Source organism: Chenopodium quinoa, unplaced genomic scaffold (assembly GCF_001683475.1).
Source record: "Chenopodium quinoa cultivar QQ74 unplaced genomic scaffold, ASM168347v1, whole genome shotgun sequence".
Classification (NCBI taxonomy): Eukaryota; Viridiplantae; Streptophyta; class Magnoliopsida; order Caryophyllales; family Amaranthaceae; genus Chenopodium; species Chenopodium quinoa.
Window position 1 is genome coordinate 1,023,836 of NW_018742433.1, and position 72,089 is coordinate 1,095,924.

Genomic DNA, 72,089 nt, shown 5'->3' on the forward strand with positions numbered 1-72,089 from the left:
AATTCTAAAAACCCTAATCTCTCAAGTTCTCTTATTATCTTATTACTTTTCCCCTCTTTTCCAAAATACTCTTCAACCCTAATTTAATCCATTGAAGTCCTTGGAGGTACGAAAAAGGAGGGAAGTCCATAAACACCGGAGATTTAATCAAACAAAGGAGAATGGTTAGTTTCCTGAGCACTTAGATAAATCACTTTTCTTTTTTTATTTAAAAACTTTAATTGAATAATTAGTGTTGCTTTGTCACATTAAATAAGATTAATTAGTTTATTCACATAGTATTCTTACGTTAATCAAAGACTAGGAATAGAATAATTAAATTGTTGTTTTATCACTTAAGTCAAGGCGAATCTTGTTTTATTTCTTGTTCCTTTAACGAATTTTAATGAAATAAAAATAACGACATTCGTTGCAATGTAGACTTTTTGTGATTAATGTTTGTAAATAAAATCAATTAACTTAGTTTTTAGGAATCGCGTTGCATATATTATTTGGTAATGAAAGTGTGAAAAAGGAAGAGCTAGTAGAGGCCGCACTAGGGCTAGGATTGCGATTCTCAAAGAGAACGTTTTTCTAGTACCCTCGCTCCCGAACTCATTTCTGGTTTAGTAGACCATTTGGGCATGGGTAAACTTACAATTCATGTTAATTATCCCTTGAACACTACTTGGGAGAAAGGTATGAACGAGATTATGAGTTTTCTTAAAACCCATTGGCGACTCTCTATTGGTTTCTTATAAAAAAAAATACTGACAGACACAATTCTGATTCAAGGTCTCTCAAACAGTCAGGAATTCAAATCCTAACACACCTTAAAAGGTGTAAAGTCCTATGATTTTAAAGGGCCAAGGGCATAGAGGAAATGGGATCCTCAACGACGGGCTACCCTCCTCATAATAAGCAGGGCACTAGCAATATAATTGCATCCTATAATTAAGCCTTGGCCTTTTAGAGGTTGGGCAATGGATGCAATTGGGCCCATCAAACCTCCTCACCAGCACACCATGCATACATCATGATAGCTACAGATTACTTCACAAAGTGGATTGAAGTCCAGGCTCTTAAGAGTTTAAATGCGAGAGCAGTAATTCTATTCTTAGAAGAGAAGATCTTGACAAGATATGGGAATCCTGAATCCATAACAATGAATCAAGCTACCATGTTTACAGGACATGAGTTCAATTCCTATCTCAAGGAATTTGAGATTCAAAAGATCCATTCTACCCCTTATTTTGCTTAAGCCAATGGACAGGCTGAAGCCACTAACAAGATAATCTCTAAAGGGATTGCTAAAATGGTGGATGAAAACCCGAAGAATTGGCTTGTTCTTCTACACTATGCTACTTGGGCATATTGAACATCAAAGAGAGATGCAATTGGAACTACCCTCTACTAGTTAGTGTACGGGCATGAGCCAGTTGTACTAGCAGAGTTAAGAGCTAAGTCTGTCAGAATAGCCAAACAAATGGACATAAGCCAAGAAGATTATCAACAATCTATTTCAATTAAATTAATGGATATCGAAGGTGAAAGACTTCAAGCGCTAGCAAAGATCGAAGCTCAGAAAAAACAAGTAGCAAAGTCTTATAATATAAAAGTGAAACATAAGATCTTTTTAGAACGAGAGTTGGTGTGGAAGATAAAACTTCCTCAGCATGATTATAAATATCACATCTTGGTAAATGGTCTTCTAAATGGGAAGGTCCATTCAAAGTTCATAAAGTCATATATGGAAATGCCTATTTGCTGCAAGAATTAAATGGGGAAATTTTTCCAAGGGCGCTTAATGGAAAGTTTCTGAAACGGTACAACCCAAGTATTTGGGAACAATATAAAGTTTAACAATAAAATCATCCATTATTGGAACCTTTTGATAAATGAAACTCGAAAATGTATTGTATACAAACGAAGCGATCTCTTAATTACAGCCTTACGTTTGACCTCATCTAACAAAGCCTTGCACTTGTTCATCAGAGCCATTTAACTGCCATGGTGATCAAACTGAGACAAAGATTCCTGCACTAATGAAGCACTCTTAGATATCTGGCGCTTCATTCTCTTATTGTCTTTTCTTCGTTCAAGGAGTTTCTGTTCTACCAAAGCTCTCTTGACCTTAAGTTTCTTCTCCTCCTCTATTATGTCATCAATATCAGTTCGCAAGTGATCCATCTCCAAGTCTAATTCAAGATATTTCTTCTTTAAAAGATCTCGTTGTTGGAAAACTTGAGACACTTGCTGAGAAATCTCTGAGATCATCAAAGGAGGAAAAGTTGACCTTGTCTGAATTAACTCAGTAGCACATTCCTGACAAGCGATAGACAAATCCTCCCATATAACAGGATCATTAGTCTCTAGCAGACGAACCTGGGCCATCAGTTGCAAAGACAACTTGATTTGCATGCTTAGCGATGTCTACAACTCCAACCTCTCACAAAGAGAAAGAACTTCTTCAAGGAGTTTGACCTTTGGAGATATAGACACTAGGGCATAACCAATAACAAGTGTTAGTCAAAATAAAAGCTCAATAAGAATGATAATGAATGAAATTAGAATCCTTACTTTCACCTAACGTTTGAGCTTTAGAAACCTTATTTTCTCTAATCCCCTTATCATAAGGTGCCATCACTGAAATGCAGCCAGACACATTAAGTATAGAGGTAAAGGAGCATAAAAGAGGATTTGAATGTTATTACTCACCAAAGTCTTAAGATTTGTTTTTTCTCCACATGAGCTTTTTCACAAAGACTTGACTCTGTGGCATTAGAAGCTTCATGAGCAGTCTGAAGCTCAAATTCCCTAGCTTCTTGCTTAGCCCCATCTTGAACATCTATAGTGTTGTCTTGTACAACTACAGGGATATGATCCGTGGTTTCTTGCTCAGCTTCACCGTGAACCTTTACTGTCATATCCCGAACAACTACAAAAGGTTGATCTGGCTTAAGCAATGGTTTTGAAGTTGGAATTGACACATGATCCTTGTTCCCTTGTTTAGCTTCACCTTGAACATCTGCCATCTTCTCTTGAACAACTACAGAGGGTTAATTTGGTTTAAGCAATGGTTCTGAAGTTGAAGCTAATAGATTTGAAGCTAGGGGGGCATTAGTGCCAACATTGGTATTGACATACTGAGTAGGCCTGTTTGCTAGATTGGAAATAAGATCTGCTGGTTGGTCTGAACAAAGAGAAGAAGTGGAAATTGATCTTGGTACAGGAATCTTAGAGTTTGATTGGCAAGGGTCTGATTTATCACCCACATTATCATTGGTACCCAAAATAACAGGGACACTATTAGTTGATGAACCATGCCCAATTTTACGCAAAGAAGAATCATCACCCTGACTCTTGCTAGAGTCAACATTACCCTTTCTCTTCTAATCAACTCTTTGATAGGTTCAGAAAAAGGGTACAGGATCACGAAGGGGTGACTTCTCTAATGACAACAAGCTTAAAGCAGCAGTTTTCTCTAAGAAATCTGGATGGTTTTATCCATCAATTCTTCTTCATCACTGTCAATTGAAACAGGGTTGGAAGGCGTAGTTTTCTCTGGAGATTTCGGTTTCCTTTTAATGTTAGGAGCCAGACCTGATATGAAGGATGTAACACCCCAATAATTCTCTCTTTAAAAACCTGTAAATACCTTTAATAATCTGCAGGAGAATTAGTGACGTGCTACCGCCACGTGTTCAAACGTTAAGGCTAGTTCAGAATTTAGTAGCGGAAAAACTAACTCAGTTATAAATAAGTTTCCAAAACCAATAATCAAAACCAAATTTAGTCTTACAAGCTGGAACCATTATGGCCCTTATCCAAAACCCATTTAAATAGTAAGTAAATAAAATCAGAGTCAAAATAAATCCAACTTATGAAATAAAAGGAAATGAAATAAACTGTGAGATTAACCAACACTCCACTCAAAATCCCATCACCTTGATGCAAGTTCTAATTAGGTAAGACCTGTGATTAATCTTCTCCCTAATATTACAAGTGTAAAAATTGGACCATTACAGGGTCATTGAAAGGCGAAGGCCATGACCAAGAAGAGACACACAAAATCACGCAATTAGCAACGCTGAGTACATATAAGCTGCGAAATATAGCAAAGAGCCCTAGCATGTTACTAAAATCAATCTGCACACACACAAAATAATCATTGACTCGAACACATGACTTAATTGTTAACATTACTAAGACTTCACTAATTAATAATAAGTAATTCATTTCATTCATTGATTGGATTAAGAAATAGACTAGGTTGTCCCCCTATGCTCCATTTCGGTCATTAATAAAAGAAAACCCTATGCCTCCTTTCGGAAACATTAATAAACATCCAATGGCAGACGGGCGCAACTCCGTGGCCATAGCTAGTTTGAGATCTCTTCTAACTCCTTATAATTTTAAAAGTATTTGAAAACAAGAGACTCGTAGATCAGACGACCTCTGAAAAGTACACGGCTAATACCCCGTGAACCCCAACCCCTATTTGTCAATACTCTAGATGTGCACAAGTCCAGAGTTTTATTGCTCATCCTTCTTGCACTTTACGTGATTTACCAGTTTAAACTTGGTGATGAATCTAATGCAAAATAATACAATCAAGCAAACATTAATCACTCTAGCAAATTCAAATTTCCAATTCAATTCTTGATTTATTAGTGACAAACAATATTTATTATTGAATCATTTAACTACCTCGGTGTATAAACACCTTAAGTGAATAAGGCACCTCAAATCCTCAACCTCGTCTTATAAGACTTTAATTCTTCCTTTATTCATTCCATTTCAATATTAATGAACAAGTAATAAAATAATTCATTCCATATATCCTTGCACCTTTGCCTCTAATCTCATCTTGCAAGTTGTTGCATAAATAATAATTACAAGGAAAATCAATACGTATTTCTCATACATAAATCAACCCAATCATCACATTAGTCATCAATCAACTCACTACCAAACAATTTCAACCAATCTACAAGTTTTCCTAACATGATTCTAAGTTTCCAAGTTCTTATACGTGCTCCTAGAGTCAAGGTTTTCGTATTCTTGTACATACATTGAGTACACGAGTTGGTTTGCCACTTTAAAACTAGAAGTCACCTTCTACGAAGTCCTCTCCTAAACAACACAACAGTAGTTCAATCAATACCCGAGCAACATGATTTACAGCAATACTAACTTACTTTAAAACCTCCAAAATTTAATTAAATAACACTTTAAAACCTTCCCTTTTACTAGAATTAAAAGCTTATGCATAGTTATTTATGTTTCCTTCATAAAAACTTAAAATACATCTTTAAACATGAAATTATAGCATGTTTTAGCTACTAACCAAATCTGAAAATTTAGTTTATACGCATCCTTTGCAAATTTAACAACCCATACTGGTAATAATGGAATAATAGCTTAAATATACATGTAGAAACATTAAAACCTATTATTTTTGATACCAAAGCAATAGAATTCAGATTACAAAAAAATCTGGAAATTTAATTTAAACTTCAAACTTGATACTTAAAAAAAACTATTAACATACATTAATCATAATGGTCATGTAGTTTATTGAAAACTCTAAGAAACATGATTTAGAATGCTTTAAATCCCCAAATATTTATTTTTAATAATTTGAATTTATTTATAACATCAATCCTTTGTTAAAAATCTAAAACTACCCAAAATTCATATTTAGAGGCTGAATTTGGTCACAAGAAGTGTGGTGCTCACTACCAAAGGTAGTAAGTTTTGATTAGAGTGTTGTTTACACACGAAAAACACTATTGTTTTGCAAATATCAGACGAGTCAGAGTCAAAACGTGATTAAGACGTGATTAAGAGAAATTAAGAACGGAAATCATAAATTAACTACGAAAAATTGAAAACTTGCTTTTGAATTAAACATCATCATAATCATAGTAGAATCACAATATAATCACGCTTAAATTGAATAACTTTCGCAACACGTTTTTAAGCCCTAAAACCATGAAAATCAAGTTTTAAACCCTAATTTTCTTAACTAAATAAATCTGAAATTTAGATGCATAATGTAAACATGATAAAACTTATAAATTTATAATCTTTTGAGATAATTAAACATCATTAAGTCATTAACCCATAAAAATAACAATTCAAAACAAACTTAATAAAGATTATAACTTGGAATAATTTAACAAAGAGGAAAGAAAGGAAGGAGAGAGAAGAGGGCGAACTGGTGGTCGTGGAGGGGGCCGCGGTGGACGCCGGAGCAGCAGTGGTGGCGTCGGTGGTGGCTGGTATCGCCGAGCAGCAAGCAGAATTGTTTTTTTTATAATTTTTTATTTTTTATGTTGAAGCGTGAATAGGGAGAAGAAGAAGGAAAGGCAATAGTAGCAATTCAACGTGGGATTTGGGAGTGAGAAAGTGGAAAATTTTAGGTGGGTTTAACTAATAAGAAGTGGAGTTTTTGAGTTTCTCTAGTTCTAATAAAACTAGGATTAAAACTTGGGCTTAAAGTGAGTGGGTTTTAGGTATGAGAGAATGGGCTTACTAATTTATGGGTTGGAATTGCATATTAATGCATGATTATAATATGGGTAGGGAAATAATCTAATGAAATAGTTTTATTAGCTTTATAAACATTAAATTTATTTGCTTAAATCATAGTAAAATAAATTATGTAAATAAATAATCATAATTAAATATTCACAAAAAAAATGTTAAAATATAATTTTAAATTTCACAAAATTACAAGAGATTACAAAGGAAGCCAAAGTGAGTAACAAGATTTAAGAAGCTTAGACAAGTTAGAGCTAATGCACTTACGGGTAAGAGGGATATCATTAGTTTCTCGCTCCAGCTTTGTCTTTAATGCATATTGCGCTCTTGTGCTAGGGCTTGACATGGGGTTACTCCTATGCATATTACTTCTTGACTTCTATGAGGAACCCGGATTTGAAAGAGAGATCATCTTTCTCAATCCAAATCTGTCAGTGTGGAGGTAAACAATACTCTTGTAAGAGTCATCTATGGAAGTGGGCTGATAATTAAAGTCTACTGCTATCTTGGATGAACAATCAATCTGATGTTGAGCATCTTTGCCTTTCATTTTGACTGAGGATGCAGTGGTTTTCTCCTGCATGAAAAGCAGATTGTGAGTAAAAATGAAAGAGGGAATTAGAATGAACATTGAGAAGGAACCATACCTATATAGTTGCCCACACTCACAGCAAAGTGTGCTTTGGCATCTACTACGACAGGGTCTTGAAGTGGTCCATGATACCACCACTCGAGATAACAAGGAGACTACATTGCTTGATATTCTAGGCTACAAATTAGTTGAAGGATAGGTGACGGAGTCACTGTTCCTAACATCTTCTTCATTGAACTTTGGCTTGGCAACCCAAGGCATGTTGCAAGTAGTGAACAAAGGAACAACAAGAGATTGACATAAACAAAATTGTCTGGCTACCATTTGATGATTATAACCCTCAAAACCAAAGTGTTCTAGCTCTCCTACATGCAAATCTCTGGAGGCTAAAACAGAACACCAAAATGGGGAGTCCTTTTCAAATGTCTTCATCATACCCATTTTCTTAAGCCAGTCTGGAGTGGTATCAAAAACCCAAAGACTGTTAGGGTCTGGGTTGTCTTTACGACTCATAACATGCTAACTAACAAGCAAGGGGTCTAACTCTAACAAACAATGCATGACAAGATTGGGTTCAGGAACTTTTTGGTGGTCAAAATAGTTAAAATAAATTTCAGCATAAGAATGAAAATCCACCTTCAAAGTTCTCTCCCTGCAATCAAGTCTAGATGAATATAGCACTGCCTCATCTGCCATCTTTTTCCTAACTTCTTCTTCAGTTTTCTATACGAATAGTGGTATAAAGGTGACCCCAACAAGTGACTAACCACAAGGGGCCTCTAATATTTTCTAAGTTTTGTTTTGCCAACAGGTCTTCTCTACACCTAAACAGACATCTGTACAATTGTCCTAGTAAAACTGGACCTAAAGCCGCTACAGAGGATTTGCTATAAGCGATGTTCACAACAAGTGGCAATAATAGTGTAGAAATGCCACCGGACTTGCACATCATTAAATGAGTAAGAGCGAATTGAATAAAGAGTACCTCTTCCTAGGGTTGTACACCGGTCCAAAACCGGACCGGACCTGACCCGGACTTGAATATACCGGGGCCTAAATCATTGAATTTTGAGGACTAGAGACCGGACCTAAATCAACAGGTCTGGTTCCGAGTAAGACCTCAACAATCAGGTCCGGTCTGGGTTTGGACCTGAACAGGCCTGATTTGTTCCTTTTTAACATTAATGCTACATAATATGAAATGAAATATGAAATTAAATATGAAATTAGATGATTTACCTTCTACCTATACAATATGAAAATTCTGTATTCACAAATATACTACACAAGCGAAATTCGCAAAAAAATAAAATAAAATTAAAATCTAAAAAATAAAAATTCAAAATTCAAAATCTTCACATAAAAAAACTGGAAATATCATATGAATCTAAAGTAATAAAATACATAGAAACACAATCCTAAATTGTTTAAACTACGTAAGACATACTAAACAAGTAATAAAAAAGAAGGATTTAGATCTAGTTAATAATAAAATTGTTAAAGGCGTTGTGAATCATTCATAGTTAAGCTAGAACAGGAGGTTATCGAGCCGGATTTCCAATTAGCGTCAAGGCGCACCATCGTAGGGCAGCAGCATCACAATAAGGACAACAAGGCAGCAGCACCGCAGTAGGGACAACAGGTGAAGCATCACCGCAATAGGGGTTAGCAGCGTAAAGGCGTGGTGGTTAGCGGTGGGTATAATGGAGAATGAGAGAAATAGGGTAATATGAAATAGGGAGTTGAATGATGGTTGCTATGAATTTGTTAAGCATTTAGGGTTAAACTTAAATATAAAGGCAAATTTCTTTTAAAAAAAAAATACAGTGAAACAAGTTTTCTGGTTCAGACCTGAAAAATCTAGTTTTAACCCGGACCAGACCTGAAAACCGAAATCCTCATTTTTTGAGAACCGGGACCAAACCTAAATTTACCAATTCAGTCCGGTCCAAACAGGTCCAATTCATGTCAGGTTTCAGGTTCGGGTCAGATTGTGCACACCCCTACCTCTCCCTCTAATGATGATACTCCAGTTGAGTATGATGATGATGTAAAGTATGAGATATAGGCATTGAAGCTAACCTTGTTGTTTTTGGATGTTGCTTATATCTTCTTCACAAGATCGTGGCTTCTTTGTACAAGGGTCCAGCGCCTTCAATTCAATAAGACTGAAGGCTCTAACTTGCTGGCCTTCATCCCCATAAGGAGATAGACTAGTAAGGAAAGCGTTATCAGCAAGGGTTACAATCATATAACCCTGGCACAGGATAAAGCAGTTTAACACAAGATCCCATAGCGATATAAGAGCACATGTCAGCGAACCGTTAAATGGAATCTTGCCATATGTCGTAGCCTAAGGAAATTAAAAATTCTCATCTTCTCCGATGTGGAGTGGAAGTTGTAAAGCTGTTTAAACCAACCCTTGGCTAGCTGTGAGATCTTGAACCCAACCTTTAATTGGATTCTAGCTTAATATCCAATTATCGTTTGGGCTTAGTTTAATAAACGCGGCAGGGCAAGGTGTACCTTTACCAAGGATGTACTTAGTCAACTTTGGCTGAATTTCCTTTTGAAACTCTTTCTTAGCATCAGGTGATGAAAGATCAAAATGAAATGTTGGTACTATGGAGGTTGTTCCCTTCAAGATGCCTAACACAGTGGTTGATGATGAGAGGTGCCAAAGAAAGTCAGATATAAAGTTCTATGGATATTTGTATATCAACTCACATAATTCATGAGCCTTAATTGGACATTCTTTAATCAAGAGGGAATCGAACACTTCTTGCAAAGTAAGGGAAGTCATTTTACACTTCACAAAGTTTGAACGAATTAAGGTTGAAAGAGTTGGAAGATCAGAGAGTGAATTGGTGACGAGATGGTGTAAGGATACTTTGAAGGTATTTATAGCTTTCCCAAGCGATGGAGAGTTAGTTAAATGGTACTGTTTGATTTTTGTTCAAACATAAAACGATACAAATGGTTTGGCAGAGTCTCGCGAAAAAGAAATTGGTTTTCAATTGGAAATTGAGAAGCGCAACCTTAAATGACGCATTTTAAGGCTCAATTTGGTAATTGAGGAGTCAAGCGATGAGAGTAGGAAATTACTATATTATCCTTCGATAAGTTTATCAAGTAACACTGTTGATAGATTTTTATAAGGTAATTTCTAGGTAATTTCCGAAAAATCACACATAATATAAAGTGATCAGAACATTTATTTCAACTTATAAATATAGGTTGAGATCATTAAATCACTTCTCACTTAAAACACGCAAATTGTATCTTCTCTCTCAACTAAAATCTTTGGTTAGAGAAGTTAACTTCAGCAAATTTTCCAAATATCTCTCTTAATTTAGCTATGGAAAGTCCAACTTCTAGTACTTTTGAGGCTCATCAAGAGAGGTCAACAAAGGTTGATTTAGACCTTGCTAAATTAGCCATTGAGTTCCCTGAGATAGAGAAGCAGTTTTCAGAAGATGAAGGTAGCCAGGACTTAACTTTTGATAATGAGTTAAGTACTCAAACATGATATGTTACATGTTCTTAGTTTCTACTAAAACTAAGTATCTAAACATGTTTTTGATCATGTCTTAACTCTGTAAAGGTCAATTTTTATATTGTCTAAACTTGTAATTGTCTTATTCAGTATTTACTCAATGCAAATATAAACATTTTGGTTATGTGATCAGGCGATACAATTAATTTATTATGTTAATACCCGCACAAATATATTATTGATTTTCAGAAGTTAAGATATATGGGTATTAATCGTAATTTCTGTCACGATTTACCAAGTAGCAGACTTAATTAAATAGACACGTCCCATTTGCTAATAAAAATTAAATGATCAGTAGTTATTATTAACTTGGAAGTGGAAATTACCAAAGAAGTTTCGTGACAGTTTATATTCATCCCCCTTAGTTAAAATGTGAAAGGCTATGATGTAACAATGTGGCGAAGGTGAAGGGTTACTGTAGGCGTCGCTCGAAGTGCGCCTACGTGGAGCATAGGTGAATATGCTTGTCAATCATAGGAAGTTGGATTTGACATTATACGATAGGGACAAAAAAGTAGGGAACCGCCAACAAGTTATTAAGGAACTTTTAAACCGTTCATGGATCATTAAATGCAATCACAAAAAGGGAGAAATTGAAGGAAACAGCGATTTGATCCATGAAGGTTACACCCCATTCATAATCTATCCATGAGATTACTAACTCCATAGTGGTCCTAAATCATAACTGGATATTCGGGGATAATGGTACGAATTGAATCATGAACCCAATACCGCCCGTATTGGCCTCTACTCGATTCTTATAGTAACATGTATTTTTTGCTATCCTAAAGATATACAAACAATATTCAATTCGCTCCAAACTAATTAATCTAAGTCGGTTGAACATTTAATGCACTCATAGATCTAATTATTGTGACCACTTGAAATTAGCAACAAGATTACTGGGAACCTAAACTGGTTGTCCAAATTATCTTATTAGGCGTGATTTTCGATTACATATTCCCAATTAAGCATGCAATATTGGTGATCAAAGCAAATAGAATAAATCAAATAAATTAAATAAGCATGCATAATAAATATTGGAAGCATCTAGATAATAATTAGATAAACAAATTATAGCATCCTAAGCATGATACTAAACAATCATTAATAAAATCTAAGGCATGATACTAATAAGATTAATATAACGCCTAAACATGATACTAATAAATATAAATAAATCCTAAACATGATAATAGTAATCAAAGAAATAAAAATAATTAAGATTAAATAAAATCAAGGGAATTAAATACTCACTCCGAATGTGCAACTTTGAATACTACATCATGAATAAATTTTTGGTAACTTCAATAAAATGTATAAATCAAAAGAAACTAAATTAAATTAAAGAAAGCAAATTAAATTGAGTTTAGATTGAAACCCTCAGGGTTTATGATTAACCTTTCATGCCATAGACCGCCGATAGAGATTCGGGTGAAGTATTTGTTTAGGAGCACTAGAAGGAGGAATTGTATAAAATTGAAAGTATGAGAGAGATTGTAAAAATAAGGATATGAGAGAGAATGCAAGCAGAAAAACGGTTTTTTTTAACCCTGAAAGACTAAGATTCATATAGGAAAAAGACGGAAAAAAGATAAAAAAATACACCGCCAGAAGAAAATGACCATCGCGCCACATCATCACCCAGCGCTACACGACAATTTTGTCGTGCGATGACGGATTCTGGCGCTTCGTGCCGGAAACCCGTTTTTTACAGTTTTATTTTTATCATAACTTTTGATCCCGACCTTGGATTAAGGTATATAATATATCATTGGAAAGCTCTGAAAGCATACTTTCCAACCCAATCAGAATCAGATAAATATCTTATCTAGATCAAAAGATATGGTAAAAATAGTAAGGGTGTCGGTTTTGGATAGAGTTTGGTATTTTTATCATATCTTTTTTGTTATAGCTCACAATTGGGATTATGATATATCATTGGAAAGATTTTTTCAAGGGCTATCCAACCATGTAAGATTTGGATAAAAATTATTAGGCACAAAAATCATATTTTCTCGGTTTCGGAACTGCAGTTATGCAAAAATTAAAATGGCCTAGGATATGTGGATTTTAGGTTAAGAAAAATGTTTGGGATATTGAAATGACTAGAATGACTTATAAAATGATAGAAATGAAAATGACATGGATTCCTAAACATGAATGAAGTGTTCCTTTCTTTCAATACTCTACTCGAACCAAATGGCGATAAAAGGTTTTACTCATCATCGGGTTTCGGTCGGGGGACATTTTTAAGTGTCTACAGTTACGTGGTTTTACCACGACACTTAGAAGTTACAGAGTACATTAACCGTCAAAGAGTGAATTAAAAGTTATTATAAATACTTGTAGTCGCTTCAGTCAATTTCCTTCCTCATTAAGCCAAGTCTAATTCTCTTTCTTTCTTTCTCTCACTGGAAATTTTAATTGTCAGAGTGTTCTACCTACTCTCAAAAACTTGAATTTCAAAATTTTCCATAATAATGGAAGATCTCTTACAACCCATTCAAATGTTACATATTGGTCCCAACAGTGAAGTCCATGGGGCAAGGGTATTCTACATCAATAATGTTCTCTATTGGTCATTGGAGTACCCAAATGAATGCCCAAACCACCATCTGGCTATGGACAGAAAGGCCAAGTGGAGAAGGAACTATAGGCATAGAAAGAGGAACTGTCTCAACAGGAGAATCAACAAGCGATGGAATGAAAGGCCTGAAATTCTTGAAGACGAAGAGGGTCCTGCCGGCCCTAGTGCCTTTTTAGGTGCAAACTCCGATCTTCAGAGGAATTATATCCTTCCCACGCTTGAAGAGAATGAATACAAAGCAAACATTGCTCTGGTCTGCAAAGGATGGGCTAGGGGGATCAAAGCAATCTTCCCTCCCTCATTTGATAAGAAACTAGAGGCAAGAACAATTCCCTTTTCCAAGCGATACTACAAAGTCCAGGTTACTCGAGGGACGGAAGGGGAGATGAGCACTCTAATGTAAAAATGTACATGCCAGTTATGGGATGAGGAGATCATCGATCAATCGGTTACTTCTATAGCCTAGCGATGACGAATTCAAGGACTACCTTGATAATCCTGGCCTAAGGAATGATGTAGCCAATATTCAGGATGATCCTAGGTACTAGAGGCAACACAATAAGTACAGTATATCACTGTACATATTTAGCCTTGAACCTTAAAGAGTATACACAATTCAAAACTATTAAGTTTTGAAATGCTCTTCTTTTGTAAATTTCTAATTTTTATATAAATATGAAGTATTTTTTAATGTCTTGTGTTTGATTATTTGTAAAATTAAACATACACAATACTTCCTATTACTTTACAAAAGGTCATAATTTGGTTGGTTTTAAGCGCCATCAACCACCCAAATTAGGGGGGCATTTGTTACACCAAAAAAAAAAAAAAAAAAAAAAAAAATCAGATTTTTGACTTTCATTGACTTTTTCCTGATCTTGACCCGATTGACCAAGTAAACTAGATTTTAGAGTCAGTGAAAGGATTCAGACTAAACAAACAAGGATAAATGAAAGTGGGCTGGTATTACCCAAAGGCCCAATATGGAAAAGAACCGGCTTGAAGGCAAAATAGACAACTCGATTTTCAAAGAGAGTTGACGCCAAGAAGCATAACTGCAAAACAATTATAGGAGTCAGCCATAACCAAAGAAGGACATCAGCAAATCAATCAACAACAAGCATTTCATTTCTTTTAAGCTTTCTCCTTAGCTTTCTTAGTTTCACTAGGCTTAGTAGCCAAGTAATAGCGTAGTTTCCTTAGCATGTATTGAAGATCGTCCGTTCATTTCCAATTGTATGAACATAGAGTTAACCTCTCCTTCAATTTGTACAATTATAGACCTAACTCTATCTTTTAATTAATGGAATGCATTTGTATCTTTTGTCATGTATTCATCTACTCGTTTCTTTAAGCAAACTAACTTGTTTTACTTTATTTGGGAAAACTTCCTTATTATTTGTTTTTGTTACGTTAGCAAGGCTATCATTATTTGAAACCGATAACTCGAGGGGCAACCCCCTAATACTCTAGATATTATCCTTGTTGCATATTTGTCGAGAATAGCTCGAGTATATCAATTACTGATCTTGCATATAAGTTGTAATCTTTTATTTTTGTGTAATTATTATCTCAAAGTTGTACATAATATCTTTGAGTCAAAGATATTAATTCTTTCTTAGTTAGCAAGTCATACGTAAGGTCTAAGATGTAGTATATATTATTGTATCTTACTTCTTGTAAATTCAATGAAAATACTCTTAAAACCATTCAAAGATGACATGTATCATCTCTAGTTTCGCTTTTATTATAGTATAAAATTATTGACTTATTGATATAGATAGATAATATAGTACTATAAAAAATTATAATGACACCCTCAAGACATCACCATAAGAAAGATGTTTTCTTATGTATGGTTGGGATACGTTATTTATCACTCATAGTAAAAACAACATGCGTTGTTATCATTAGAGCAACGACAATTTCCCTTGCAATCATCAGGACTACATGGGTCTTCTGGTTGGCAATTTAACCATAGTGGAGAAACTCTAAAACTAGTGAATCGCTAAACATCGCCCGCAAATCTCCACATAAATCCCACAAATATGTATTGAAGTGACTTTATTGCCCTTTTCTTTTTTAAAAAAACACTCTCTACATCTCTCTAAAAAAAATCAGAAAATCTACCTCTCTAAAAAAAATTAATTACGACAATGTCGAGGCGGCAAGGGAAAGAGGTGGCGGCGGCGACAGCGGAGGAAAGGCGGCGACCTGGTGGCAAGGTAATTATTTAAATTTTTTTTTTTAAAAAAAAAAAAGGGCGAAGGTGGCACGTGGCGTGGCGTCAGGTCCGGCAGCCAACACCGGTGGCGTGTCGTCTGGCTTGGAAGCCCAACCACCGGAGAGGCGTCCAAACCAGACGCCAGACCATAGGTTGTGGCGGCCAGATCTGGCGCCTGTGCCTATGGGTGGGCGTCCAGTTCAGGCGCCTGCCCACTGGCTATGGCTGCCGGAACTGGCGCCACCGCCAGTGGGTGGGCGTCCTGACCAGGCGCCCCACCTGTCTTCTGTTTTTTTTTTTTTTTTTTTTTTTTTTTGCAAAATCAGAAATTTAGTTTTATTTAAAATAATTTTGATTTATGTCTAATTTTTTTTTGTTAATGTGTTTTATTTTTTTTCAATATTTATTAACTTTACGTGTTTTTTTTTTATAAATCTAGTATATATATTTTTTATAAAATCAGATTTATTTTTTGTGTTAATGTTTAATTTTTTTATGTTTGATGTTTAAACATTTTTAATGCCTTAATTGATGTAATATGTGGAAATTGTTTGTGTTAATGTGTAATTGTTTTTTTTTAAATGTGTAATACATTAGGGTATTATGTGTGTATTTGTGTATGTGTAATATATTTTTTTTTTATTTTTTATGTTTAATTATTTGAAATAATTTTTTTTTTTTGGAAATCAGAAATTTTGTAATATATTAGGGTATTATGTGTGTATTTGTGTATGCATTAGGGTATTATGTGTGTATTTGTGTATGCCGTATAATATTTTTCTATGTTTAATTATTTGAAATAATTTGAAATTTTTGTTTTGTGTCCTATTTATTTATTTATTAATTTTATGTTTATAAACATGACGATATGTTGGAAGTGTTGGTATTTTGTATGTGTAGGTAGTTATTTATTTTTTTAAAAAACTTTTGTATGTTTATATATTTTTTAATTTTTTGTAGAATTCACTGGGTCGTCATGGTGCGGGGAAGAATGTAGAGCTTCTTAGTAGAAGCTATTCAGTGGAGAGGTCGGGGCGTAGACATGTTAGATCCCGTGGTATTTCGGCCTCGGCTCGTAGAGAACGGATCCACCGTCGGGATGAGGATGACGATGACGATGATGATGCTGAGGAGGGTAACCAGGAGGAGCAGGAGGAGGACGCATATGAGGATGAGGATGTGGACGATGGGAGTGGACCGTATGATGATTACGGTCCATTCAGTCAGAGGGTTGATGACATGTACGAGACACATATGGTAGAGGTGCGTAAGGGTAGGGGTGGTAGGTTTGTTAGTAGATCTGGCACATCATCTGCGTCCACTGTGTCTGGGGCAAGCAGGAAACAGTCGAGGGCCGTTAATAATTCTTGGGTTGTTAGGAGTGAGGTGCCCGGTGGGCCTGTAGACGGGAGTGTGATTCCTAGCTTTCTAGGACACATAGCTACCCGTATTTGGGAGGACCAGGAGAGGCCTTCAGTTACGGGGTTGTTGAAATGTCATACCCGGGAAAAGACTTGTAGCTTTTTGCGTACATGGGCTGAGGCTTGGTCGGCGGAGAGCGAGATGTTCGAGCGATTGGAATCACGTTCCTGCCACCATGCACGATAAGATTGACACTACGCTGATCACGACTTTCGTTGAGCGATGGCAGCCGGATACAAACTCTTTCCACCTTCCGTTCGGTGAGATGACGATCATGTTACATGACGTCGAGGCCATTCTGGGGATTTGTGTTGAGGGTAAACGACTTTGTGCTATGACTGATGCGGATCAGGCAGATTTGCTGGCGGAGTTGTTGGTGGTGGACAGGGCTGCACTGTACACCGAGGCGCTTGGTGTTTGGAAACACGGCGGTGTGAAGATCTCATCCGTGTTGCAGAGGTGTTTGTAACCCAGTGCACGTAGGACGCACGACGCACAGCTGGCTGCTTATGTTTTTCTACTTCTCGGATGAACCTTGTTTCCGGATAAGAGCGGCGGAAACAAGCTCAGGCCACGTGACATAGTAGAGGCGTGTGACCTCGACAGTGTAGGCCAGTTTTCTTGGGGATCGGCTACGTTGGCGTATTTGTATCGCCAACTAGGATTTGCGAGTCGGGCTGACGCGGCAGGTATCACTGGGTGTCTGACTTTATTGCAGACCTGGATATACGAGTACTCTCCTGCATTGCGACCACATCGTGACCCGGTTCCTATTGATGAGGGGATGCCGCGTGCTTGTGCGTGGATTTGTCCAAGTTGTCCCTCCTCCCCCGGCATGCCCGATGAAGGCGGTCCGATCTGCATCGTCGAGGGACTACGTCGTGTATTGGCCTTCAGTATGATTGTATAAAGCCTTATAGTTACGCACTTACGATTCATATGAACAAATTTTTGTGGCGTTAATGTGTTATTACAACAATGCCCCCATCATTAATGAAATTCCAATTATGCCCTTCCCTTATTTTTCATTTTCTTGCTTTCACTCTCAATTATCAACTGCTCACCATCACTCATTTCTTCTCTATCTCTCTCCTCACTATCGCTATCTATTTCCATTAAAGCGTGCTCCTGGGTTTCCAAAAGGATTGATCGAAAACGGGTGGCGATCTCGACAATGATGTTGGTGCTTGTTTTACAATGGTTATTATCGAGGAAATCGGACTTAAACGCCCTACCGATCCTGGTTCGGTTCATTTCCTTTTGTTTTTTTTTCTTCAGGTTTAAACATTGATTTTGTTCATTCTTAATGTCTAATTGAGGTGGCTAATTGGGATTTTTAGGGAGTAAATTGAAAATTGATGCGTTTAATTCACCAATCAAGAGCAAATTAAGGTTTATTTTTTCAAAGTTCGCAACATCAAACAAACATCTAGGTATTCTATTTTGTTCTTTAAAACTATAATTCTTTGCTATTTATTTTCTCATGAATTAAAAAACATAAGATAATTTTTGTATATATGCAATACTAATTTATTGGAATTGTGATTTCTGTATTGTTTGTACTTTAGTGGAGAAAGTTAGGAGATTTATGGAGCAAATGGAGTTTGAAATACTACATACTATGTCAATGATATGTATATTGGTATTCAGCTCTACATTTAATGGGTAACATAATAACATTTATTTTTTTGACTGGTAGATTTTGTGGTAAATTATTTGTGACTTGATTCTTGGTGACTATGTAAAACTATCTAGCTTCTGAAATCTTAGTTTTGTCCCATCCTAGTTGGTGAGAATTTTCTTATTTTGTTAATAGATTAAAGAAAATTGAAGGGGTTCCTCCCATGTGTGACCACTACTACATGGAATGGTTCAACCGGTATTCGCACCCGAGGTTGATCGCAGATCTCGACCACAACGATGATGATTATATGCCACCGCCTACTGCCATGGAAGCGGTATGTCTCATAAAATATTTATCGTTGTTTTTTAATTAAGTTTTATATGTTGTTATTGTATTTCATGTTTTATTTTTTGTTGTATGTAGTGGATGGGAAAGATAATGCAAGACGTACAGAAACTCTCTCTGGAGAAGGACAGCATGAGTGCAACAGTGAGAGCTGCTGTTGATAGTCTGGAACATACCCTTGCGCATTGGGAGTCGGCGTCGAAGAGGGATTACTGATGGTTTTGGCATTTTATTTATAGAGCACTTTAAATAATATCGTTTTAATTTTTTTAAATTGGACATTACGTTTTAAGTTTGTAACATTTTAGATTGTTGTTTTAGCTTTCAACTTTGACATATTATCATTGCTGTTTTTAAATTTTGACATAACCGTTCGTGGATCCGCGCAACTTACCCATGCAACATATAAATGTAGTAAGCAATACAATATATATAATTAATGTTCTCATTAAAAGAGCAACGTACAAATAAGGTTACATAGAAACAATGTAAACATGAAAAACTAAAATGCAGCTAGGGTGTTCCATTCGTGGATCCGGTCATGATATAGCGCATCCCAACCCTCTACGCTCGCTGTGCGAATGGTGTACCACCGAGGTATAATCGGTGGCACAGGAAAATCGGATGACATGTCTAGTCGGATGAAATGTTTGTATGACGACCCAAGAAACGCAATAGCTACCTCTCTGACCAGTGTAGTGACAGTCTCACGCAAACGCCAAGGGAGAACCGTGGTACAAGGATAATAAGCTTGACAGTCTCCACCATAATATTATATATTATAATAAATACATTTAACGGATAATACATTTAATTTCTATATTTACACAGAATTAACACAAAGTTAAAAACATAATTATGTATAATATTATTCATACACATACACATACAAATTTTAAACACAATCATTTATAAAAGTCACATAAACAATTAAATATTTTGGTATACATTAACACAAATCTACTCACAACATAAATAAAAACATTAAATTATTAAACTTAATTTAAAAAAAAAAACCGTTTTGAATTTTCAATTTGAAATAAATTCATAAAAAAAAATAAATAAAACCATTTCCAATTCTTTTTTAATACAATTTCGAATTGTCAAACTTAATTTTTTAAAAAAACCATTCTCAATTTTCAAACTTAATTTTTTAAAAAAAAAACCCATTTCGAATTTTCAAACTTAATTTTAAAAAAAACCATTTCGAATTTTCAAACTTAATTTTAAAAAAAAAAACCATTTCGAATTTTCAAATATAAAACAATTTCGAATTTTTTTAAAAATTCATTTTCGATTTTTCAAATTTAAAAAAAAAAAAAAAAAAAAAAAAAAACCAGGGGCTGGCGTCTGCCACGGCCGCCATAGCCACTGGACTAGCGCCTGGCAGGGCCGCCACAGCCACTGGACTGGCGCCTGGCCAGGACGCCTGTCTAGTGGTGCTGGCATCTGGGCTGGACGCCGATGCGGTGGTTCTGGCGTCTGGGCTGGACGCCGGTGCGGTGGTTCTGGCGTCTGGCTTGGACGTCCATGCTATGGTACTGGCGTCTAACCTAGGCGCCAGCGCCACTGCACGACCACCTCTTTCAGACGCCTTTATGTAAACCGTGAATTTTAACGGTGACTTACCTCGTTTTCCGTCGACGACGACGTACCTCCGGCGTCCCCCGCTTCTCCGGCCTGCCCTCCGGTCTCCCCCGGCGACCCAGTACGGCTCCACATTTTTTAAATCGAGATTTGTTTAATTTTAGAAAATGGGCATAATTGTCATACCAAGTCATATTTGTGGGCTTTATATGGTAATTTGAGGGCGATGTTAAACAAATCCCTAAAACTATCGATGCCTTTGTTTTTCAAGTAGAGTAGCTCCAATTTCAGTGCTGCTAGCATTTTCTATAAATACAACAAATTACAAGGGGTTAAAGAATGTTAATTATAATGAAAAGTATAACCATTAATTTGTCAAAATCTTTTGAAAACTAGCTAGATTTGTCAATTGCTCTTACCTATTAAAAAAAAATTCGATATTACACTTTTTCTTTTTGACAAAATATATAATAAAAAATTAAAAAAAATTAAATATGAGAATAATTTGTCTAATGTGCAAAAACATTAAGTACATGCTTTTCTTACTATTATTTGTCATGAATTTTAAATTCCTAAAGCTAAATGATTAATTGTATTGCATTTATGTGCACATATATAATACACACTCTTATACACAGTACACTCAAACAATTCATATATGAGTAGTAGTAGTTAAAAAAAAAAAAAAAAAAAAAAAAAAAGATTGGTTGCACTCACTTGGAGACATGCAAAACAACACTAGGACCAGAAGCAAAAAGAAAATTGAAGACTTTCCCATATTAAAAATTATAAGCTTTTTTGTTTAAGAGAAAATAAAGCAGAATTAAGAGTTTAAGATGTAGAAGAAAGACATTAGTTTATTGGCTATTTATACTAAAACTCTGTTCTTTTTTGAAAGATAATGTCAAAAATCCTCCTCGATATCAAAATTCTCCTCAATATAAACAATTACCTTAATATCTTTACTCATTCTTCATTAAATATCATTGATTTGGGACATTTTGGACTATTAACTATCTCATAAATTATTATTATATTCAAGGAGGGAAGAAAAATATTTGACATTAAAATTATCAATCATCAAAATATTTTACATGTCTTCTTTCTATCCTAATAATTTCAATTTTTTTTATGATTGATCAACAAATTTATTTTTATTATTGATTTTTGCAGCAACCAAAAAGGCGTAGGTGATGTTACTGATGTCCATATATAGCTATAAAACTTTTTAAAAAAAATTCATAATTTTTTAATCTGCCATTAGTGATGAAATGTTAGAATTGTTTATTCGTTATTAAATAATTAGGGTACTTTTAAAAGTATGTATTTGTTTTCTGTTTTTTACATATCTTACTTTACTATGATATTATCAATAAATTTCTTAATTTTGACTTACAATTGTAATAAGAGTTATGTATGTGATGTAATCTCTTCAAGTAAAAAAAAAAAAACAAAGTCAAATCCTTTGATTAGAAACTTGGGATATGCTAGCATTTACGCATATATATAGTTTTTTTTAACACAAAATAAAAGGAGAATATATTGATTAAAAGATTATCCTTACATCAAATATATCATAGGAAAATGTGATGTAGGTAAGCAAAATCCAACCAACACTACTACAACTATAGCAGTCATTACTAGAAAGCAGTAGATAATTATACAATAAGACCCACCTAATAGTGAGAATAGCGAAACTAGAAGTTAAAGGACATCTAACCAAGGAAGAGGTGGCATTAGTTTGCTACTCCAGGTACCATCTCCTACTAATAAACACTCTTAACACAATTTGGAGGAGTGAAGTAAGTCCTATGACCAATGGTTATATCATTGCAATTTCGGCAAGCTCATGAGCAATAAAGTTGAGATCCCTTCTTATGTGAATGATATTTACATCCTCAAGCTTCTTATTCCCAGCAACAACATCATTGATGGCAGCAGCCAATTCATGGTGGATGATAGCGTCCATAGTGTCAAACATCACCTTGATAGGGACGGAATCAGTGTGTAACTCCACCTTCTCCACCTTAACGGCATCAGCCATGGCAAGAGCTGAGCATCTCTGACAGCATATAATTCAGCAGCAAGTGTAGAAATAACATTATACGTATTTGCTCGAAAATCCAACAAACCAAGAGCCATCCTCATTGCAAATGACACCTCTACCTGCAGCAACGTTAATGCTCCTCCATGAGCCATCAGTGTTAATTCTCTTATAACCAAGTGGAGGAAGGATCCAAGCTTGGGGCAAGGAAGACGAAGTGGAAGAAGAGGAAGTAGAAGAACTTGCTCCCTCCTTTCCTTTTCCCTGCATCAAATCATTAGTCAAGTGGTAATCATTGAAAAATCTTGCAAAAATAGCATGAGCATGAAACATTTTACACTAAGGCTCCGTTTGTTTTGATGGAAAACAAATCTAATGGAAAATGAATTTCCATGAAATCCATTTTCTGGAGGAAAACTCAAATTTGGTTTAGTTTTCCTTTGTTTGTTTGTAAGGAAATTCATTTTCCAAGAATCTCATTTTCCTTTGTTTGTTTGGAAATTTATTTTCCTTTTAAAACAATTTTCCTTTTGTTACTTAATATTGTTTGTGAACCTATTTTTTTATAAATTGAACCTAATTAATTTGTTACATGAATAAATAACAATCTTGAAACTTTTATTAATCAAAAGTATATGATTCGGGCTTGTTCGAATCACTACTCCAGATAAAAGCCTATGTAAAAGTTGAAACGCACCAACCCAAATACAAGTGATCAAAAGCCAACAACAAATACAAGAAACTTACAACTATAGTCTAGCAAATACAAATTATAAATACAAAGGTCAATCCAAGTAACGTAACTCATATATAAATACAAATTTCCTTCTCTTTTGAATCTTATATGCCCTGTATCATAATTAATTTGAGAAATGTGAACAGAAGAATCAAGTGATCAAAAGTTATTAATAAGTACTCAAAAGGATCAACTATGGAAGTATGTACACTGGACAAAAAGCTACCCATCAGATATGCAGCTTGGCATTAAACAACAAACATTTCAAATAACTGCATAGGTAGATGGGGTACCCAGATAGATAAGTACACTAGTAAGGTTCAACATTGAGCATTATCTCAGAAGCTGCAGTTGACAGGCTTAAAATTAAAAAGAATACTAGACATTAACAGACACGGCAACACAACCCATATAACAGCATATAGCAGCCAATAGCAAGGGGGCAGGAAAAGCAGCTTCCAGCAGCCTACCAGAAATTAGAGTGGAAGCAGCAAACAGACTTTAATGTTTATAGTTTTTGACAAACTTTTCGATCCAAAGTTTGCGTAGTGGAAAGCTTTTTGTCAAAAATGCTTTTGCAAGCATTTCGCGCTCCACCAAGTGATCAAAAACAGCAACACGCACCCCTTCTTCAATGTCCTCCATCTTCATAATTTCGTCATAAAGCTTCTCCACATCAAGTTGATTGTTTGAAAATTTTTTGAGAGCACTAACCACTTCTTGAAGTTGTGCTGAAATGTGTTCCATTTCCGATCCTTCGTCAGTTCGAGACCTCTTTCGATGTGGCCTTGAGCCCGACGAGGTACCACTATCAGCCTTACTCTCAGCCTTGGAAGGCACACTATCAATAGTCATACTTGGTTGTCCACTTTCCATTGAAGCATCAACATCGATGTCGGAAAATGTCTTGGAGAAGTTCCCCCGTGCTAAATCTTTACCCACTACTATAGCCATCTCCTCATACATATCAATTTTTCTATTCAAAAACTTTTCATATTTTGGATATTCCTGCAAATATAAAACGTTATTAGGGTCATCTAATCCAGAACACCTACACTGCACTCACCAGAACACCTACACTACACACTGCACTCACCACAGCACACACACAAGCAAGAAGCAGCACACCACCATCACAAACATGTTTAGAAAAGGTGTATAAAACAACACTACCTTAACATAAGTAGCATATGCTGTGGGAGATGCTGTCATCATCTTCAAGTTATCGTTCCATCCAAACCCGGAGCTGTTTCGGACTGTTGATATAGCCACCCACGCACTTACGATTCATATGAACAAATTTTTGTGGCGTTAATGTGTTATTACAACAATGCCCCCATCATTAATGAAATTCCAATTATGCCCTTCCCTTATTTTTCATTTTCTTGCTTTCACTCTCAATTATCAACTGCTCACCATCACTCATTTCTTCTCTATCTCTCTCCTCACTATCGCTATCTATTTCCATTAAAGCGTGCTCCTGGGTTTCCAAAAGGATTGATCGAAAACGGGTGGCGATCTCGACAATGATGTTGGTGCTTGTTTTACAATGGTTATTATCGAGGAAATCGGACTTAAACGCCCTACCGATCCTGGTTCGGTTCATTTCCTTTTGTTTTTTTTTCTTCAGGTTTAAACATTGATTTTGTTCATTCTTAATGTCTAATTGAGGTGGCTAATTGGGATTTTTAGGGAGTAAATTGAAAATTGATGCGTTTAATTCACCAATCAAGAGCAAATTAAGGTTTATTTTTTCAAAGTTCGCAACATCAAACAAACATCTAGGTATTCTATTTTGTTCTTTAAAACTATAATTCTTTGCTATTTATTTTCTCATGAATTAAAAAACATAAGATAATTTTTGTATATATGCAATACTAATTTATTGGAATTGTGATTTCTGTATTGTTTGTACTTTAGTGGAGAAAGTTAGGAGATTTATGGAGCAAATGGAGTTTGAAATACTACATACTATGTCAATGATATGTATATTGGTATTCAGCTCTACATTTAATGGGTAACATAATAACATTTATTTTTTTGACTGGTTGATTTTGTGGTAAATTATTTGTGACTTGATTCTTGGTGACTATGTAAAACTATCTAGCTTCTGAAATCTTAGTTTTGTCCCATCCTAGTTGGTGAGAATTTTCTTATTTTGTTAATAGATTAAAGAAAATTGAAGGGATTGATGAAAGTGAAAGTGGGGAATGGTTGAAGGGGAGTAAGCCAACCCCATAAAGGGATCAATACTTATTTTTACAAGTGTTTCTAGCATCTGCTCACCAATTTTGTTTGTATGAAATGATTTTTATGTTTATCAGCTATGAACGATTCGAGAAATAGTTCTTAAAATAGTTTTCAGCTACTGTGATTGATTCTCTCTTTTTCTTTGAGTTAACTGCAAATTTTCTCTGTGCAATATTCTTAGAATGTGTAGCTTACTTTTAGACTGTTTCAATCTGCCTATGCAGGCATGAAAAGTGAAATAGATGTGTGTATAATGACTAATTGGTTTTCTTTAACAAAGTTAGTAGCAATAATTTCATGTTGACATGGGAAAGCTGGGGTAGCAAGAGGATCAAATGGTGAACATATACACTATAGAGGTTAGGAATATCTTATTTTAGTTCTTAGCTATAAGGCAATTTGTAAATTTTTTCATGTTTACAAATTTCTGTCCAACTTCAAGAAAACTTAGCTTTGGATCTTAGTTTGGTCAAAACTAATATTGGATCAACCATTCCAGATAGAATCTCTCTTCTTTTCTTTGTTGAATGAATTTCTTTCAAGGATGCTACGGGTTTTGTTTAGTGTTGGCTGCCTTGACAGAATGCTTTTCTTTCTGTTTGGTAGCTTATCTACGTCATCTGTTATACGTTTTGCATCTTGATTAAATGTATGAATGTTACCCCTTGACTAACTAGGCTATGAGACTTCACTTCATTCTTGAATCAGACATTTTTGTATGTTGCTTAGTCTATGAGCAACGGGGCCATTGGAGAGTTGGAAGGGCTCTCCAAGAATATTTCTACAAGTGAAACTCTTGAGAATTTATGATCTCCAATATTGCCTGAAATGGGGTATTTTGAGGAGCTCTTACAGAGCACTCGGAGAGCTCTTGTACTTGAGCTTTTCCCCTTCCCAAGCTATTTTTCATCTTGCTTAGTTGGGGTAGTCCTGCATATCTTTACTGCCTTACAAATTGTTTAGTGTGTACTGTGCACATGTACTAGGTGGAGAATGTAGAATTATCTATAGCAGCAACTAGGTGACATATTGAGTTTAATATTCCCTTCAAAAGTATCCCATGATATGAATTGTTATTACATCAATTTTGCTGATATGTAGTTCCAATTACGTTTGTGTTATGTTTCTTCCTGAAATTAATACATGTATTTCCACATATCTAAAGAGAAGAAGCTGATGGCCTAATGGGCTTTGAAAAAGGTTTTGAGTGGTAGGATATAAGGAAAAAAAAAGCTGTGGGGTGGGTTGAATTACTGATTTTAAGCGGTTAGTGCATTGTTTGTTCCTTTGTCTTTTCCTTTTTTCATCTGTCCAAAAGATCTTTTTATTTTATAAAAGGTGTATATGATCAACCTCAGTCTTATCTATATATTTGGTAATCCAGTTTGAAATTATTATGCAGAACAACTTCACATAAGCTAATGGTGACATTATTGACTAGAAAACTGTTGAAAGATAGTCTAATAAGCATTAAACAAAACTCTCAATCATTGGTTTATTTTTCTTCCCGTTCTTATCTCCGCACGAGATGTATGTTCATGCTTTTTCATCGGCCATTGGCGTATCAAATAGCAAGCAGTACATTAGTGAATGGTGACTAAAGTGCTTCCATTGAGTTCTCCCCTCTTTTATCGCAGCATGTAGATAGCCGCACATGCACCAACCTGCTGTAGCAATTGCCTAGCAGGCAAACCAGCCTAGCAGCCTCTAGCCACAAGACGCAGCATATTTGAGTAATTTAATTTCTAACTTAACTCGGGTAAATATATGCTGAATTCTTTAAGCTACATTGTGAAATTTATGTCATGCTTTATCTTTGTTTATAATTTGAATTATTTTTCTTAATTTTGAATAATACATTATTCTTTAACTTTGTTATATAATTGGTTTTACAGGATGTAAAGTACATGGAAGTGAGATATATATATTGAAGACAGAGACAAAGAGTTGCTCTATATTAGAGCTTTAGATTTTCTATTCTTTAGATGTTACAATCCCTTCCTCGTGTACTGAATTATATACAAACAATTAGTAGTATTGGTAATGTACTAAATTGTGAATCTACTTAGGATCTTAAGGGTATAGATACATTATGTACTGATATTTCATTAAATATTGTTTTTGGGATTTTGATGAGTTTACAGGCATTATGTTATAAAATCAATTTTCATCTATATTGATGTTCGGCTTTCTTTTAGAATAATTGTTGTCTAATGTTGAGTTCACACATTGATTCATTTTAATTCTTACAGTGTTACTCTTTAAGATACTTGACAACATATTTGTATTATTACTAACAAATATAACAAGTGAAAGGTTGTTGTATATTATAACCTAAGGAGATAGTTTTGAATTGTTTCCTAAGGTTGTAACAATTTTTACTTGTTGCCTTTGTACAATTGTTGCCTTAGTTATCAATTTACATTGGCTTTAAAAACTGTTGCCTTTGAATAAAAATGTGTTGCCTTATGAATAGACAACAGGGGCATAAACTACACCTCATATGTGTTGCCTTAAGTACAAGGCAACACTTTTTTATATAAGGCAACGGTTTCTCACTGTTCCCTTTGCTAAATTTTGTTGTAGTGATTTTAATAAGTTTGACGATATTTTGATTCATTATATGATGTATATCATATGATTTTGAAAAACAAAAAACCAAACGAACTCTTAGTTAGTTGATTTTGCAATTAACTTTTGTAATAATGAATAACTAGTCCTATGACATTCAAGTGATGCGTGTTTTGATATATAAGGCTCAAAAACTTTTATATGGTCTAATTAACTATAGTATTTGTTTTAAAAAAAAAAAAGTTTTTTTGATTTTTGCTAATTTTTTACTTCGTTTATTTAAATACTTATTGCATCTTTTGATTGAATCTATTAGAAACTTATCAAATTACTGTAAAAATTATTTTGAAGTTGATAATTATGAAAGATCAAAAGGAAACCATGTCTAGTAACTGTTGTACATATAATTATTATTATTTTTTCTTAATAAAAGGTGAGTAAAAACGTAACAGATAATAATATAATTGAACAAAGTAACTTATTATCAATTATTAATGATTATTATTGACATTTAAGATTGATTGTTATACTGAATTTTCATGCTTGATACGTTTTTGAGGGGGAATTTTCCTTTTTATTAAGATTGATTGGATATATTTTTTTGTAAATGCTCTTTTTCTTTTGAACAAAATATTCATTAATAAAAAGCCATACAACATCTACAAATGAAATCTAAATAAACAATTATATAAAATAGAATTAAATCAAGGTTTCCTTCATCAAAAAAACTACGATAATTGAAGTAGATCTTGGAATGTGGTACATTCTTCACAAACATCGCTGAAATATGCAGCCTCTTCGGAAAGATGGTCTATCTAACGATTTGCTGTAGCCATAAGGATGATTATGATATAATTTGCTTGCACGTATTTGATAATTCGACAACCGTTGCGATATCGAACAGATCTTTACCAACGAACTGATTAATAGGGAAAAATATGATTACTTTTTTTTTATAAGCCCTAACACACATATAAACCATAACGAAAAATAAACAACTAAACTAACAAAAACTAACGACTTCACCATAGGGAGATAGTCCATCATAGGGAGATGGGCATACATCTACAAAGCAAAACTATAAGAAAAACAAGTGAAAGGGTCGAAAATAGTCTAATTTCTCAAGAAATTAGACTATTTTTGGCCTAAACAGCCAAAATTTTAACCCTAAAATAAAAGAGAGGAGGAGAGAGGAAAATATCTAATTGCTATAAATGCTCTTTTATTTAAAGTTTGATTGAACTCTTAGTTGGAATGATCATATTTTTTCCTTACATTAAATAATATACCAATTACTTTAAATAAATTTATTTTCTTTATATATTAAAAAAATGATGAACAAGGGGCACTATGGGTACTTCACAATTTGGACGCAAACTTTTTACTCCCCTCCCCCCTTGGCTTATATAATCTAGTAGTTTTTATATCCACGCGATGCGTGCGTCAAACAATATATAAACACACACACTCAGAGAGAGAGAGAGATGTGTGCGTGTATGTGTGTTATCTTCTCTCTTCTCTCATGGTGTGAATTTGTTGGCCAAATATTTAAATTAAAATACATGAAATTTTTAACATGAAATTTCTAAGGCAATTTGCACCAAATTATGAAAAATGAATTACGGCAAAGTACTGTGTAATTTTTGTAATTTTTTTTAAGAGAGAAAAAGATGCGAAATAATATTTTAAGACAAGAAATAATTAGAAAATTGGACTAATTATCGAGAAATCAGAAATGTATTGGGATGGTAAACTAATGAGAAAGACAAGTTTTTTTGCAATTGAATTTTGAATTCGTATGTGTAAACAATCAACTGATCCGGGGAGTTAAAACGAGGGGATAAGCTAATTGATATGACATGTTGCTAGTCATCAAATCAGACAAGTGGACGTATATAAGCAGATATATAAGCAAATCTAGGAGACATAACAAAAAAGGCAAATAATCTGACTAGGAACTAACTGAAGAAAATTAGTGGCACCTCCACTAATTTAGCTTGGTGGGATTTATATAGTTATAACTCTTTAATTATTTTATCAAGTTTAAGTGTGCAAAGCATGAGCTTAGCACGCTCTTCTTCTTTGTTTATTGCTAATTAAGTATGATTATGAAACTATATATTGCCCATTTTAAGGTTAGTGGAAGATAAAGTTAAGGAGTTGAATATGGATTTTTCTTCGTCTCACTTTATTTGGGTGAAGGGGAGTAAACATAGAGAAAAAAAATAATGATTGATGAATTATAAAATTTATATATATACAAACCAATATTTTCAAATTATAAAATTCAGTATTTAAATATATCTACTTATATGTATTGTAATATTGGTTTGTATCTATATTTGTCACTTTTTAATTTTTAACTTTAAAAATACATACTTGTGTGTATTTTTTTTTCACTTTTTCTGCCTAAGGCCTTGTTTGGTTCACCTTATTTTTACTGATCTGATCTGGTCTGGTCTGATCTGATTGTCTGATTTGACCAAATTTTGACCTTAAGTGTACAATAATCTATTAGGAAAAAATATATCAAGTGGGATCTTGTTAGATTCGTAATAATGTGTAGTTTATTAATATGTAATTTTCACAATTTTTTTCATTACAAAATTAAGAATATTTAGCGATAAAAAACCGCACATAAAACGATGTTCTGATCTGAACTTATTTTTTCTGATCTGATTTGATCTGAACTTATTTTTTCTGAAATAAGTAAAAATAAGTTGAACTAAACAAGGCCTAAATACTAAGGTTTTGATCAGAAATATGAACTTAGACAACTTACACAGTTACACATACACAAAATATAATATGCACAAAAATTTACAGACATTTCACATGATGAATTATAAAGTTATCACAAGCATTCACACCTACTACTTACAACATTAAAGTAGTTTATCATTCTATTCACCTAATAACATACTCCGTATACCAAGCTATTTTTTATTTTTATTATATTTTTTTTTAATGACAGGATCAAGCTAAACTGAGTCGAGTGGGAAAGATATCAAAGATTGCACCTTTCAACCTTGAGGTTGGGAGTTCAATCCCCACTAAAGACACTTTGACGGTGGGGATCCCTTACTCTTTTGCCCTTACTCTCAATGTGTTTAACCCGCATATACTGAATCAAAAAAGCCGTGAGATTGAGATTCGATTAGGATTACCTTAAAAAACATAAGTAAAATAAACATACTCCTTATAAACCACACGAAGCAGATCACGTCAAACAAACAAACGATGATCATAATAAGACTCCTCAAAATAAACCTATAGAAACTTAAATAACTAAGCCTAATTGCTTTAATCAAGGGCCAGTTAGCATAAAGTCTATAAAAATATTACTCGTATCCGCAAAAGAATCCCACTACAGTTTGTATCTTTGAGCAACGAGCTTCATGCTTTATGTCTATGAGACTATGAGCACCCAATATTAAGGCAAAGTCCGACTTTTCCTTTTTGTTAGGATCAAATCTTAACCATTAATCAATTTATTAATCGTCAATAATTGAGCACCATTAGCACCAATTAAGCTGCAAAATCACAAAAAGAAATACTACGCAATTTTAATTTTTCAAAGAACAAATTGTAGTAACACATCTATACTCAACAGTATGCTACATGAAGTACTACATAGGCACAAAGAATTAATTTCCAAAAATTCATATCTGTAAAGATTTACCATAATTTCATGCAATGACATTTGTAGGAGTATCAACTTTGTATTACAGAGTATGTATTGTGATTGTATTAGGACCTAGTGTAACCAGGGGAGAGTGTGTAACTATTACCCTCATTACGAAGGTAATAATTCCTCCATCTCTCTCTTTTTCTCATGGCATAATTACCTTATTTCATTTGTAAACATCATGCCTCATACAACACCACCTCTAATTACTTATGTTTTTTCAAGTTTGACTTTTATTACTCCCTTAATATATTACCCCCAATTCAAGCAAAGTCTTAGAAGTAGAGCAATCTAGTACAAGCATTTGTATTACCCTAATTATGATCGACAATTCGACTTGCATGCCCGTTGTATAGTACACGCAACAGGCTTTCAATACTGTCCCAAGTTTTAAGTGTCACTCTGTATATATGTGGGGAGTGATACGTACTGATAAGTATGCTGTATGCATGCCCATTTTATAGTACAAGCAAGTTCTCGGTAGAAGTCCCATCTCTCAACTACTCCGTACTATACAAGTGCCCCGTCTCGTTTTCAGTCTCTACCATAGTATCCTTTCCTTAATTATTATTGATCATTAAAATTCTATAGCTTAGCCATATTTTGTCCAAATTCCTTAATTTATAGTATAAGATAATGAAGTTTGAAAATTATGTATCCTTTTTATTAGAGCAGTTCGTCTAAGTTCTTGATAAGGTTTTATTACCCAATTTATTGTATAATTTCCTAATGGGGAACGAAACTATGGGAGCTACGTGTGTATCTTTGAAGAAAGCTTTTTTATTAGTTGATAATCATGCATCTCAATTTTAATATTGCCATTTTTTTCATTTAGTATAACAAAACCATTAGTCTATTTTTCCTAAATATACAACTTCTTTTCCTGTTTTTTTTTTTTTTTTTTTTTTTTTTTTTTTTTTTTTTTTTTTCTTTGAATAGAACTTCTTTTCCCCTCAAAAGGTAAGCAGGTCAAACTTCCTTCTTACACGGCAATTATAGATTAAATATTGTAAATTTAGTTCTCATCTTATCTAATTTAAAGGAAAAGGAAAAGGAGAAAATGGATTTAACCTCCATTTTTATGCACCATATATGTCTTTATCCAATGTACCTCTCAATGAAAAACTAATTTGAGTATTTTTGGTCCACATTTAATTTGTCTTTATTGGCAATGTATATCTTAATCCTTAGCCAAAAACCCCTGCCTTCCATTGCCAACAAGAATAGAACCAACCAGCCCGGCATCATCTTGAATCTTTCCGGTTTGGTGGATTCATACAAAGACTATTTTTAATATTTTTAAGTAGGTGAGGAGAAAATGCCTTATTTTATTAGAATCTCGCACACGTTAATATGAGTTGCGTTAGTAGATGAGGTACAATAACTCTTCTTAGTTCGGTGGATATAAACAAAGATTATTTTTTAATCATATTTGACAAGGGGAAAATACCCTATCTAAATTCTAATCAAAATCTCGTACAAATTAATTTGACCTTTTGTTAATAAGTGAGGATGCAATGTCCCTTCGAAAACTATTAGGCCCTGTTCTGTTCACCTTAAATTTATAACTAAAATAAGTTTTAATAAAGGCTAATAAGTTCAGATAAGATCAAATAAGTAAAAATCAGGTGAATAGAATGCACCCTATTAGACTCCTTATCCTTATTAAATAAACTAAAACCTTCCCAAAAAGCTCCCAATTCATTTAAGAAAGGAAGCAGATTATTCATTATCGCTACTACATACCTCCCCCAAAAAAATCTCGAGCATTAAACAAAGAAAAAGCAACAACAAAGGCCAAAGAAAATACAATTAACAAGTTGAGGTGCACACTCATTTAAGCTACGTGTCACAGTAATTTAAACCCTAATAAAATATAATTAACATATACTTAAACTAAATCACCAATAATTTTAGAAACTGGGTTTTAAAAACATGACACTTAAAATGTAACACCATCATAAGAAAGAGTTTTAATATATTGCAACATTTACCCATAATTTAGACTCAACCCGAACCGAGAACAAGGTGTAACAACACCCTCACGTGCCAATACAACGTTTGTTAGTGCTTGCTAGTATTAGCAATGAATAAGGTGGGTTGAGTAATGGTGGTTGGTTGGTTGGGGTAGAAGTTCTCAAGTGGAAGAGGCAAGAAAACTTGAGAAAGGACCGTGGTGGATACACACTCACACGTGCCTAACATACGTGTCCCGCAATATCTCCTTACGTCCAACATCTCTTCATCACACCTTGGCAAACTCCTTCCACGTGGACCCACTTTATACTGTCTTCTTCTTATGACCCTTTTCACCCCTCCTCTTTTTTTTCTCTCTCCTGTCTATCAGTCAATCTTACCACCAACATCAAAGATAATTCATTCATTTTTCCCAAAAAAATTAAAAATAATCCCTTTTTCAGAGGAGAGAGAAAATTCAAGAAAATTAGGGTTTTTGAATTTGTTAATTGTTGAAAATTGATTCAGAAATTCTGGAGAAGTTTCAAAAATGGCGACGCCATTGACGGGAATTGTACATAGAGATGGAGGTGGAGTTGCGATAATGGCAGGTCCTGTTAACGCTGTAGATCCTTCACCTCCGAATTCGTCGTCTTCATCTAAAGCTTCGTTGAAGAATTCAGCTCAGAAGTCGCCGATTTTGATTTTTTTGTTCTTTCATAAAGCTATTAAAGCCGAGCTTGAAGGTCTTCATCGAGCTGCGATTGATTTTGCTACTAATCAGGGGAGCGATATTGAGCCGTTGCTCGAGCGGTATCATTTTCTTCGTTGTATTTACAAGCATCACTGTAATGCTGAGGATGAGGTAGGTACTGGTGTTTTGTTGCTATAATTTTGTTTATAATTTTGTCGATTTCTCAAGTTTTCGGGTTTTTTCCTCAACTTAGGTGATTTGAGGTAGAGTTTGGATGATTCTGAGATGTTGTATTCAATTTTTCTTTATTAATTGCTTATTTATCTATTTTTTTTTTGGTATGTTTTTCGGAATTAGGTTAGTGGAAATGGAATTATGGAATATACTCAGTACGCAAAGTATCTTGTTTATGGTTGATTAGCTGGTGGAATTAGTGAATTATGAATCGTTGTTGCAAATGTTGTATCCGGAATACGGATTCAACAATGAGATAGCTTGGGAGAATGAGAGGAGAGGAGGGAATAGAAACTAGAGCGTGATTTAGAAATGCTGATTGGCTTGAGAGGAAAATTACGCAGTTGCACATACTCACTAGGCAAGGTTTCGTGTATATGGTTAACAAATTCGTGTAATGCCGTTGCACATCATGTATTGTGATTTGTGAATAAGGATTCAGCAATGAGATAGCTTGGTTGTAAGAGAAAAGAAGTGAAGGGAGAGAGGAGAAAGGAAACAAAAAGAAATATAAGAGGGGTATAGATATACTAATTGGCCTTGTACGTCCAATGTGAAATCATGCACCGGCACACTCAGTAGGCAAAGTTTTAAGTGTATTATCGTTGCAAATTGTTTATTCAGAATACAAGATCATCAATGAGATAGTTGAGTGTAAGAGAAAAGGAGGGAAGGGAGAGATTTGAAGAGAAAATTGTAATAAAAATATGGTCTTGAAATACTAATAGGCCTTATAGCTTGATTGCATGTGTTTAGAGTATGTGTATTTGATGATGCTGTTGATGTACTAAGCTGTATTATATTTCTAATTTTGTCATAGAATGTGCGATATGAGGACGAAATACTCGTGGTATAGAATGGAGCAGGACTAGTGTTTGCAGCTGGAAAACCTTTAATCATAATTATGTGATTTAATCTCTTCTAGTGTTTACTAGTCTATCTTAGGACTTCTTCAATTCCTTTTTGTTTTTTTAATTTATTTATTTTATTTTTTTACAATTTTGGCAATTGGTTTTCACACTTTCACTCCCATAACCCCACAAAAGTACTTATTCTTTTGCCCACATGCTTACATGTTCCACGTGCAACCCTACGTTTCATTCTCTTTCTTTTCTTAATTCTTGTGCAATTAGTAAAGGTCAAGAACATTGAAGAACAAAGGTATTTAAAATTTGGAAACTTGGCACAGTATTGGGGGTTCTGGCTTTGTGAAGTATCTCAGATCTTGTAGTTATGAAATTTTGGAAAAAATTGCAGGCTGATAGATTGCTTGGCAACCTTGTGAGTATTTGTGATTTTGCATATTTGGGGCTGGGTGCTAATTATATGTGGTCCAATTTTTTTTAATGCTTTTCTACCTTATAAGAATGCTCAAGAACTATCTTAGTCTGGTGGACATGGTGGAGAATCTTGTCACGTTAGAACTTGTCTTGACCAACTAAGTTATTTGGCTGTACTTACATTGGACTTTGAGTCATATATTGGTTGTGTTTTTTTTTTTTTTCTCACTTCTCTCTCTGTGATTCTTAAATTCCCAAGCACACTAGGCGAGTAGTGTTGTCAATGGCTTCAATGTGCAAAGAGCGAGATTAATTTAATGGTCCAAATGTCCAATAGAATGGGGAGAGATAGAGCACAAGAGGTGGACCAATGAGTAGTGTTTCCGGATGAAAGAAACGGGTCATTGGCTCTCCAAGTTCTAAATCTCTCAGTACTAGTAACTGAAACCCTTGGGGCGGGGAATTTAAAACAAGGATTTTAATATGGCAAAGGAACATTCTTCCCTTTTGTTTTTACCTACCATCTTGACATATTACTTTTTACATGAATCAAAAGCTAAAGCTGGCATTAAGGCCTGTCATAATTTGTTCTGAATTCACAGGTCATCTTCCCAGCTCTTGATATTCGTGTAAAAAATGTTGCTAGAACTTACTCTTTGGAGCATGAAGGTGAAAGTGTACTTTTTGATGAATTGTTTGAGCTGTTGATCACAAAAGTACAAGATGAGGAAACCCACCGTAGAGATATAGCTTCTCGTGCAGGAGCCCTACAAACATCAATTAGCCAGCACATGTCTAAGGAAGAAGAGCAGGTGCTGATGTACTTTCTGATCTACTATGCTTTTGATTTCTTTTTGATTTCTTTTTGGGTCTTAGATTTATACTCATGATAACTGCCAGGGTTTAAAGATATCCAGAACAAGAGAAAGTCAGATTTCCAGTTGTTTCAAATAAAGTCAATGGCAAATTATCTGCTTGTGTGGATAAATTTGTGATCAAAGATATTAATAGTTCCCTTCCCTTTGAAGGATAGACACTGTTTAAATTACTTGGGAGTTGGGATTTGACATTTTCACCTTGCTAAATATATATATATATATATATATATATATATATATATATATATATATATATATATATATATATATATATTGTGATGCTTATTCTAATGTGTGTGCTTTGCTTCAGGTGTTTCCGTTGCTTATTGAAAAGTTCTCTTTTGAGGAGCAGGCATCGTTAGTCTGGCGGTTCCTATGCTCTATACCTGTTAATATGATGGTAGAGTTTCTCCCTTGGCTTTCATCTTCTGTTTCCACTGACGAGAGTCAGGATATGCAGAAATGCCTCCGCAAAATTATTCCAAATGAGGATCTTCTTCATAAGGTTAGCATTTGAGCTATACTATATAAAATACTTCCGCTATTTCAATGGCATGTGTGCTTATATTTTTTTTGAAATTGGAGGTCATTTTCACCTGGATGGATGGACCTAAAATGGATGAACTTCGTGTAAACGGTGGTTCCACGGTGCAGTGCTGCATAGACTCTAAAACATGTGCTTCATTGGGGCAAGCCCAAGGTTCATCCTGTGCTTGTGAATCTTCGCAGGCTGGGAAAAGAAAACGCATCAAACTGAGTAGTTCCATTGCAGATTCAGATCTTAGTTCCCCTATAGATGAGATATTACTGTGGCATAAGGCGATAAACCGAGAACTTCTTGAAATAGCAGAAGCTGCTAGAAAATTGCAGATAAATGATGCATCATCTGATCTAATTGCATTCAATGAGAGGCTTCACTTCATCACTGAAGTTTGCATATTTCATAGGTAATCACTGTGTGTGTCCATTATACAATAGACTGAACTAATAATCAAGTTGTACACTTGGAAGTTTCTTCTTAAAGATTTTCCCAACAAAAAATCTGTATAAAAAACTTTGTGCCAATGCTAAGTAAGCTGCATCTGAAGTTTTACTTTGATAGCAACAGAAGACAGTTTCAGAACTTTATTTTCACTTATGCTTGAATTTTGCCTCTTGTCTATACCTTTGTCAGTAGTTTACTTCCATGAAGCAGGTAAAACCATTGTTACATTTTTCAGACCCTTCACTTTCTTGGGGGGTATGGAAGGGTTGGGTGGGTTGGAAGGGGCTGATTAAATACCAATTTGAGATAGGGAAATTGGTACACAGCATGAGAGAATAAACTAGCAAAAAATGTTTAAAATAAACTTCCTGGGCAACCCTGTTTTTTCATGTATTTCTCTATTATCCAACTTCCAAGCAAGATGTTGGATCACACCATTCTCCCCTCTTCAATAATTAGTTTCATGGGGATTTCATGGTTTACAAGGGTGAATCGTGAATCATGTAGTTATTTAATGTCCTGGTTGATGTTCCAGTTGCTTCAGCAAAACTGTGTATTTATTTAAAATCCCTTTGTGCTCATTATTCCACTCAGAATTTTGTTCCTGCCCTGTTTACCTTTAAGCAGTATTGAATAGAACTGATCTATGAAATGCTCATCCACCGGGGCCCCATTGTCCCTTTTTATCGTCATTGCTCATTAACAGTGTGCATGTAGCTTGATGCTCACTATTTTCTGCTTCTAAGGTGTGACATGTGCTTTAATTGTTTTCTTACAGTATTGCTGAGGATAAAGTTATATTCCCTGCGGTAGATGCAGAACTGTCCTTTGTGCAAGAGCATGCTGAAGAAGAAAGCAAATTTGAGAAAATCAGATGCTTAATTGAGAACATACAGCTTGCGAATGCAGACTCATCTTTAGGCGATTTCTACACAAGACTATGTACTTATGCTGATCAAATAACCGGCACCATACTAAAGCATTTTCATAATGAGGAAATTCAGGTTTGTTTGTTGTAATAAAGTGTAAGCTTACAGTGTGTAGATGTTGGGTTTTCAAGTATGAAGGAAGATTTATGGAAGAGACTAGACTGATTAGATAGGTGATAAAGATAATGTCCAAAAGTTAATAAAGTAGCTCAATATTGTAATTATTGTTTTTGTGGAAAATTTTATTGCATTGCAGATTGAATGGTTTGTTTGCAATGTGTTGGTCAAAATTTAGGTGTTTATATTTTCATTCTAGTCACTACACACACTCTTCTTGATTTTTTATGGGTTACATCTTGAAACGCCAGGTACTTCCACTAGCCCGAAAGCTATTTAGCCCGCAGAGACAAAGAGAACTTATGTACCAGAGTTTGTGTGTGATGCCATTGAAATTAATTGAACGTGTATTGCCATGGCTAGTCAGATCTCTTAGTGAAGAAGAAGCGAAGTGCTTTCTTAAAAATATGCATATGGCAGGTGATATTACATTTTTGACATTCTGTGTTTTACAGTATATCATAATGTTGTCTACTTCATATTCATATTCCTGTAGAAGCTGTGTGCAATATGTTTACTTCTCATTTCTTAAACCTCTTCTGTCTAATGCAGCCCCAGCTGCAGACGCCGCACTTGTTACACTTTTTTCTGGTTGGGCGTGCAAAGGTAGTAAGATGAATGTCTGCTTGTCCTCAACTGCAATTGGTTGTTGTCCAGCAAGTCTGTTGAGTGGGGAAGATGATGAACACCCTGTTGTTAGCAAATGTACTCCGTGCTTATCTAATGGGGATAGAGCTGCTATGACGCAACATGATGATGAAAATCGGCCATCCAAGCGGAGTAACATGGCATCAAGAGAAGAGATTGATTATCTTGAAGACACAAAAGCAGGTGGCTTCCAGAGGTTATCCTGTGGTACTCTATCCTGTTGCGTTCCTGGTTTGGGAGTTGATAATGGTCACCTGGTGGTGGGTTCACTAGCTGCTGCAAAATCTCTCCGTTCCTTGTCTCTCAGTCCCACTGCACCCTCTTTGAACTCAAGTCTTTTCAATTGGGAGACTGAGATAAGCATTTCAAATAGTGGGTCTACTACAAGGCCTATTGATAATATATTCAAATTTCATAAAGCAATTCGTAAAGACTTGGAGTACTTGGATGCTGAATCTGGAAAATTAAGTGAATGTGACGAAGCATTTCTTAGGCAGTTCAGTGGGCGATTTCGACTGTTGTGGGGACTATATAAAGCACATAGTAATGCGGAGGATGACATAGTGTTTCCAGCGCTTGAGTCCAAAGAAGCTCTTCACAACGTCAGCCACTCTTACACTTTAGATCACAAGCAAGAAGAGATGCTTTTTGAGGACATATCGTCTGCATTATCTGAGCTTTCACAACTTTGCGGAGCATTGAGTAGATCTAGTGCTGCTGAAGCTCATCTTGGATATGATCCCGACACTGGTGTCTCGAGTGATGATTTGAAGAAGTACCATGACCTTGCCACCAAGCTTCAGGGAATGTGCAAATCTATAAGAGTAACTCTTGATCAGCATGTTTTCCGTGAAGAGCTTGAGCTATGGCCTCTGTTTGATAAACATTTTTCCGTGGAGGACCAGGATATAATTGTTGGCCGCATAATTGGTACCACTGGAGCAGAGGTGCTTCAGTCTATGCTACCATGGGTAACTTCTGCACTAACTCAAGAGGAACAGAATAAGATGATGGACACGTGGAAGAATGCAACCAAGAACACTATGTTCAGTGAATGGCTTAATGAATGGTGGGAAAGAGCTAATCCCTCTCAACAATGCTCAGCATCAGAGATAAGTTCTGCGCAAGGTTTGTGTCTTACCTACAATGCATGTATAAAGCTGCTGACCAGATCCTTTTATGTATATAATTTGATAAACCTGTGCCTTGAAAATTTTTGGTTTTTTAAAAAATTTTCTATAATTTCATCAGGCCATGATGTGTGCGATGCTTTAGACTCCAGTGATCAAACTTTCAAGCCTGGATGGAAAGATATTTTCAGAATGAATCAGAATGAATTGGAATCGGAGATAAGAAAGGTCTCTCGTGATTCAAGCCTTGATCCAAGAAGAAAAGACTACTTGATTCAAAATTTGATGACCAGGTTCATTTCGTTTTCATTGCTGTATCAATTTCTGCCGTGGAGCTTTATCTGATGCTAATTTATTTTCGGTTTTTTGGATTGTATTATTAGTCGCTGGATCGCTGCTCAGCAGAAGTTTTCTCATGGAGGTATAGGTGAATCTTCTAATGGTGATGACCAGCTAGGATGCTCTCCATCATATCGGGATCCTGAAAAAAAAATCTTTGGATGTGAACACTACAGAAGAAATTGCAAGCTTCGAGCTGCCTGCTGTGGAAAATTGTTCGCATGTAGGTTCTGTCATGACAAAGTTAGTGACCACTCCATGGATAGGTATTTTATCTTATCCTAGCTCTTGCTCCACCAATATTTTTTTTTTTTTCTTTTGGGTACTTACCAATATGCTACTTTACTCCCGATCAGGAAAGCTACCTCTGAAATGATGTGTATGCGCTGCTGTAAGATTCAGCCTGTTGGACCGGTTTGCACAACGCCTTCTTGCAATGGACTTTCTATGGCCCAATATTATTGTAACATCTGCAAATTTTTTGATGATGAGAGGTAAAAATGCATGTACTGGACTTACCTTTGCCTACTTTTTGGCTTATTTGTAAAGTTTGGATTCAAGCTGCTATTTGTTAATTTTTTAATTTTATTATATTTTCGTAATGGATTCACCTCTGGCCTCTGGGCATGTCGGATTTATTAAGCTATTACTATCATTCTGGTTGGAAGTTATCCAGGATCATAATTAACTGGGCAGAATGTATTGTAAACAAGTCAAATACTTTAATAGGTTTCTAAATTACTGTACATTGGGTTTCGTAGGCGTAGTCAATATTAGTGCTTCCAAATGCAGTATAGTATATTCTCATGAATGTCTGATCAACAGCTTAAGTCAGCAGTGGGTACTTGCAGAAAAGAGGCAATTTCTAGAGAGCTAGCAATTTAACTAATCATATTGTTTTAAATGTCTGTAAATTCATATCCTTAGTGTCTTCAAAAGTGATTGTATGTGAAATTTAGTTGTCTTGAAAGTGTAAAGGACAATGCTTCGTCATGGTATTATTAGGCTTATAATGTTTGGACAATTAAGGAAGCAAATAATCGCAGAAAAGTGAATGCATCTTATGTGGGTAATGTACTTTGTGACAATACAATGAATAAGCAGGCAAAGCTAGGTGATGATGAATCTCTTATAAGTGAAATGATTGACTTATAGTTGGATGATTGTAAAATCCAATTTGGGAGACGACCCAGATGTATAAGAGATGTAAAACCACCAAGGAATATGAGAGATGTGAAACTGCAATGTGTGCAAGTGAGTCTAAGGCAGATGACCAATTCATGTGACTGATGTGAGTATTCTGCCCATAGAGGAAAATTCGGAATGCCTTAAAAGGGGATGAAAACAAAAATCTGTGCTGGATTTAGGAGGTCGTTTGTGAACCAGGATTTAAAAGTTTGTTGCTTAATATATATATAAAATATATATAGTGACTAGTATGTTTGAGTGAAGACGACTTTTTGGTTTTGCACTCTTGTATCCTATTCTATATTTTAAGAGATGATTGGTGGATTATGGTATCAATAGAAGGGGAGAGTGCTACCTGTTCTCTGGTTCTCTCGGCAACAATAGTACACTTGTGGACAAGACTAGGTAGTAAATTTTCTAATTTTGTACCCATCTATATAACATTATTGCCATGCTTTTAGCAACACTGGAAGAGGTTTTCAACATGAGTTGTATTGTGCTTCTTATGATCCTGTCTGTGTATTACTTTACTGGTCTGTCTTTGTAGTTTTGAGAACTGTTAACTTAAGAGGTATGAATATGATGCATTGCCGGAAAGTATGCAATTAAATAATAAATCAGAAGGGGCATATATTTCATTGACTGACTTGAGTTTACTTTTCTGTGTTGGAGAATTTTTTTTCCCTTTATGTTATGTTCCAGTGGTTCATTCTTTCTCTCTAGACTCTAGACTTTAGCCATACTGTCAATACAGAGCAACCTATGCATAAGATGATGTAAATTTGTAGATTATGGGGTTATAGAGTGTTATTTGTTTCTGTAGCTCTATTCTACTTCAAAGCTGGTTGTGCAGGATTGTCATTATTTAAATGGCAGAATGTGTTTCAGTGGCTTGGAGTATTGCAGCTATTTTTACTGATAGCCTTCTTTTTTTCTACAACCTTGTCTTCAGGAGCGTCTATCATTGCCCCTTCTGCAACTTGTGTCGAGTGGGGAAAGGGCTTGGCTCTGACTTCTTCCATTGTATGACATGCAATTGCTGCCTGAGTGTGAAGCTAGTCGATCATAAATGCCTTGAGAAAAGTTTAGAAACAAATTGCCCTATCTGCTGTGACTTCCTCTTCACATCAAGTGCATCTGTCAGAGCTCTTCCTTGTGGCCATTATATGCATTCAGCTTGCTTTCAGGTTGGTGGATGGCAGAATTTTTTTGTTACTTGGTTTCCATGTTCAACTTATGCAATAAATTTGATGAATAATGCTTGAGTTCTCTCCTCTTTGATGTGATGTCAGGCTTATACTTGCAGCAGTTATATCTGTCCGATCTGTAGCAAGTCACTGGGAGATATGGCGGTGAGAATGTTATTTATGCTATCGTGCATTTTATAATATGCAATCTTTATTTATTCGTTTGTTGAATCATGAAACATGCTGCATGGATTGCTACAAAAGTATCTGCCACTTATATTTCCCGAAATTTTTTCCTGTACTGCATAACTACCAAACTCACTTCCAAGTGAATATAATCATGAAAACGGAGTATATTAGTTTATTTATACAGTAAAAAATATTAACTATGTTTAAAGCTGTATAAGATGGATAATATTTTATTGCTTAATCATAATAATCATGTAAAATAGTTCTGAAACATAATAATTATAATACAAATGCAATGTAGAGAAATGAACATGAAGGTGATTAGGGCATAACATGTCTATTAGCACATTAATAATATATTATTGGAAAGCCTTTAATAACTACTCCTAAGAATTATAGTATGAAAATGTGGTGTCCTATGCTAATGATTTTTCCATGTGGTTGACTATTTATTTGATATTTACATGCCTTTTTAGCTTTGACCAATTGATTACTATTGCGGTATTTTTTTTTGTTACTACTTTTGTACCAAAAAGGATACTCACCTTTGCACGAAGTTTTAGGTGTTACATGGTTTGGTTATCCATTGTTATTTATTGAAATAATAGATGCGGTAGGATGTAGTTTTACCTTTTCTGTGTGTGAGCAACTTGAATTGGTGAGTATGGAGACTATATCTAGCAAAACGACCTATTCCTCCTACCCATACCCAAATTGACTTGTCACAGCTATCCAGTACAAAATTAACCCACCGAAATCAAACTTAATTTGTTTTCTCTATAAGCTAATTTTCTATTGACCTAAAATTGACCCAACTCGAATGGACTCAACCGGTGCCAAAAATTTCCTCTCCCAAATGACTCACACCCACTGTAGTTAACTCAAATGAAATAACCCTTTTACCATCTCTAGCGGGAACCAAACTTCTTAGTTGTAAGAACTCTAGGTCCTATCTTGCAAATTTATCAATGGTGTAAAAGATGTCCTTGCTTGCGAATTATTGATAGTTGTAGCTAGAAGCTTACAAATGTAGATCTACATTAGATGTTGGTTGGGTCAAACTACATAGGTCTACAAAGCTATGTAGTTTCACAAAGCCAAAGCATGTGCTGTCAAATAAAACAAATAAATTTCATGTGATTTTTTTGGGCAGTAATTTCTCCTTTTAAAAAAAAAAATTGATGTAGTAGCTTGCAATTGTGGAGGTTGTCGCTTAAATTGATGTAGTTTGGGAATAGTGATGTATCATGTAGCAAGCCAAAGCTACATCCCTTGTAGTTATCCATTGTGGATGCTCTCATTAATATTTTAACAGCTACATCCCTTGTAGCTTTGGCTTGCTACATCATTATTCCCAAACTACATCAATTCAAGCTACAACCTCCACAATGGCAAGCTAACCTTTTGTAAATTTAGTATTTACATGTTACAAAAAAAATTTAAAAAAAAAAAGAAATCAATGCCAAAAAAATAATCACATGTAATTTATTCTTTTATATTGGACAACACATGCTTTTGGGCATCGTGAAACTACATAACTTTGTGGAGCTATGTAGTTTCACCCAGCAACATCTAATGTAGCTCCACATTGGCAAGCTAGTAGCTACAGCTATTGAATAATTGCAAGCTAGGACTTATTTTATACCGTTGTGGGTGCTCTGAGGGTCATTATTAAAATGCAAGTATAAAGAGTATTCAGGAACAGAAAAATAGGAAAGTGTAAAGAGTATTATTGGATGGAGGGAGTAACTTTTTACATAGGCTGTTATAGTGCTGAAAAATCAACATAAACAACAGTCTCTCTGTTATACAGCTATAAGGCCTGAAGATAGAATGATGAGAGATAATTATTGAACTTATGGAATAATGAAAATCAGAGAAAACCTTTTAGCTACATCAGAATGCTGAGGGTTTTTATTTATTTATTTTTTAAAAAGCCTAACATAGACACCTTCGCTTACAGTAATTGACTAATTGTGCAGTTCAGCCCTTCGTATTTTCAAAAGCAAATTCTCATCAGAAATACGATTACTTTATACAAACTGTCTTTCAAAGCTCACTATTGTTGGTGTTTTATGTGTACATTTTAAAGAGATTTTGAAATTGAACACTCCATATTCAATAATCATGGTAAAACTTTATAAACAACCTGCTTTATGCAATAGCTGAAATGCAAATAAAATATTGTACTTTTGAATTGTCTTTAAATTTATGATGCTATTACTGCTCCTTCAAAATTGAATTTTAATTAATCTTGGACGGGGTTTTCATACTTTGTTTCTCTCTTCCTCCCCTTTTTAGATTTTATTTCGTTCCTAAGGTGTGCAAAATGTTAATTTTTCTTCATTTTGAGTTTTAACAATTTCATTATTGGTCATTTCTTTTCTCACTCGATGACTACTTTTAGTTTTTTAATGTTTAAAGAGAAAAGAAGCATATGCGACTTGCTGCATTTCTGGTGGCGGACATTTGTGCCAAGATCAAGTAGAAAATTAAGTCAGTCTGAGATGTTTAAATTCATACAAGCACAATCTGTTGACTTCAATTTGGAAAAAACCTATGTATATTCTTCATTTCAATAGATTTACATTTGGAGGGTTTCTAGAGGAAAGTAAAGTTGGAGTTAAAGTTCTTTATTGAAACAAACTCTAGGGTTAATTTGCTACATTTCAAAGTAGAAGGGTGGATTGCACAAGTAGAGCTAGGCTATGTTCTCTTAGATGGGGCGCTTGGTTCACAAATTGGTATGGTTTGGAATCAGGACTGAAACCGACATCTCTTCGCTTTGTAAATTTTAAAATTGTTAGGATTGGACCATTATCTCCTTATTTTGGTTTTTATCACCAACAATCTATAACCGTGTATTGATAAAATTATGAAAATTTGATATTTGCAAAGTACGGTTAAAGCAAGATCCCACATGATAATCTTTTTTCTTGTATATTTAGTGTATATATACAGTCAAAAGTTTGAGAGATCCAACTAGACCAGACCAAACAAAACTAGAAATTTCAGAGTAGACTCAACCCTAGTAAGTTCATATTGGAGAACAGAGCCCTAGTCTGGTTGAATAACCACTTTGCTGCCTGTTCTCCAAACCCAATCTAGTTTATATACAGTGGGCTCTTCTATTCATATATGTTTAGATATTGAAGGCTTTTTCTCCCACCTTCCCCCACCCCACCTCCCCCCACCCTACCTCCTCTTACTCTTGGAGAATCACTCACAGATGCTGGCAACAATCTGCTTAAGATACAGCAGGTTCTTCTATTTCCAAAACGTGCATGTTAAAGGAATTGAGATCTGACAGCTACTTTGTTCAAAATTCTTGGTCCTTTTTTTCCCAGACTCCCAGTAGTAAAATGTACATTGATAGATTAGAATGTGCTGTGTGTCATTAAGATCACTTCATTATAGGAAGCTGGCGGTCTTTTTTCTTGCTCTGTTGTTTTTGGCACTAACTAAAAAATTATGTTTCCTTGCTTTTGCGGGGTTCCTCTCATGTAGGTCTATTTTGGAATGCTTGATGCTCTGCTGGCCTCTGAACAGTTGCCTGAAGAATATAGGGATCGTCACCAGGTGAGGCATGCACTAATTTTTAATATTATAATATTTTTATTTTTTATGTTCTTTGCCAGTTGGGTTCATAAAAAAATTGGTGATTCAGGACATACTTTGCAACGATTGTGGTAGAAAGGGAACTGCTCGGTTTCATTGGCTTTATCACAAGTGCGGATCATGTGGATCATACAATACCCGTGTCATCAAAACTGGTCTGGTCGACGCCAGCTCTTCAACATTGAAATAACAGCAATTTTGGTGTCCTTGTGGGTTGCTATACTGTATATATATCTTGGCGGCGGTACATATAAAACTTCTTTATTCTTTTTCCTCCCTCTACTCTATAATGTTGTAGTTGAAAAAAGGGGTGGTGCGGGAAGGTTAAATGAATTGCTGTAGTGAGCAATTTTAAGATTTCAAAAAATTTTGGCCAAAGTAGGCAAGATTCAGACTTTCTTGCAGTTCCACAATGATTGCTTTTCAACAAATTTGCAGAAACGAGTACATAGTACACACATCCAATGAGGAAAATACTACTTTCGTACTGTGTTCACTGATTGTTTTTCTTTGATGGGATTTGGGGCAGTTGCAACCCACAAATGCATACAGCGTAACATTAAGAGGGCATTTGGGATGTTCTTTAAAAACAAGGGTGTTTGGAATGTGGGATTAATGTGCAAGGGTTATTGGGTGGGATGAATATTCTTCAGGTAAAGAACAGCTCTCATTCAACCCCTATTTTTTTGCAATTAGCAAGAACTTGTTTTAATCGCATATCTTAAGGAATTTAAACGACTGCTTCAAACACAATGTTCAGAAAACAAAACTCAACATCCACGAGCTCATCCATGAGCTTATTAGCTAAATGACAATAGGCATTTTGCACATACCTTGTGTGCACTCGTTTTTTGTGGATTCTCATAACCTTGCTGTACGAAAATGGGATATATAATTTGTTTGGGTCCAATTTAGTCCAATTGGGCCTAGTCATTAAATGATCCAATTAAAAGCCCAAGGTCAAGGTTCAACTCCCCAATTGTGCTAAAGTCAAGATCAGTCCACAAGGCAAGTCAATTGGGCTAAGGCCCAACTTCTCCATATATGCAAAGGTATAAAAACCATCAATATTACATTTGTACATTCATTCAAACAAAGCCTCAAGCAATTAATTCTCTTGCATAGCATTCTCTTTCTACACACTATACTGACTTTAGCATCGGAGGGGCCTTCCTCGGCAACACCCCCGAGGCTAGTTTACGTGTGTTTACTGTGCAGGAAACCTTCGGCCCAACATCACTTGGACCGAATCCAGTCTTCTCTACTTCATCGGACCTTCGACGAGGTCCCATTGTTTTCACCCGAAACAATTTGGCGCCGTCTGTGGGGAAGACTTTCAAAAATCTTTAAGCCAAGTTTCTAACCAAAATCATCTTGCAATTATCTTAGTAGCAATGGCTAAGAACCGCAAGAGCAAAAGCCTCCGTCAAGGAGCAGGCGAAAAGCCTAAAACCCCTACACCATCGCCCTCACCGGACCGGAACTCTCCCAAGGGTGCCAGCTCGGGGGGAGGATCATACAGGGGGGATTCCCTTTCTCCCGTAATTCATAACTCTCATCATAGGCCGAGTCACTCTCGGTCTAGCAGGGGTCAGTCCGATCATAGGACACATTCAGTGCCCCAAAGCCAACCATCGACCGGCCGCTCTCATTCCCATACTCAGCCGAGGACCCCTTTGACGGGGCCCAGCTCGGAGGAGGTGGCAAGAGCGCTGGCAGTGCTCATGGAGGCAATGAGGGCACAAAATATGCCGCCACCTCGTGATCGAACTCCTCCGCATACCCGGCATCAGCGGAGGAAGCTAGACCATGATGGTGGGAAACTTCCTTCCTTCCGGGAGTTGGAAGAGTGGGAAGAGGATACCTGGAAAACTGAAAAAGAGAGGAAAAAGAACCCTCAATTATTCAGAGGATCCTCGACCTCCCGACAGGAAACGCATAAGAGCAGCAGCTCAGCTTCTCGGCCAGAATCTGCTCGCCAAGAACAACCTGAGACTGTTCGCCGAAGTGTTCTCGACCGACTCGGCGGCAAGGAACCGAGCATGCACAGTCGCCTCTCGTTCCCTGCAGCCGAGGCCCAGACTTCCCAGCCAGGGACGAAAACCACTCCTACCTCTCTAAGAGGGCGGAGCGCGGTCCCTTCGGCCAGGAACAAGGGCAAAGCCGTTATGCTACCCGCCAGTTCCCCATTCGAGCAATGGATACTGGAAGAGCACGTGCCCACGGTTAAAATACCGTCGCACATCACATATGATGGGACTTCGGATCCGAAGGACCACGTTGCCTCGTATGAGGCTCATATGCATCTCTGCCCCAGATCCGAAGCGACTTGGTGCAAATATTTCCCAACCACTCTCAAGGGGGTCGCGCAAGCATGGATCTCCAAGGGAGTAAAGCAAGGCTCTATAACAGGGTGGGATGATCTGTCCTCCAAATTTAGGAGCAAGTTTTCCACGGCAAACCGCCGAGAAAAGACTACTGCAGAACTTATGGGTCTACAACAGGGGGAGACCGAAAGCCTCCGAGACTATCTGACCCGCTTCAGCAACGAGTCATCCAGTGTCTCTCAGCTGGACCAGGGGCTAGCCGTTTTTGCAATGCAGAATGGCCTTCAGCCCGGGAAGTTCCTAGACTTCATGGTCATGCATACCCCGCAGACCTTGGAGGAAGCTCTGAGCGCCTCGGATAAATTCATTCGAGCCGAAAAGTGGAACAAAGCAAAAACCCAACCTCAATCTGGGGGAGGGAAGCAAAAACAAACACCCTTGTCTGAAGGCCAAGGCCAGAGGACAAAGGGAAAGGCAAAGGCCTCGGAGCAATCTTCGGCCAGCGACCCAAAGAAGGAAAAATCTGCCTCATACACAGGCAGATACGAGTCCTATACTCCGCTCTCTCTTCCACGCGCCAAAATTTACAGCGTGACGAAGGAGGATCAGAGTTACCGAAAGCCGAGACCACTCCCAGAGTGGTATCAGCGAAAAAATAAAAATCAGTGGTGCGAGTTCCACGAATCTCCGGGACATAACACTGAGGAGTGTATCCAACTGAAGGACCAGATAGAGGACATGGTCCGGAAGGGATACTTGAAAAAATACATCGCGGATCACCGCGAGAAAAAGGAGTCCGAGAAGTCAACAAAGGACTCTCGGCAAGACCTCGACTTCCCCCGGAAGAACAGTAAAAAGCCAGAGGGAAAATTCTCTCCGATCAATGTTATCTCGGGAGGAATATGCTCTCGGAGGGAGCACAAGCGACACCTTAGGGCTCTGACCCACCAGGTGAACAACGCTGACATTCAGCCTCCCCAGTCGCCGGTGCCGAACATGACGTTCACAGCCGCCGACTGCCGGGGGGTAACGTTCCCTCACGAGGATCCGTTGGTGATCATCGCCACGGTGGCCAACCACGACGTCAGTAAGGTCCTTGTTGACGGTGGCAGCAGAGCAAACATTCTGTTCCGAAAGGCCTACAATCAAATCAAGCTGAAGCCCAAGCACCTTACGCCGGTACCCTACCCGGTATCCGGGTTCAACGGGGCTTCAACTTATCCAGATGGGAAGGTGACACTTCCTGTCACCATCGGCTGCGATGAGGCAGCCAGGAATGTCATGATTGAATTTTTGGTCATTGAGGCTCCTTCAGTGTACAACGTGATTTTGGGGAGACCCATAATTCATGAGATCCAAGGGGTCGTCTCAACTTATCATCAGCTGATGATTTACGTCTCAGACGCTGGCTTCCCCGAAAGGATACAGGGCAACCAAAAGGACGCCCGAAGATGCAATTACCTTAAGCCATCCAGTAGTCGCCCAGATGACGACAAGAATGAGGAGAAAGAAAAAGAAAGAGAGCCAAGCACAAAAAAGCCGAAAGGCCTAAGTGCTTCGGCCCAAGGATCTGTACCCAGAGAAAAAGGGCCCGAAAGGGAAAAGGCTAGCTCTTCAGCTGAACCGAAAGACTCAGAGAGCCAGCCGAAGAATAAAAAGACTGGGACACCTGCTGACATAGGCAGCAGGCCAGATTCCGAAGAGTCCAGTCCATCAGCAATGGACATGGACCAACAGACTGAAACAGTTGAGTTGGCCGAAGGAGACGTTGAGAAATGTGTAACAATCGGGATGGACCTTGATCCGAACACCCGTTGTGAACTTATTCAGCTCCTTCGGGACAACAGAGATGTGTTTGCTTTCTCGGCAGCTGATATGCCCGGGATAAGTCCAGACCTCATCTCCCATAAGCTTAATGTTGACCCAACGTGTCGACCAATTAAGCAAAAGAAGCGGAATTACTCCGCTAATAAGAACCGAGACATCGCAGCCGAGGTCAAAAAGTTGCTGGAGGCAGGCTTCATCGAGCCTTGTCAGTATCCAGAATGGCTTGCAAATGTGGTGATGGTTCAGAAGGCCAATGGTACCTGGAGGATGTGCGTTGACTTCACGGACCTAAATAAGGCTTGTCCGAAGGATTTCTATCCCTTGCCGAGGATCGATCAGCTAGTTGATTCGACAAGTGGCCATGCCTTGCTTAGTTTCATGGACGCATTCTCGGGGTATCATCAGATCTTCATGCACCCCGACGATCGAGCAAAGACGGCATTCGTCACGAACGCCGGGGTGTACAATTATAAAATGATGCCCTTCGGATTGAAAAATGCGGGGGCAACCTATCAAAGGCTGGTGGATCAAGTTTTCGCCGATCAAAAGGGTCGAAACATGGAAGTCTACGTCGACGATTCGATCGTCAAAAGCAAAAAATCTGAGGACCATGTTAAAGACCTGGCTGAAACCTTCGCCACCTTAAGAAAGCATCAAATGAAGCTGAATCCGAAGAAGTGTGTCTTCGGCGTGAAGTCAGGGAAGTTCCTTGGGTTCATAGTCAGCAAGAAGGGGATTGATGCCAATCCCTCCAAAGTCAAAGCAGCGCTCGGCCTTCCTGAGCCGAAAACAAAGCGGGATGTTCAGCGGCTCACCGGAAGAATGGCAGCCCTCTTGAGGTTCATTTCCAGAGCTTCGGATAAGGGGTTACCTTTCTTCAAAGCCCTGAAACTCCCGAAAACAAAAGAGCTCGTTTGGGAGAGAGAGCAAAAAGAAGCCTTTAAGCAGCTTCGGGAGCATCTGGCTCAACTCCCAACGCTGGCTAGCCCAGCAGAAGGAGAAACTTTGTATCTGTATGTGGCCGTTAGCCCAGCCACCATCAGTGCAGTACTGCTGAAGGAAGAAAGCAAAAATCAGCAACCGATCTATTTTGTCAGTCATACTCTGACGGATGCCGAGACTCGCTACCCTCTACTCGAGAAAGTCGCTTTTGCGGTAGTAGTGGCTGCTCGGAAGCTGAGGCCCTATTTTGATTGCCATCAGATAGTGGTCTTAACTGATCAGCCGCTGGAAAAAGTTCTCGGCAAAGTTGAAAAAATCTGGTAGGCTGGCCAAGTGGGCTTTTGAGCTCACCGAATTCAGCATCAGCTACCATCCGAGGGCTGCCATTAAGGCTCAAGCTCTAGCGGACTTCTTGGCCGAATGCTCATACCAGGAAGCGCTAGACAATGAAAAGAAAGTCTGGACCGTGTTTACGGATGGATCCTCCACCGAAAATGGTTCGGGGGCAGGAGTAGTGATAACCTCTCCCGAAGGCAAATCCTTCGAGTATGCACTAAAATTTTCTTTTAAGACCTCGAACAACGAAGCCGAATATGAGGCAGCAATCGCTGGCCTAGAATTGTGCATCTTCCTGGAAGCCGATCATGTCTGCCTGAAAACAGACTCTCAACTAGTTGCATATCAGATCAGCGGCAGCTACGAGGCCAAAGAGCCCTCCATGATAGCCTATCTTGCCAAGATCAAATCAGTCATTGCAAAGCTGAAAACTTTTGAGGTTCAGCTGATCCCAAGGGGTCAGAATACCCAAGCCGATGCACTCTCCAAACTTGCCAGTTCAACTCTCACTGAGCTGAACAGATCTGTATATGTGGAAGTGCGTCGAGAAAGAAGTGTCGACGAAGCACCTGAAGTGTGCTGCGCTGACCCAGAGCCTAGCTGGATGGACCCCATCTTAGCTTTCAAACTTCAGGGAGAGACTCCCGAAGATAGAGCTTTGGCCTCCAAGATGAAGAGAACCAGCTCAAGGTTCATTGTCTTCAGAGGGGAGCTTCTGAAAAAGTCCTTCTCAGCCCCATTGCTGAAATGCGTGGGACCAACAGATGCAGATTATATCCTACGGGAGATTCACCTCGGCATCTGTGGGAACCACATCGGGGGAAGGACCTTAGCCCACAAGGCATTGAGGGCTGGATATTACTGGCCCACCATGATCGCAGATGCTAAGGAGCTGGTCCGGAAATGCGAAAAATGTCAAAAATACGCACCAGTTATCCACCAGCCAGCAAGGGATCTTCAGCCGATCCTTAATCCACTCCCGTTTGCCCAATGGGGACTGGATATACTAGGACCATTTCCAGAGGCTGTGTACCAGAAAAAATGGCTGATAGTTGGTGTTGACTATTTCAGTAAGTGGATCGAGGCCGAAGCAGCCTCGAACATTACAGAGCAAACTGTCAGAAAATTTATCTGGCAGAATATCATCACTCGTTTCGGCATCCTGAGAGTATTTGTCTTCGATCATGGGAGGCAATTTGATAACTTACCACTGAAGCGGTATACAGACCAGTTCGGTATCAAACAGGCATATTCAGCGGTATGCCACCCGCAAAGTAACGGACAAGCTGAAGCTGCAAATAAACAGATCCTAAATGCCCTCAAAAAGAGGGTGGAGGATCAAAAGTCCAAATGGCTGGAGGAGCTCCCAGGAACCCTTTGGTCCCTTCGGACAACTGAAAAAGAGGCAACGGGATATTCACCTTTTGAACTGGTGTATGGTGCCGAAGCCGTTCTTCCAGTGGAAATAGGCTCTGAGAGCTTACGAGTGCACCACTTCTCGGCTGAGAATGAGCGACTGATGAAGGAATCTCTCGATTTCCTCGACGAAGTAAGAGACTCGGCCCGAGACAGAATGGCTGCTTATAAGCAGAGAATCAGCAAATTTTACAACCGAAGGGTCCATGCAAGGCCTCTCAAAATTGGAGACCTTGTCCTTCGAAATGCCGCTGCAGTTCAGAAAAGCCGAATCCATGGAAAACTCTCAGCTGCATGGGAAGGGCCCTATGAAATCTGCGATGAGCTTCAGCCAGGGACATACCGACTTCGGCAGTTGGAGGGAACCTGAGCTGAAAAATCACTGGAACGCTGATGTACTGAAAAAATATCATGTGTAAACTCTTCGGGGCAGAACAATCTTTGTAAGTACATTTTGAATTAATGAAAGGCCTTGGAGCCACCATTTATATAAATATTTGCAACTTTTTATTCTTTCAAAGTTTTCTTGGCTCTATCTACTCTTTAAGGGTTTTTTATTCAGCCTCGTCTGAAACCTTCGCCTTCGGGTAACTGGGTTTCAGATTGCTGACAAAACTCGTCTTTTTAAAGAACATTGGTCTTTCAGCTGAAGTCAAACTTTAGTAAGACTTGTTCTCCAAAGGCATGAGTCCATCGACAATTCTGGAATATTGCCTTAACTGAGCCTTGTATTCCAGAAAGCCATTATCCGAAACATTGCCTTCAGCTGGCCCTGTGTTTCGGATATCCATTTTTTTTAAAAAAAAAAACATAGCTAGAAAATTAAGGATAACACCAACTATTGGAAATTGTTTATTCAGCCTCGTCTGAAACCTTCCCCTTCGGGTAACTGGGTTTCAGATTGCTGACAGACTCGTCTTTCTAAAGAACTTTGGTCTTTTAGCTGAAGTCAAACTTCAGTAAGATTTGTTCTCCAAAGGCATGAGTCCATGGACAAGTCTGGGATATTGCCTTAACTGAGCCTTGTATCCCAGAAAGCCATTATCCGAAGCATTGCCTTCAGTTGGCCCCGTGTTTCGGATACCCATTTTTAAAAGTAGAGAAATTGTTTATTCAGCTGAAGTCATACTTCAATTTCTGGGGGGGGGGGGGGGGGGCAAGAGGCACTACCAGTGCAAGTTTATGTTCAGCAGAATTGAAGAAACAGTAAAGCATTCAAAGACAAAGCAGTTGAAGAAAGGGACGTCAAATTAATAGTTCATGCTCAGAAATTGAGCTACAAGTTCAAATAAATTAAAAAACTATATCGGCAGCCGCCCACAAGCGGAAAATAACAGCTGCCGAAATACGTACAGAAGCAAAAAATAAACTGTTTGTACGACAAGGCAAGCTGAAGCAAAAAACAAGCAAGGCAAAAATTCAGAAAGCGGCAAGTCTAAAGTTGAGCACATGATGAACCGCAAGATTCTGAAGACGACTGCCCGAGTTCCTATGCTTCAGCCCGAGGATCAGACTGATTAGCATTGTGGGGCCCCATGGTGGCCTCAGCCCCAGCAGCAGAAGAAGCAGGCTTTGCACTCTGCCGAGCCTCCCTTTCCCTCTGTTCAGCCTCCAACTCCTTTCTCTCAGCTTCTTCTTCGGCTTCCTCAGCCTTAAGGATTTCAGCTTCGATTGGAGTTGCATATTTTATATGAGGGTCTTCGGGATCCTGGACCCATTCAGCACATTTGGACCAGTCCAACTTCGGCTCAGCATGTAGGCAGACTCTTCGGCACACTCTGAACCCGTTTCTGAAACCCATTTCATACTCTTCTTGGGTATAGACACAGACTTTGAGTAGAGCCTCAGCATCAGCCAACTTCTTCTTTGTCTCCTCCAAGTCTTCCTTAGATTTCTTCAGCTCATCGGCGAGATTGGAGGAGGAACCTTTCAGCTCATTCAGCTCCTGCTGAACTTGGGAAGCCTCTGTCTGAGCCTGGGTCAGTTCTTCCTTTTTGGCCATCAGCTGATCCTCAACTTCTTGGAGCTTAGCTCTCTGAGCTTCAGCAGCATTAGCAGCCTCTGAGAGTTGGGCATTCCGGGCTTGGAGCATCTCTTCAGCGGCCATTCTACTGGCTTCAAGAGCTTCCAGCTTTTGCTGCACTTCAGCTTGTGCAGCAGCTCCTTCCTGGATTCGGCTCTCAATGGTAGCCTTGAACTTGGAGATGTCCACTCCCATGTGCTCTTGAAGGAATTTTTCCCCTTCCATCAGTGGGGGAAAAACTTCCTTCTCCATAGCATCGCAGAAGGTTTTAAGGGCTTCAGCAGCTCTTTTCTTATATTCTTCACCCTTCTGCTGCTTCTCTTCAGCTGCTGCTTGCTTCAGCTTAGCAAGCTTTAGCTCCTCCTCAGCTACCTTTTTGTCGTGCTCGGCAGCGACTACCCTATCTTGTAGGGTATCTATCAGCTCTACAGTGAGAGTCTGATTGTGCACGAACTGAAAACAGGAGCACAAGTCAACAAAAAAATAATAATAATAAAATAAATAATAATAATAACTGAAACTGAATTGAAAAAGAGATAAAGGCAAGGAGAATCACCTGCATCATCAGCAGTTGGTTAGACCTGGCTGGGTCTGGAACTGATCTGCTGGATTCGCCCATCCCAGCAGTGGCCTTTAGCGACCAGATTCTTGCCCTATCTACTTCGGACATGCCAGCAAAATCGCCGAAGTAGGCTGCAGCACCTTCTCGGTTCTGACCCCATATGAGGTCCCAGATGTGATCTGGGATTGGAATTCGAGGGGCCGAGAAACCCATTTCCCCAGACTGCAGCGTCTGGAAGGAAGGGAAGGATGACGATGGAGCTTCTTTAATCTTGGATGGCTCGGCATCCCCCTTCTTCTCAGAAGAGTCAATTATTATGACTTCTTCTTCTTCAGGTGTGAGGACGAAGGCCTCAACCTCTCTTGCAATGTCTGCCGTGAAACCCTCAGCACTGGGCATCACAGCATCCTCATTTCTGTGCTCAGCAGCACTCTCTTGAACTTCCTCTTGGACCCCTCCCTTAGGTTCGGGAGTTTTCTGATCCACCTCCATCTCGGGAGGTGGCGGAGGGGTCTTTGGAGGTGATTGAGGTGGCGGCCGGGGAACCCTCGGCGATCCATTGCCTTCCTCGGGTTCCCTTATCTCGACGCCGATGGTCATCGGCCTCCGCTGAAAGTCATGCGGGCCGATGATGGCCATTCTTCGTCGCCTTTTCTGAAGCGGCTGCTCGTCCATGTCTGAGTCTGAAGACTCTTCTTGTGCCTGGTCTTCGGGACGAACAGGGGCTTTCCCTTCTCTATGTCTATTACTCTCTTCGGACTGTAAAAGACAGGGGGGAGGAAGAATGTGAGTAAAAAAAAAAAAAAAAAAAAAAAAAAAAACACAGACAAAACTAAGTCTAAAAGCTCACCGAGGTCTTCAGCAAAGCCTCGTCTTCTTCAGCTGCCCTAGCTGCAGCTTCTTCTTCAGCAGCCCTGGAGGACCCTTCTCCTCCTTCACAAGCTTCAATAACCCGTGCAACCTCTTCGGCCGTACGGGCAGCTTCAGCTTCTTCGTCTAGCAGCTGAAACCAGGGATCTCTCTTCTTCCACCAAGGCTTCTGCCTCTGATACAGAGCAATAGCCTCAATTTGGAAATGGGAAGAGTCTAGATGAACTTCCCTATGCCTCGGTTCAGTGATAGAGGGGGCCCGATCAGTTACAACTCGTTCTCGATTGACGCCAAGACGAGCGTAGTTAATGCCGACGTTGGTCTCGTCCCGCTCTGAAAAAGAAGAGGGAAAAGGTCAGTTCAGTTAGGTTGGCACAGCATAAAAGAGCGAAGTGAAAACGGAGGAAAAAAGAGATAATTAAAAGGCCTCGGCCCCAGCCGAAGAAGCTTACCATCCCTAAACTTTCGGCTGAGGCCGACAGCTGCTAGCATGTTCTCTTGGAAGACATAATGCGTATCGGGGAGCCAAGTCTCCGGGATATGCTGCATTCGGCCGCTGCCCCCCCCCCCCCCGGTTCGGCAGCTTGCCGAAGATGTTCTGTTGATTAAGGTTCGGATCTGGGCCGTAATCTTTGGGGGGACCTAAACTTCCCATGTCGGGATCAGGCTCAACAAGATACCGGGGAGCGCTGAAGACGCAAGGGTGGCCCGGGTCCGTGGGCGCCCTAACCCAAATCCATTGACCTCTCCAGTCCTTGTCTGAAGAGTCGTTCGGCCACATGGTTAGGTACTGGGGCCGAGACTCAATCCGGTACCACCCAGAACCGTGACTTCCGTGCCCACTTTGAATATTTGGCACTAGCCGATGGAGCTTTTTGAAGCAGTGCAGGTTCGGCACATACCTGAAGAACTTGCAGACCCATAAGTATTTCATCACCCTTCGGATGCTAATGGGAGATAGCTGACATAGGGAAATATTATAATGGATCAGCAAGTCTCGGACGAATACGTCCAAAGGGAACCTCAGCCCATACTGAAGTTGTCTTGTGTACACCCCCACATACCCCGGGGGTGGACGATGGATTCTATCGGATGCCACGGGCATTCGGCACCAATACCCATCAGCTTCAAGGATGCCGTAATGCAACTCAATCTATTCGGCAAACCGATACTGTTCAGCATTCTCCACCCACCATGAGTAGGGGCGGTTCTTTATCATGGCCGAAGCTACTTCGGCATCCTCCCACTCCGAAAACTCGGGAAGGATGTCCCAAAGGATAGCGGGAACTTCGTCGTCCCGACCAGAAGCGCTCGGCCCCTCCGTTCTCTGAGGAGGAGCCGAAGAAATGGGAGTCGCCCTAATCCCTTCAGCAGGGTCAGGCTCTACTCTCTGTCCATTCCAGGTCCCAATCCTGTTCCTGGGATCGGGAATTGGCCTTGCTCTTCTTGGAGCACGGGCTCTACCTCTAACTCCTCTCACCATGGATGAATTTCGAAGAAAAAAGTCGAAAAAAAGGGAAGGAGTTCAAATTCGAAGAAAAATAAACTAAAATCAAAGGAATTTACCTTAATCTGAAGCGAAAGTTGCCGATTTACGAATTGGTAGTGACGAGTCTCAGTTTCTAAGCTTAATGCTCGGGGAATTTGCGAAGTTTTGATGCGGGTTCTTGGGCTCTCTCGAGAATTCTGGGTTTGTGTTGGTGAATAAGTGAGGAGAGATGACGCGCCTCTAATTATATCTCCAGAAATGGGAATACTGGGAGTCCGCGTTTCAATTTCTCTTAAACACCCCACTAAGTGACCGTTAAACACACGACCTTGCGATTAAACCGCCCATTATCCGTCCAACTTCCACAATTATTCGCCTTAACTGTTGTTATCTCATTAATTATGGTTTAATTACGGTTTAAATTCAAATTTCTTGGATTAATTAAATCATTCACTTCCCTCCTTTTCTGATTAAATCAAACCCGACCCGTCATCCTTCCAAATCGGGTCTGGGAAGCAAGTTGTTTGGGTCCAATTTAGTCCAATTGGGCCTAGTCATTAAATGATCCAATTAAAAGCCCAAGGTCAAGGTTCAACTCCCCAATTGTGCTAAAGTCAAGATCAGTCCACAAGGCAAGTCAATTGGGCTAAGGCCCAACTTCTCCATATATGCAAAGGTATAAAAGCCATCAATATTACATTTGTACATTCATTCAAACAAAGCCTCAAGCAATTAATTCTCTTGCATAGCATTCTCTTTCTACACACTATACTGACTTTAGCATCGGAGGGGCCTTCCTCGGCAACACCCCCGAGGCTAGTTTACGTGTGTTTACTGTGCAGGAAACCTTCGGCCCAACATCACTTGGACCGAATCCAGTCTTCTCCACTTCATCGGACCTTCGACGAGGTCCCATTGTTTTCACCCGAAACATAATTGAAATGGATGGTTGTAGCATTTCCTTATTTGGTATGTGTTAGAGATTTTTTTTTTGAATCACATACGAAGTAACAAATATGGAGTACTAAGCTAGTAAGTTATTCTAAAAAAAAAAAATCTAATATATCATATATCACTAATAAATAAAGCCGATCTTCAGCCAGGCCACGAGACATTGACACTTGGCATTTCATTTTTTTGTCAGGTGTTGCACCACGTAGGCGATAAATAGGTATTATTGTGACACATAAGATGTTAAGTAAGCAAATTTTGGATAGGTTTTCTAAGATAAAATGAGTTTTATTATCGATATACTTCTAATATTTCATATATATAATTAATCATAACTTTTAATAAATATCCTATACTTCTAATATTTCATATATACAAAATTAATCATAACTTTTAATAAATATCTTATAACCCGCTTCTATTTTCATCATAAAATTTGTTAAAAAAGTTCTTTAAAATAAGATCCATTTATAATATATTTATTTAGTTTAAAAAAAATAGTGAATTAGTAAAACTAATTTTAGATTGGCAAAATATTTTCAGTTCAGTAATAATAATTTAAGTTCAATAAAAAAATAATTTCAAATTAATAATAACATAGATATTTATTTACAAACAAAACTACAAAAAGTACATGATATGATATCTTATGTCTAAATATTTTGCATTATCAAAGGGATTATATGACCGTATTTAACATTCAAATCAAAAAGTTTATACTGAAATTACATCAACCATCTAGGCATCGCCTGGACACAAAACTAGTGTGTGTGTGTGTGTGTGTGTGTATATAATATATATATATATATATATATATATATATATATATATATATATAAAGGGGAGTTTTTCCTCCAACTTTTAGAGAGCCACGTAGGATTTAATTTATTAGCGCGCCATGTAGGATTATAAATTTTAGTTGTAGCCAATTAAATAAGAGATTATTCATTTCTTTTAGAATTAAATAATTCAAATGCCACGTAAGCAAAATTGGCGAGTGGGAATTTTAAGTTTAAATTAACTAAATATAAAATATTATCTTTTGATATTAGGAAATTTATCTAAATATATAATAAATTTTAGCCCATAAATATAAAATAAATAAATAAATAAATAAAAAAACCGTGCATCGCACGGGTTTCATCTATTAATAATAAAAATGGAGTACTAAGCTACTTTGGTATTGTAGACACCTGATTGTGTCTCCCCAAAAACCAAATCCAGTGATGAGTACCTTTCACTTCATTGATTATCGAGCAAGGTGAAATGTTGAAGAGTCTCATGAATTTCCCTTTTTCTAAAAATGTTTTCTAAAATGTTTTAATTCAAAATAACCCTTTCATATTTCCAAAAATCATTTATTTCGTGTCCTGTTTATGAAAAACGTCCAATCCAGTTTATTTTGGTCCATAATTTGGGTCCAATAATTATGAAGTTGGATGGGGTTGAAAAGAGCAATACAAAGATATATTATAAGCCTAATTTTGAGTTATAACGAGGAAGTTATGGCCAAAATACTAAATTGGGCCTAAAATGAGTTTTATATGCGGACTCAATGATCATGTGGAGGGTCCATTAATATTAATTGTATTTCTAAAACCATTAGGATTTATCTTAAGCTTCTAGAATTATCTAGAAGGTTGTTTTAAGTTCTATAGGCATTAGGATTGATTATTATCTTCTCGAAGGTTCTAATTTATCCTATTTTTGAAAAGATAATGATTAAGAATTTTATATCGAATAAAACAAGTGTTTTTAATAGATTTAATAAGGATAAGTACGGATATTAGACTAACCCAATTTGATTGGAAGTCGAATTCCGTACGAATCTTATCTTTCGAAAATCATCACGCAGCGATGGATCCATCGCACAGCGATGGGAGTATCGCGACGTGATGAATCCATTGCCCCGCGATGAAACCTGTTTTATTCCAGATGGAAATCTAACTCGTTTTTTGATCTTTTCAGTCGTTTTTCTCTATAAATATGGGTTGTTTTCCTCCGTTTTTATTCGCCAACAATCATCATCTCTTCCCTCTCTAAGCTAAAGCTTATTCTTTCTCTCTCTTTCGCTCTTGATTTCCTAAACCTTTTCCTAAACACACATCATATGTCCTTCACGAGACCCTAATACACTTAGCCAAGCTCGAAGTTGCCTTCGCCCCCGATGTGAAAGGTTGATAGTTCTGAGGTTTGGTCCCAAATCCTTTATTATTTGATTTATTTGTTTTATTTAATCTTTCTTGAAGTTACTAACGAGGCTTCAAAGTGTGTAATTCAATTGCTCTATTCCTTTAGAAATCATGCTTAGAATATCATTTTAATTCCTAGAAATTATGTTAGGATGCTAATTTATGATTTCTAGTATAATGTTAGGATGCTTTTAATATTTCTAATATCATGTTGCTTTCTAGTATCATATTTAGGATAAAGCTTTGATTTTTATTTATTAGTAACATGCTAGGGTTTGTTATTAATCATGTTAGTATCATGCCTAGGATCTTGCTAATATTATTTTGGAGATATTGCTTAATTATGATGATGATGATTTGTTGTGTCAATGTTTTATAGTTGTATGATTTATTGTTATTGCTTGATCATGCCATTTCTTGCAGGTTTATAGGGAATTTGTACTTGAAATCACGCTTAATAAGATAATTAATAATTTAATTTTAGGCTTAATATGATTTTAATTCAAGTGATCGCCAGTAATAGATTTATTTGTGCATTAATAATCAACCAATATAGATTAAATAGGTTTAGGGGCTAACTTGTTGGTTGTATGTTGATCGAAAAGCGCACATGGATATCATAAGAATAAAGTAAAGGCCTATTTAGGGTGGGTTCAATCTCTTTTAGGTTGGATTCGTATCATCATCCCCGAATATCCAGTCATGGTTTGGACCACTATGGAGTTAGCGATCTCTGGGATCGTGAATGGGGTGTAACCTTCACACCTGTGGACGGTTTACAAGTTTCCTTAAATTTGTTGGCGACTCTTGCTCTAGCTTCCTTATTGCCGGCGACTCTAAACCGACCCCCAGTCCCTACCCGGCCGACTCTTTCTCCACCTCGACCATCGCCTGAAACTCGCATCCTTGGCCACATCCCGCCTAAAACCCATAACCCATCTCCAACCCCTTTGGCTGAAACCCGTAACCCATCCCATCCCTCGCCTGAAACGGATACTCCTCTCCCCGACAAACCGCCCATCGACATCCAGTTCGCACTACGCCCCTCCCCTTTCAATTACACTTGCTGATTCCGACGTTATTCAGCGGAAGCTCTTTGTTTGAGGTCTTGGCCCGACTATAACCACGGGTGGGAGGATGGGCGGCAAGGGTCGGGAGAAGGTTGACGAGCATCCGGCGAGGTGAAGCAAGCTCCAGCGAGATGCATTTAGTTGATAGAGTATGGTGGTTGGGGAATGGGAATGCAAAAGGTTGGGGGGTGGGGAATGGGTTTAGGAGATTTTTGGGTAAACCCAAAAATAAAATGGGGGAATGGGAATGACAAAAAAGTGAAAACAAACGCTAACAAAGGGAATTCTTCCCATTCCCTTTCCCCATTCCAGCGAACCAAACGACCCCTTAATTCATTTCTCTTAACTAATGAACCCAACATAACTCATATTTTACTAATTTCATATTCTCTCAACTACTTTTGCTTTTTACAATTTTTAATTCTTCCACCTATCCCACTACCTCCATATTAAGGATTACAGAGTACTAAGCTACTTTAATATGATAATTTTTAAAACCCTAGCCGTTTCCTCTCTTTTTTCTCTTTAGAGTTCTTCAAAAAAGTGTTTCATAGGTCGGAAATAGCTAAATTTCTCCGAAAATTTGGCTATTTCCGAACCTTTCCTTTTAGTTCTTTATGCTTTTGTTATTGAATTCAATAAAACTATACTCTTTGAAGGTTCTAAGTACCCTTATAGTGGGTTTGAGTGTAGTAAGTGCCCCTATGGTGGGCTTTGTTTTAGTTTTGTTTTTGTATAATGAGTTTAGTGTAGTACAAGTTGTTTCATGGGTAAAGATTTGTGCGGGATCGAAAAAGAGGTTAATCCTTCAATTACAATCAGATGAATAAGACAAATTTTTTTCACGCCTACAACAGATCGATAGACCCCCTCGTCGAAGAAGGCTATAGATCACATCGATATGAAAGAGGGTATGAAGAACGTACGATTTTCAACAACGATCGTAGCTCTGCTGAAAGGATTTTTTTATTTGATTCAATTGTCATGTATTTATTAGATTTAAATCTCTTTGTAGATGTCGTATGACTTTTTATTTATGAATCAATCTATATTAAAAAAAAAGCTACTTTAATATGCCTTTGCCCTTCCATTTTTTTTTTTTTTTTTTTTTTTTTGTGTTTAGAGAGCCACAAGGGTAAGGATGAGAATCAATCCCAAGATCTCTTGAAACCGGGAGGGGAGCTCTAACCACTTGAGCTATCCCTCACTCCCGCCCGCCCTTCCATTTTCTTGATCAAACGCACATTCCTGTCAAAAAATAAAATAATATGTCGTCGCCCTTCCATTTTCTTGATCAAACGTAAATTCTTGTCAAAAAAAAAAAAAAAATTCCTTGTTAAATTTGTCTATTTCCTGTTTGCTAAGTTACTTTAACCATAAAGATTTACGACAAATATTTAAAACGGATGTACTAAATATACCCCATAATGTATAAAAGTTACCCAATATATATATATATATATATATATATATATATATATATATATATATATATATATATGTATGTATATATGTATATATATATATATAATTCCTCTGTTCCACAAATATTGCAACTAGGATGAAAATACGCCTCTCAAAGCACATTTTATATGCTAAATATCTATAATTATATAAGAGTAAAAATTATAAAAAGTTGATATTGTGAAAATATTTTACGAGACGAATCTAACAAGACCCCACATGACTATATTTTGCTTTATGTATAAATCATAATATGTGGTCAAACAAGCGTGATGGATAGTGTAAAAGTCCAGTTGTTGCAATATTACTAGAATTGAGGAAGTATATAAGTTACACTGATAGAAATAAAAGTTATTTATGCTTCATTAATAAAAGTTACCCAAAGAAGTCTAAAAGTTACCCTAAATTCAATAATGTTACCTCGATGTACAGTAATATAACTGTACATTAGAAGTATACAATTTTTTTTGAAGATTTACGAGTAATTAACACTAGTAAAATAAATTAAATGGGATGCCCTAAATTGGAAACGATTTTTGAATTCCGCTTCCAAAAACCCACCCAAAAAAAAAAAATAAAAAAACAAGAAACAAAAAACAAAAAACAAAAAACCGAAACAAGCAAATAGGGAGCAGTTTTGGGTAAACCGCTCCCAAAATTGTAGTGGGAAGCGGTTAGAACATTGAACCGCTCCCCATTCCTAGAAAAAAAAAAAAACCCTAACATCCCTCATCCATTCTCACGCCTCTCCTCTCTCCTCTCTCCATTTCTTATACATCTCACGCCTCTTTTTTCCTCTCTCCTCTAGCTCCACTTTCAACCCTCCTTTCTTTTCTCTCTCCTCTTATCATCGCCTCACCGGCCACAACAACCACCGACAGCAACACCCACAACAACCACTGAGAGCACCACCCACAACAACCACCGAGAGAACACCCACAACAACCATCGAGAGCAACACCCACCGAGCAACAGCGCAACACCAACAACAACGCCGTGACGAGACACCACTGAGCACCACGAGCGTTGTTCAGATCTAATTTTAAATAAGGTAAGAATTTAGATCTAGTGTATTTTTTTTTTTCAAATTTTAGATTTTAATTACTTGTATTTTTTTTTTAAGTTTGTGCGTGTTAGCAAATTTTAAATTTCATATTTTTATTTTTTTAAACTTAATTTCAGATCTAATTTTAATGGTTTGCGCAGGTGATTTAATTGGTGGTGAGTGTTGGTGTTTGGTGGAAGAATTTTTTTTTAAATTGGTGGCTGGTGGCTGATGGTGCGTGTGGCTGAAGGCGCGCGTGGCTGGGGGTTGGTGGCGTGCGATTGGTGGTGCGCGTGGAACGAGAACATCAACAATTATTATTGATTTTATTATTTTTTTTTTAATGAAAATGTAATATTACAATAACTGATTAATGAAAATATATATGTTTTTTTTATACATATGTTAAGTGTTTGTGTATCAATTCAAGTGAAAAAAACCATTTTTTTTTTCTTAAATTTTAATAGGCATAATGGGAAGCGGTTCAGAGCCAAAACCGCTTCCCATTACCTTAAAATGGGGGTTTGAACCACTTCTCATTTAAAGGGGTAATGGGATGCCCCCCAAGCCCAAGCGGTTCAAATCCGCTTCCCATTAGGGGTTTTGAACTGCTTTTCAATTGCTTTTTTCTACTAGTGTAATACTGGTAATTCGGGACTGTTGTATATTCATATTTGCAGACTACAGTTGAGCAAAGATAAAATTGCTGATGTGAAATATCAAGCACTTAACCATGTCCATGAGCACCCTTGTGACATATTGGTATAAAAATTATCGTTGATAACAAATTGTTATAAAACTAAGTAAGTGACGACAAGTTGATGTAAAAGTTAGCAAGTGACGACTTATGATATAAAAGTTAGCAAGTGGTGACATATTGGTATTTAAGTTAGCGAGTGGCGACGATGAAACATTTTTACTTGTTGGAACATAGAACTCTTTGTCCGAGTTTGGCGATGATCAGGTATGGTCATCCAGGAGCCTCCATGTTTGTATTAACCTCTATATTATGTTGCGAGTAATAACTTGCATATAAATTTTGAAGATCTAATAAAGTACCATATCTGAATTTGCTTTTTATGTAATTATCCATAATATTTGTTCAAACTACAAATGTACAAAGAAAATATACTCAATCTCAAGTACTCCAAACTCAGAGCTAGACTCTGCAGGTGAATTGTGTTTATCTTCATCTACATATGCCTCTTCTATCTTAGCGATTGCACTTGACACCACCTTCAGTTTAGGAACTGACTGGGAATCTAGTTTGAGTACAATCTCATCTGTCTTTGGTGTTGACTTCACAAGAACCCTGGGAAAATCTTGGTTAGTATCAATCATAAAAGCTTCTACATTAGCACAAATTACTTCGTATTCGTCACCATTCCATAATATTATTTTCTGATGCAAAGAAGAAGGGATAGCATACGTTTGATGCAACCATTCTCTACCTAGGATAGCATTACAAGATGTTTTTCCTCTTACTATAAAGAATGTTGAAATAGTCTTAGTAGTACCTACTTGGATTTCAATACATGCTAACCCTTCAGTACGTTCAGACTTACCATTAAAATCAGCTATATTAATCTTCACACCAGCCAAATATTTTTTGCTTTGACCAATCTTATGAAAATAGACAAATGCATCAGATTTATCGTGGCTCCTGTATCGACTAATACTTTCCCTAGTTCAAACCCCTTAAAATTCACAGTTACAAAAAGAGGTTTGTTATGTGCATTATTAACAATGTAATTCCTTAACAAATGTCGAATGACTAACTATTCCTAATCATGTGTTACTATATCTCTACTAGGCGAACTAGATGATGTTTTATTCAATTTAGCAGATATAGTAGAGTGTTTATACTTACCTGCAACTTCTGCCTGATCCACTTCATCTGCCCATAAACTGGTACCAGGCTTCACCACTGGAGCCCTAAACTCCACTAGTAAAGTCACTGTATTGTAATATGCCTCACAATCCTCCTCTGAATACTTTGACAGAAATTCCAGATCTGATCTTGAAACTTCCAAATCAAGACCTTCTAGGTCATAGTCTACTAACTTAGATGTTGGTTGATCTGTGACCATCAGATCCTCACCTAAGCTTTCTTCCTTATGATACTCTAGAGTTAGGTCCTTTTTCGAAATGTTTTCCATCAGCTCTTTCACTATGGGATGATTCTGGATATCATCGCTAGGAAATTCAATAGACTTTCCACCATCCATTGATTGTTCAATCACTTTGTCAACTTCAGGCTAGACAATTTGTGATGGAATGGTTCTAAGGACACCTTTCTTCAAAGCATCTTCATCTAGTTGAACTGCCATTGCTTGAATCTGGCTGCTTAAACTCCTTCTGACTGACTTTGCCTTTTTTATGGATTTCCTTTTTTTTTTCTTAAGCTTTATATTATCATTCTTTGTCACTTTATCCTTCAATACTCCTTCTTTTCTCTTTTTCATGCTCACATAGTTGTCCCTTTTGGCCATACGTAAAAAGTTTTCCTTTACTTCATTCACCTTATGGAAACTCAACCTGTTTTTTATAGAAGTCAGATTGTTGATTTTTGTCTTCTTCTTATGGTAAGTTTTTTGGTGTCTGGGTATCCAATTGGGATCATTTGGAATGGTCTTAGTCCTGACCAATTCAAAATGCAACAAATCAGCACAAGAATGATAAATATTGTGTCGCAAATTCTTAATTCCCTCTACTGCTTTGGTTTGCAAGGGGAATAATTGAATTGCCTCTTTGTAATACTGTGCCTTTTGTTTGTGATTACTTATCTTGTCAGGCAACTTATTAGTCTTTTGACCATTCCCAACGAGCTTAGCTATGTCCTTCTTACCTTTAGGATTGAATTCAGCAAGTTTCATCGCCAAATATTCCCGCTCTGAAACAATTATTGCATTCGTTTTGATCTATTTATTCAGAAATCCTTTGAAGGCCAAACATTCACTGGTAGCATGAGCAGAACTAAAGTGTCATCTACATATCATTATATCTTCATAGTCATCGTCCTGGCATTGAGGTGACACAATTACTCTTTCCTTGACTAGCCTTTCATACAATCTAATTGCAACAGTAACCTCTTTCAGTCTTTGTATTTCACCCTGTACAATATCCATGGCAGTACTTACCATAAAACAATTCATTTCATAGACTTCAGACTATGAGGCAGATTCTAACTCTACTTCACAAGAGCTAACTTTTTCATCAGGAAAATTTATGTGTTTTTTATATAAATTATTTCATCCTGAATCTTATTCCTGAATATTATGCAATTGCTAGTTTTATGAGTAAAAGCATCATGCCATTAACAGTAATTCTTTCCTTTAACCTCATCAGGACCTCTTGTTTTATGTCTCCCTATTAATTTGATCTTTTTATGACTTAGAAACCAATAAAAGATTTCATCAGATCACCTAATATCAAAGGTGTATTCCCTCTTTTGATTAGACCACAAATCTTTCTTATAAGTGAACTTTTTGTTAGTTAAAGGAGGACGCTTAAACGAAGGACCCTGTACAAACTCAGCTATCGCTGCTTCATACATGTCATGTTTTTTTTACACTCTTCAGCCATACTAGCATAGTATTTATGTTTAGATTTGGACTCCTCTACTAAACACCTTTCAAAAGCCATTATAGCACTAAATAAAGCAACAAAATCAGGGAAGTACTGACCTTCAAACTTTTTCCTGAACAAACCCTTTTGGACGATAGACACGAATTCTGACTCGGGTATATTTAAGTGACATATTATCTTAGCATTCTTAAATCTGTGAATGTAGTCCCCTACGGGTTCTCCTTTTTCCTGCACTATCTTGGCTAGATTACCTATAGGGACCCCTGCTTCAATTCTAGTGAAATGGCGAAGGAATTGTGTTGACCTTGCATTGGGGCATTAGGTTGTTGGACTAGTGTATCTTGCATGTGAAAAGGATTATATTAGTTCCCTTGATGATTGTGGAAACCCCTATATCCAACGTCTATCCCTCCTAAAGTATTAGGATTGGGTTGAGACATCATTGGATACTTGTCTCCAAATGGACCACTAGCCTGACCCTGATTCCATGAGAAACTTTGTGTAGGGTGGACATGGTTTGAGTACCCATGTGGATAATGGTTATAATTCCCAGGTTGTGTGGATGATTGTTGACCGTTCATGCCAATAGGTTGAGAGGACATCCTTTGTGCAGATGCAGCAGCTTATGTGTGGCTTGCGGGATTTGGCAGATTTCCAATACCATAGTTTGCATAACTAAAGGAGGTATGTTACCCATTGAAGAGGTTAATGGGTGTGTGGTAACCAGTGGAGGCAAAGAAGAAGAAGATGGACCCTGGCCATTATGGTTATAGCCTGACTCATAACCTGGCCCTGAACCATTAATTCTTACTTGACTCGTATACCTCTCATCGGAACCAATAAGAAGGATGCTTCTTGGAACTGACAGAGGGGGCGGATTTGCATGAAATCTTATCATATTCTCGTCTTTAGGGTATCCTAGAGGGACGTTATCCCTTTGATTTTCTTCATTAATCCCACTACCTAAAGCGGTTAGAACATTCGTCAACTTCTCATTGAGTTGGTTATATTTTTCCACTAAAGGTTCAAGCCTTGTAACCACCTCGGTTGCTACCCTTTTTGATGATGCCACGTTAGTAGCGTTCAGAGTATCATTAATATCTAGAATAATCCTATCTACCTGTCTGGCAACCGCTTGTTGGGTAATGGAGTCAAAGTTTCTCAACTCGACAGTTACCACTCTGGCGGTCTCTTCCACCATGACACGATAGTAGTTATCAAACTGCTCTTTGTTATTTCCTTTTAGATCCTCCATCAGACCCTTCACGATTTCCACATATTTCGTGTAAATTGTGTTGAGTAAGTGTCTGGTAGGGGACTGGCTTTCCATTCCTTCTAAAACTGATTCATCTTGCCTTTGTGTATGAGGCTCAAATGGTTCGGAAAAAAAGTGCCATGTGTTCTGTTGGCAGTTAATTCTCTAGATCTGCTTGATCCTCTAAAATAGTTTTAGGATTATGTTCGGACACTAGTAGAAAAAGGAAAATGCACACCGGTTCAAAATCGGCTTTTCGCACCGATTTTGAACCGGTTTAGATTTGAGGGATGCCAAAAAGTGAAGGTATTCGCACCGGTTCAAAATCGGTGGTAATAACAGTTATTAGCACCGGTTCAGTTCAAAACCGATGCCCTTAATGCCCCAGAAAAATAAACATTAACATTTTGCATTTTGCATTTTTTTCACTTAAGTTACATATTTTCATTAAAAAAGGCTGTAATATTACAATTTTCCTCCAAAAAAATAAAATACAAGATTACACATAAATAAAATAAAATTTTGTATATGGGAAAGTTTCATTTAAATTACCCTTAGACTTCACCAAATCCACCTACACACAAAGAGCGGCATATGCAACTGCACAACAGCATAGAAGCGGTAGCACAACAGCACAAAAGCAGCCGCAGCAAAGAATTGCATAGTAGCAGAACAACAGCATTGGTCACCCTCCATTCCTTCCATCCTCCATTATCACCCTCCATTTCTTCTTTTGTGACAACTTAACGATTTAAATAAGAAGCTGAAACAGTTCAAACCAGAAATAATGGCTATAAAGAAAAAGACTGCATTATTATGGATGAACTCTAGCATAGCAAAAGTAGCAGCAGCAGCTCTAGTAGAGCAAAAGTAGCAGCAGCAGCTCTAGTAGAGCAAAAGTAGCAGCTCTAGCAGAGCAAAAGTAGCAGCATCAGGGATGCACTTTAGGCTTTAGCAAGGAATCTAGGCAGAAGGTTCAATTCATTCAATAAAGGCAAAAACACGGCTCAGAAAATAAAGGCATGCCCGTATAGCATTTTCCATACTTTCACCACTGAAGAAGAATTTCGACAAGAATCCACAAAGAGGTATGGCACACTTAGTAGAAGCTTCACACTAGTCCACATTCATATATACTACCCATCAACTAGACAACAACCAAGCTATTACTCTTTCAATTCAGCCGCAAAAGCAAATTTTAGCGCATTCAAAGAAGAAACAAATCAATAAAACTTGAGCAGGCAAAGCAGATCAATCGAAACCAACAGCAAACTAAACAGAAGACTAATTGAACTAAACAAAATAAACCAACAACACAACCTCACTAAACAAACTAAAAAAATTTTAGGCCTACAAATGCTCATTGCTCAAACAAAATATTGAAACATTAGTAAGAGTATTCATTTTTGGAGGTCAGTTATGGATCACGCAACAAAATATTGAAACATCAAATGTTTAATACACTATTAACCACATTATTTGATTTTGATAAACCAACTACTAATAAGAGTGGGTAGCAGAATATGAATCAGGGGACAAAAAACTTATCTACTCTCAACTCGCTACATAAGACATAAAGGTATTGCAGCCAAGAAATTAATAA

At 37.3% G+C, this 72,089-nt stretch overlaps 2 protein-coding genes and 1 long non-coding RNA gene across 4 annotated transcripts; 2 read left to right on the forward strand and 1 right to left on the reverse strand.

The window, feature by feature from the left end:
- Window positions 1–22,290: 22,290 nt before the first annotated feature.
- On the reverse strand, window positions 22,291–24,486 carry LOC110715922. Its single transcript, XM_021894543.1, has 5 exons — window positions 24,422–24,486; window positions 23,775–24,256; window positions 23,643–23,714; window positions 22,635–22,776; window positions 22,291–22,530 (listed from the first exon to the last, which is right to left on the reverse strand). Exons 1-5 carry the CDS (start codon window positions 24,461–24,463, stop codon window positions 22,291–22,293), a joined length of 978 nt encoding a protein of 325 aa, XP_021750235.1. The 5' UTR covers window positions 24,464–24,486.
- Window positions 24,487–24,549: 63 nt separating this feature from the next.
- On the forward strand, window positions 24,550–27,680 carry LOC110715423. Of its 2 annotated transcripts, XR_002510309.1 has the most exons (4): window positions 24,550–24,843; window positions 24,941–25,033; window positions 27,136–27,257; window positions 27,394–27,680. It is a non-coding gene; the product is annotated as an uncharacterized LOC110715423 (long non-coding RNA). The 2 variants fall into 2 exon arrangements; XR_002510308.1 differs by having other exon boundaries at window positions 24,550–25,033.
- A 6,408-nt stretch (window positions 27,681–34,088) lies between these two features.
- LOC110715430 (zinc finger protein BRUTUS-like) lies at window positions 34,089–47,625 on the forward strand. Its single transcript, XM_021894016.1, has 14 exons — window positions 34,089–34,578; window positions 36,524–36,733; window positions 37,110–37,304; window positions 37,385–37,746; window positions 38,563–38,788; window positions 39,082–39,250; window positions 39,383–40,606; window positions 40,730–40,901; window positions 40,992–41,213; window positions 41,304–41,441; window positions 43,088–43,322; window positions 43,428–43,487; window positions 47,019–47,090; window positions 47,179–47,625. The coding sequence occupies exons 1-14, from the start codon at window positions 34,264–34,266 to the stop codon at window positions 47,317–47,319; spliced, it is 3,741 nt and encodes a 1,246-aa protein (XP_021749708.1). The 5' UTR covers window positions 34,089–34,263; the 3' UTR covers window positions 47,320–47,625.
- The last annotated feature ends 24,464 nt before the right edge of the window (window positions 47,626–72,089 follow it).

Bases quoted from the DNA above. Each gene is read 5' to 3' on its own strand.
- LOC110715430 (XM_021894016.1), top strand. From the start codon at position 34,264: ATGGCGACGCCATTGACGGGAATTGTACATAGAGATGGAGGTGGAGTT. The intron at 37,747-38,562 runs GTAATCACTGTG...GTTTTCTTACAG, and splicing joins GAAGTTTGCATATTTCATAG to TATTGCTGAGGATAAAGTTA. The intron at 38,789-39,081 runs GTTTGTTTGTTG...TTGAAACGCCAG, and splicing joins TTCATAATGAGGAAATTCAG to GTACTTCCACTAGCCCGAAA.
- LOC110715922 (XM_021894543.1), bottom strand. From the start codon at position 24,463: ATGATGACAGCATCTCCCACAGCATATGCTACTTATGTTAAG. The intron at 23,715-23,774 runs GTTTGTCAAAAA...AATTTCTGGTAG, and splicing joins CGCAAACTTTGGATCGAAAA to GCTGCTGGAAGCTGCTTTTC. The intron at 22,777-23,642 runs GTCTGTTAATGT...GATTTGATGCAG, and splicing joins TATATGGGTTGTGTTGCCGT to GGAAAAGGAAAGGAGGGAGC.